Source organism: Cygnus olor, chromosome 6 (assembly GCF_009769625.2).
Source record: "Cygnus olor isolate bCygOlo1 chromosome 6, bCygOlo1.pri.v2, whole genome shotgun sequence".
NCBI classification, from domain to species: Eukaryota; Metazoa; Chordata; class Aves; order Anseriformes; family Anatidae; genus Cygnus; species Cygnus olor.
The window spans coordinates 18,271,460-18,343,356 of NC_049174.1; the positions used below are offsets into that span (position 1 = coordinate 18,271,460).

General features: G+C 39.9%; 1 protein-coding gene and 2 long non-coding RNA genes across 5 annotated transcripts; all 3 read left to right on the top strand.

Annotated features, from left to right (window-relative positions):
- Positions 1–1,513: 1,513 nt before the first annotated feature.
- On the top strand, positions 1,514–13,953 carry LOC121072444. Its single transcript, XR_005821213.1, has 3 exons — positions 1,514–1,584; positions 7,929–7,984; positions 13,258–13,953. It is a non-coding gene; the product is annotated as an uncharacterized LOC121072444 (long non-coding RNA).
- A 1,479-nt stretch (positions 13,954–15,432) lies between these two features.
- On the top strand, positions 15,433–52,350 carry SP3 (Sp3 transcription factor). Of its 3 annotated transcripts, none has more exons than XM_040562038.1 (8): positions 15,435–15,734; positions 16,088–16,212; positions 16,403–16,513; positions 27,660–27,771; positions 27,856–29,022; positions 41,370–41,562; positions 48,358–48,554; positions 50,575–52,350. In XM_040562038.1, exons 1-8 carry the CDS (start codon positions 15,728–15,730, stop codon positions 50,889–50,891), a joined length of 2,229 nt encoding a protein of 742 aa, XP_040417972.1. In that variant the 5' UTR covers positions 15,435–15,727; the 3' UTR covers positions 50,892–52,350. The 3 variants fall into 3 exon arrangements, with proteins under 3 accessions (XP_040417970.1, XP_040417972.1, XP_040417973.1); XM_040562039.1 differs by having other exon boundaries at positions 27,660–27,750; XM_040562036.1 differs by having other exon boundaries at positions 15,433–15,734; positions 27,660–29,022.
- Positions 52,351–61,367: 9,017 nt separating this feature from the next.
- LOC121072445 lies at positions 61,368–66,186 on the top strand. The gene is made up of 3 exons (XR_005821214.1): positions 61,368–61,476; positions 61,633–61,728; positions 66,113–66,186. It is a non-coding gene; the product is annotated as an uncharacterized LOC121072445 (long non-coding RNA).
- The last annotated feature ends 5,711 nt before the right edge of the window (positions 66,187–71,897 follow it).

Here is a 71,897-nt window from a genome sequence, read left to right on the forward strand (position 1 = left end):
CTCATGAGTTCTCACGCTTTACCTTTGTGATTCTTTCCCCCATCCCACACAGGGAGAGTGAGCGAGGGGCAGGGTGGTGCTCAGCAGCCTGCCGGGGCTAAACCACAACAAGCAGGTAAGAAAGCAACACCAGAAGACCCCGTTCACTTGGGAGGTACTTGGATCGTGGACTTGTATTGAAAGGGAAAGTCCTACCTAGCCTTTCCCCCAGAATCCCAAACGTGGTCTGTTGTAACAGTGAAATAGATTAATTTTACCTTCTGCTCAATTGTTAGCACTACATTTAGCATTAAATCCGTGCTCACTTTTGAGAGAGACTGGTTTCCTTTGCACTCCTTGCTGTTGGTAAGACTAGTATTGGTCAAGGATCAGAGGCTTCTGACTTAACAGCAGCTAGAAACAGTTCACTAGTAAGAGTCTAGACAGAGTGATAACATTATGTTTCTTTCTTTTAAGTTCTTAAAAACAAGCTGAGAGACACCCACTGCTGGATGACCAGCAGGAGTTGTAGAGTCTCTCTCTCATGGTGAACCCATTTGCTTTAAATCTGATGTTTGCTGCTCAAATGGTGTACGTGAACAAGCAGGATCTCAGTGCATTTCCACTCTCCACAGCCTGGGAAACTCACATTAAGACCATTCTCTCTGTAGTCTTCTTGTTAACATAATTCTTTTTTGTTTTGTGGCTCACCCCTGGCTTAAAAGGAAAGTCTGTAAATATTGTCAGGATTTTAAGTGTTACTACAAACTGCATACTATTCTAATAGTTGCTTACAAAGTTCTTCTATATTTGGGAGCAATTTGTAAGTATCACATCTGTAAAATTTTTAATGTTTAATATTAAAATATCTTGAGAGGATTTTAAAGATTTTCTCTCTCTGTTGTTTTTTGTGATCAGTCAGAAAATACTTTTCATGCGCCTTCTGCCTCTGATTTTCTTGACCCACAGCTGCTGTCCTCCAGTTTTAATAAATGCGTACTGCACCTCCAGGGAGCTTACTTGGAGCACAAGCGGAAAAATAACCCTTAGCAAAATTCTATGAGAGACGTGTTGTGCTCCATCTGTAAAGGGGAACAAAATGTAAACTAAGGTTATTCTTCAGCTCCTGCTGGGGAGTAAGACTTGCCTTGACTAGATTTGCCTTCTAGGAACAGTGTCAGTGTGGAAGAATGCTGGCTCTTCCCACTTCCTCAATTTTCAGATGGCATTTGTTAGCCTTATAGTGAAAGAATACTAAAATGAATACGTAAAACTTGTAAGATGGCAGTGATCAGCTGGCCAACATTGAAAGGATGGATTTATATTCATATCTCAGCAGTGCAATCGTGGTAATGTTCAGGTGCTTGGGCAGAGCAATGAAATGGATTGAGGGCTGGGGCTCTGACCAGAGAAGTGGTGATAGTTTGCCTTCCCTCCTCCTCTCCATTTTTTCCTTCGTTCAACCAAGCAGCATGAGCACCTATTGCCACAGAATCACCCATGGGGGAAGTAGGCCAGAGACCAGATACAAGTGGAAAAGAAATGAGAGAGGGAGAGTTATCCCTCCTACTTTGACAGTACTGGGGTCTAAAACATCTATACATTGTAAGCAATGAATAAGTTTTTTGCTTGTTTTGTTTTGTTTTTTAAATTTGTGTGAAGTAAACTAAGATGGCTTTTAGATGAAGAGCTGTCACAAAATGGCAGCCTACTTCCTGGAATGGGAAGGGGAGCTTACACAGTGTGTGTGTGTAAAAAGTAGTGGGAGGGAGGACTTTATCCTTCTCCTATTCATCCCTAACAGTTTCCTGGGAGCCTTTCCTGTTGGAAGATGTCCCATAAGCCTTGAAAATTGTTTTCTTGTGCTTCCTGGGTGAGGGAGCATGTGTGACATCTGTGGCACAGCCTTGCAGCGGGGCCTGCTGTGTGCCAGAGTAGGACAAGGCAGAACAGCGAGGGCCCAGTGACCCTTCATGGCTGTGTGTGGAGCCCTAATGGGAAGGGATGGGGCAGGAGGAGAGCCAGCAATGCTATTTTTTGCATCACAGAGATATTAATACTGTGGGAAGCCATTTCTGTGACTGCCAGATATCACAACAGCTGGAGCAGCAACTGGAAGAGTCTGGACAAGGGGATTTTATATTGTTGTTGTGGTCATTGTTAATATCTCCCTGTTATTTATTAACAATGATTCTGTCAAGTGCCCCTTCCTTTAGGCAAATGGGTATGCAAGCAGCCCTACCGGTGGCTGTGTACATGCGTGAGGATCTGGTTGTATCTTGTAAACCCACTCAGAGGAGTAAAGTGAAGGCTTATATGGCCACCAAGTCAGGCTGTGGGGGAATTTTGATTTAATTGTGTGTCATATATGGTAACAGGTATCATTGTATTTTTCAGCTTTGCTTTTCCCAACAATTTTAGATACCTCATGCGGGGAAAGTAGTATCTTTTAAAGAATACGTTCTATATTTGGTACTGATTTGAGGCACAAGTGTGTCTAAAGGAAAAAGGCTTTTCAAGTGGCATGCTGCTGGCTCAAAGGTTCCTCAACAAACTCTGCCGGGCTCTGCCTCTGAGCTGGGCTGCCCTCTCACCAGCCTGAGCCTTGAGGGATCAGTTCGGGAACTGCTTGACACTCTGCACAATATTCTTCAATGGCCTCTTTCTTCTCTGGAAGAAAGATATAGGAAAATGTCAGAGAGAATTAACAACTTGGATGGGCAAGGACTGAAAACTGTACAGAGATGACTGAGAGAGGAGCACTGTCCCACAAGGAAACAGTTATTAGTACTGCACAGGTGGACTTAAATTTTTTTGTTGTAGTGTTTTGTTTTAAAATACAGCAAAACCTTAAATTAAAAAAAAAAAAAAGTGGAGAAACAAGTTCTGAATGGGCTCTAATCTCCAGCTGGTATTTTGGCAATAGCACTAATAGGCAAAATGTTGAGAATGGCTTCTCTTAAAATCCCAGCTGAAAAGCTTGTTTGAATATTATGCCCAGGGCTGTAATGATACACTTCCTATGCACAAGTGTCTGAGAAACTGCCCAAACCAGGGAGCCTGGGCCTGGTGGCAGCTCTGTGGTGGCCTTTGCAGGTTTCCCCCTTCAGATCATAGAATCACAGAATGGTTTGGGTTGGAAGGGACCTTAAAGACCATCTAATTTCAGCCCCCCTGATATGGGTAGGGACGCCTTCTGCTAGACAAAGTTGCTCAAAGTCTCATCTAACCTGGCCCTAAACACCTCCAGAGGTGGGGCATCTACACCTTCTCTGGGCATCTTGTTCCAGTGCCTCACCACCTAAGGGGACACTGAGTTGCTGCTGGATTTGGAGCTGCTCCCACTCCACCTGTGAGCTGGAGAATCCACATTAATGCTTCAAGTTGTTTGGGAACTGCAGAGCTACAGGTGGGTGGTACAGGCAGAGCCTGGATCGGCAGCATAAATTTGCAAATTGTGAATGCATATGCACGTGGAAAATCTACAACAGGATGGAAAAATGTTTTCCAAAGAACAGAATGGAGCAGTGAATAAATAATTAGGCTCTTACTCAAACCAGAGGACAAGGAAAAACATTGTTCTGTTTTTCTTCTTTGAGGTGGTAAGGTGGTCACCTGTTTCTGCCATGAGTCTCAGTGTATAGCCTCTGGCAAGGGTCTCAGTACTCTTGCACATCAGATTCATGTCTGTGAAATGGGGATAGTTTCTCTCATGATTAACAGAGACTTCAGGCGGAGAACATCCTCAGCTGACTGAAGTGCTTATGGAGCAGTACTGGAGGCAATGCTCCCATTCCTATAACGGGCATCACTGAATTAGATAAGCCACAAGCAAGGATTTAAAACAGTTTTGGAACTGAATAGCATTTGTATCCAACAAAGACCAAATGTTTTCTATTGGGAGATAAGGATATTTTGTTTCTCACAGTGTAAACATGAAAATATTTGCCTTTGTAGATTAGCGGCAGCAATGAAAATATTTTCCATAGTCACCAGTTGGGAGTTCTCAGACTCTGTTGATAGATCTGAAATGGTTTGATATAGACTGTGACTGGGAGTTTAATTAAATGCTAGATACGGGGCAGGCTGAGGCCTTTTCACTCAGGATACAGCAGGTAATGTTCCCAGTGAAGTCTCTTCTGTGCTTACAGTCATGGCATTGATGACCTGTGTATCAAATGTGGGCAAACGGTAGATGAATCGATGAGAAAATGAGAGAAATGAGTATTAGCTCCCATCTGCATTGGCTGACACTTGGTTTTGATGCCTGAGTGGCTGGCTCTCTGGCCCTGTGGGAAATCATTAACATATTTTAATTCTTATTGATTTCTATTTGGCAAAAGTAATATCCAACTCACAGCTTTTACAGAAGCCAAACTGTGTGTCTTTATACTGACTTTGACAAATAAATTACTTTTTTCCCACAGAAAGCCCAGAGGCAGAATACAAAGTTTTACAGATCATTTGGAAACTGCTTTTTTTTTCTTTTTTTTTTCCCTGTGGCCATTAGAGACCTGTTTCCCAGCATGCCTATTACATTGCCTGAAAATCACGTGAATAAGAAAATGTTTCCTAATGAAAACCACTTCCCAGCTGAAAGCACGCAGTGAATCACAGACCTGCGAGTATCTGGGTCCCAACTCAGAAATCAAGTGCGTGTTTAACCTTTAGTCCAGGCAGAGCCATACTGCCCTGGGGCTTTAACTCCCTAGGGAACAGTGAATAAGACTAAGGCAGCCTTCTCATTCTTGCACAGAATTAACTTGCAGATTTAATCGACCTGTTTTATTGCACATATTTATGTTGAATTGTCCTGCTATAGGAATTATCATTCATCCGGGAATATAATGGCTCCAATGACTAACTTCAGTGTCACATAACAAAAAAATAAGAACACCACTGAATTTCTAAGACTTTGTGGTACTGTTTCCTTACAGTAGTTAAAATGTTCTTACAGTTCTGTTAAAATGAAAGTCAGTTTGTTAAATATTTACTTATTCAACAAACATGCTGTTCCGACTTTATATATCTTTAAGTAATGAATGACAGACCATAAAAAGGCAGTTACTTGTCTCAGTTAATTTAGGTTAGTTTAGGAAAAACAGGAATTGACAACTATAACATACTGAAGAGAATGAATGTTTATTTTCCCATAAAATTGCAAAACGTAGCTAGTTTATTAGACTGTACCTTAATTTTATTGCTCCAAGTCTTGGACATTCTTATTAGGGTCATTATTACTCTCTTAGCAACAAAAGGTTACAAAAAATAATTTAAAATATCTCAGGCTTAACCTCACACATTGTGTGAAGCAGCAATAATAATAAAAATGCCACACAAATCCCTTTGTCACCCTGAGATGAGAATGGGCACTTGTTTTTCTTGGAGTTAACCTTTTTGGGAAGAAGAAGGAAATAGCAGGATTTGGCTGCTGAATTCTTTCATTATCTCTCCTTCCTTTGTGTGGGGTATGAAGGACTGAATCAGAGCACTGCTAGATATGGCTACAGGCATCCAAGGGAGTCTATGCACATTGATTTCTTGAGCACCTACGAGCAAGATTGCTGATCTTGAGAGCCAGGTTTCCTTGCTACACAGCATTAAGAAGAATAAAAAGTTCCTGGATGATATTTTTAGAGATGTGAACGTGCCTAGCAAAGGAGGGACTGAAGTGTGCAGTGCAGAAGAGAGTTAGAGATGAAAGATCAGTTACTGTGACTAGAACATAAAAAGGAAGGCAGTCATCCAGAAGAGATTGTGAACGTTGGAGTAAAATAATTTGCCCCTGGATGTACGACTGATAGGTGATAAACATGCAACTCTGGGATAAAGTAAACAAGCTTTGTCAAACATGCTCCAGCTATGGATGGAGAGGAAATGTGACCAAGACACAAACACTGCAGTTAGTAAGCATCATCTGGAAAACAATGTGTTCATTGGTACATTACGCAGTACAGTTTGGAACCTCTTTTGCTTTCAGTTTTCCACTGGCATCCAAGTGAGAGGAGATTTCAGATGTTTGATAACAGTCCTGAGTGGAGCTGCCACCTGACTCATCACTGCGGTCAGCCCTGGACTCCAGGAATGCAAAAAGCAAGTCCCTGCGCTTTGCTTAAATAATGGTGCTGGCATCCACATCTCCTGCAGCACAGCCCAGATGAGGGCACTGTGCTGCACTGGCAGGAGACAGCAGTCCAGAGAAGCCTGACTTTCTCTAAGTGTGGCATCTCCATAGACACCACAGCTGCACTGCAGAAAAATGGGAAAAGTCAGAAGACCTGAGCCTTGTATCCCTCAGACAAACTTTTGAGAGTGGATAGACACTGGGACATCAGTGATGAGACAGGTTAAAATGTGGGATAAAGGCATTTTAACAGCATTGGCTCTTGCTGATTTAAGACCAAAGTCCTGGATGCCAGGGATTAGAACTTTTCTCTAGTCTCCAGGATCCAAGAACCTGAAGATGTTTTGTCTTTGTCTAGCGTGCTGCATGCAGATCACTGAGGCTCTGGTGAGAACATCCCAGGACATCTTAGAAAATAAATTCTGGTCCTTTTATCTTGTGTTTCATTGAATTAGATTTCAGGAATTGGTATGAAAAAAAAAAAAAGATATATTCTTCCCCAAAGTTTAAGCAGAAATGTGTTATGTCATCTTCAGAGCTGGACAACAATGGAGTAGAAATCCAACATACACCAGTAGTCCTGTGAGCTACAGATCTGATGGAGCTTGGCTTCCCTTGGGTGATCTCTTATTTGGATTCTCCTAGGTCTAGCAGGCTAGAGGCTCCGATTGCAGCTTTTCCTGTGGGTGGGTATTCATTACATCTTTCATCTTTCCAGCTTTCCTGGTGTTTAATAAGGGTTTAACTCAAGCTGCAGTGGGTCTTGTCTCCTTTACTTAGCAGCCTGTTTTCACAAAATGTATAAGAATGTACCATTTTAGATCCTTTTATTGCTCTGTCAGATGTGGTTAAAATTGGCTACTGTTTGTTCTTGTTCCCCCTCTTTCTCTTGCATAACGTGCAAGTATGTACACGCACATATGTGTGTACGCAGGCGCGCACACAGATTTATTAAAGCTATGAAGAGATAATAATCTCCAAAAAACTTTTAATTTCTGTAGGAATCCAGGCTAGGAGGAAAAAAAAAAAGTGCTGTAATTTTTTTTTTCTTTGAAAGAAGAAAAGCAGGAAGGTGGTTTGTTGTTTTTTGGCGGCAGATAAAATATTCAATTACCCCTCTGTTTAAATTGTGTGCATTGCTGAAAATCTGGCCCTACTGTAGCAAAGTAAAAGATGTACTGGAATTCTTGTCCTGGAATTGCATGCTGATGCTTATGCAGGGCACGCAGACTTAGCCTTCAGTGCTTGAGTGGTCCTGCTGAGACTGGAGGAATGCACAGGGAACTTAGGCTTGCAGTGCAATCCTGTCTCTGTTAAATCTTTTGGACTTTTGCCATGGAAAGGAAGGCATTTTACCCTTCGCTTGTAAGTAATTAAGATGATAGTGGGGTTTCTGAATTTTCCAACTTTGTGAAACAAACTAATAGCAATGATCCACTTCAATAATTCAAATATTAATTGACACACGAGAGAGAAACAATACAGTAAAAATAATTAACTTTTGTTAATTAATTTTTAGAAATAGGAAGGACACCTGCGGCAAAGCACAGACATTAGTGGGTGTCATTAGATTGGGAAGGCTGTGTAGTAATTCTGAAACAAAAATGGGTCAAGAGGACCAAGAGTGATTTGCAGCATGGTCTGAGAAGTTGTGTGCACTATGCGATTGCTAGTGAGCTGCAAAAAAGGCAGTGAAGATGAACATTTTTTAAGGTGTTTATAGAAGCCAGAGGTTAATTAACAGTCAAAAATATATACAGTGTTTTATATCAGCACCATCAGTGTGTTAATTATCGTTTTCAAATCTCAAATGTCTCTCTTTCAGACTTACGCTGAAATATTGGCAATTCTTTTACTACAGTGTTTCTTGGATAAATTTTAGTAAGTATCTATTTTTTTTCCTGAAAAGTTTCTTCTATGACTAGAACTGGAATTTCAAATCTCACCCAGGTTTCTTCTCTTCCTTGGTATTTGTGATGTAATTCTCCTTGTCTGTGGTATTGCGGGGAAAAAAAGGCAAACATAACTGTTACCATTGTTTTGTCCAAATTTTAAATATTGACTTTTCTGCAGTGTAAAAACAGAAAAACCTGCAGTGAACCTTGAAACTTTCCACCTCCTCTTTAGAAGTTACTAAGTTAAAGGCACAAACCTAATTTGTTCCATTACTCTTGATGCTTATGTCTACTTCTAATGAAATTACGCTTGTAGCAAAAACCACAAAGGTTTTATATGCCACTGTGGACAGGCCAGAAAGAAAGCTAAACCTTGGGGGTTCCTTGCAAATGAGCAAGAGCAGATCAGGCACCGTGGGGAGCATCCAAGCCAAGCAGTCTGGTGATGGCATGGGCTGCATGCAGTCTCCCAGGGCCAGCTAAAACAAAATGCTGGGAACTGCTGGGTGTTCAGGTCATTCCTGCCCCAGACCCTTCCTGGAGAAGGTTTTCCTGTCACACATGGCCCTGAGCCCTCTTCTAGAAGTGACTGTCCACAACTTTTCTTTCAAAGATCCAGTTTTGTTGTTACTGTTTTGTTGTCGTTGTTTTTTAAGAAACCAAAACCAACCCCTCCCTCACTGAAAGCTATGAAAGCGTTTAGAGCTGTTACCCAGGTTTATCAATCCCCTTTGCATACAAAATTTGCATTCAATCCCTCACCGTTCAGACCACTTTAACCCCCTGGCCTTGAGGCTGCTGGAGCAGGGGCTACTCTCCAACAGCCTTGATACCTGCTGCTTGCCAGCACGAGCCGGGATGTGGTTGGGACTGTAGCCCCAAGCTTCTTTCTTCTAGGCGGAGCCACAGAGTCCTGCCTGATCTTGCTCTGGCAACTACAATTCAGATTGAGATTCCTAAAAATGTCACTTAATCCTTCTAAAAATATTTCCTTTCAAAGCACATAATTCCTGCTATTAAGTTTTCAAATTTTCAGTAAACATATGTGCATATATATAATTTGCCAGTCTCTTTCGTTTCCACAATGGCCTAATTTTCTGCTATCAGTATTATTAAAAGTAAAATGCCAAATTGGAAGACAGACAGAATTATGCTAGACAAGAAGTACATAATACTTTTTTTTTCTTTCAGGTGAAAGAAAAAAAATATCTTTTTTTCTTTTTATCTATGTATCTACTTATTTATTTCTGTTCCAACCTTCTGACAGGCTATGGAGAAAGATCCTTAGACACCATATTACCAATTCTGCAAGTCATGGTTATGGAATTTTCCTCTGAACAGTTTTTCTAACCTTACCTAAAGCATCCTATGTTTTTATTTATTTATTTAAATTATTTATTTAATTCACTTATGTCTGTCGTGATGACCTTGGAGGATAGGAATTACGCATAAACAAGCAGGATAATGGCAGGGCCCAAGTGTAGTGAGTTTTAGGAAGCTTGAAAAATGTGACATATTTCTCATTTAAGTGAGGTGAAATAAGAGTTCTTTCCTCTCTCCAGTGACATTACCTGCCAAATGACAAGTTTTTAGCTTTGTGTGCCTATCTGCTTTTTCCTGCCACCTCTCTCCAAATGGGCAGATTAATTTGGTTCCTCTTTGAAAGAAACAAATTTTGTTAAAATATACTTACTTAGATGGACTAAGTTGCCAATTGAATAAAAACCACCCAAATTTTACAGAGTAGATATAACTAACATACTCTTTATTTACAGGTACACACAAATAAAAACAAGACAATACAATTAATGGGGAAAAACAACCACACATGCATAGCACATTGAAATTCTTCTCCTGTCTTAGTCACACAGTTTAACACTGGAAATTAAAAACAGCAGGATTAGTTTTCGCTAGCATCTTATTAAGGACAGATCCTGTTTACCAGTCAAATATTAAAAGATATCCTCATGGAATTTGACAACTGGGAGAATATACAAAAACAGTATCACCCAGTGAGTTACAGCTATAATGAAGGAGGAAGAATTTCTGACTAAAAGGCAACATGACTTTTTTTGTCCTAATTGCTTAAAAAAAAATTTGTAAATAAAATGACTAGGCTAGAAACAATGTTCTTGATGACTGTCCTCATACACTGGCATGTGTAGAGCTTGGACAGACTTTCTGTTGGCCCCATTCTTTGAAGATCTGTCATCGGTGTTGGTGAAGAGTCATGGCCTTTAGATTTGTTTGTGGACTGGTTGGTTAAGCTACTTATTCACAGGTTCTTCCTCTTCTGTGGCTAGGCTGTATGTCTCAGACCTCCAGTTCAGTGCAGAAAGAGTCTGGGCCTGGTGTATTACTGCTGTGAACTGTACTGTTCACTAGATGACTAGGCCTTTCGTTGTCCCATGAACTGCTCCCACTGGATGTGAGCAGATCAGTGGAATCAAATGTCTCCCCTGCTAACAGCTGGACCCAAGTACTGGAGATTTCTTTGACCTTTATAAAGTGGAGGTGCTTAATGGAGACATTCAGGCAGAAACTAGTATTTTGAAAACAGAAAAACTGCTTGTCTAAAATCCAGTTCCATCTTTAATGAATATTATTTGTCCTTTATATGGTTACAGCTGGATACTATCACACTTGCACAGCGGACTACACGGTCTTTGATATTCATGGCAGCCATACAGAACCACAGGGCTTTTCAAGTGCTCTTGAGTACTGTTTGTGCTCCTCTAGAGGCTAAAAATCCTGGGCTACTGACAGACACTTCACATAAACATAGCCAAAAGCAAGTTCCTGAGCAGTCTGGCAAGCTTGACACCCTGAACTAATCTGCTTTTTGCTGCTGAAGAGAGTCCTACCTCTACTCATTTGCTCCCACCCATGGAGCCCTGTCTACTGTAGTTTGACTCAATTTAGCTTGCAATGTGGGAAGCAGTATTTTTGCAGGCTTGATTTTGTGGCCTATCTGTAAATTGATTAAATTATGGCGAGGTCAGTGAGCTGTTAAGTTGGCTCAGCTTCTTCTGGTCAAACCACACCTACTGCTCATGCCTGCTCCGGCCTTGCAAAATTTGTGCTCTTGTAGCCACTCATCACGGGACAGGGAGGTGCTTTCTGGGGGCTGATGATACAATCCCAGCCAACACCTTTCTCTGACCATTGCTGCTTCCTTGCTGATTTTACACCATGCAAGGAATCATTTCTCTGTTGGTATCTGAAGGGTTGAACTCAGTCATGCAACTACCTCCAACTACCACATGCTGACTCAAGAAACCTCTCAAGTCAACCTGCCAGTCCTTCCTGCTGCCTTAGGTAAAGATCTCCCAATCTTCTTAAGCAAATGGATCCATATGCGACAGAAATTCAGGGCAATGTCTAGGAATAGTAGCTAAATCTTTCTTCTGGGTTGCCAAGACTTCAAAAAAAATTTGTTTTGAAGAGGAAAGCCAAAATTCTGGATGTAGTTGGATTCTAGGAAGTTTAATAAGCGAGTCAGAACCTTGTCAGTATTTTTTTTTTCTCTGTAGAAACACACAAACGTTTGGTTTAAAAAGCAAAACGTGGTCCTACAGATTCTACTGCAATTTTTACCCAGGTGACTGAATTCAAAGAAGGTACCTCACATTCAGAGGATACTTCCTCTGATTCATTGTTTTTTTGTGTGTGTCATAGTTGCTTTTTCAGGCATGCAATTTAGATATTCTGCTTGTTGCCCCTTCAGTAAAGGCTGTGTTTTTTTGAACTGAATCCCTAATGATTACTCAACCTCATTTTAAATCCCAGGCTTTCAAACTAAAACAACCTGAGCCCCAGTTCTCCCAGTGGTGCAGAATACACCACACCAGCATGCATTCCTGTGCGTCTTGTCCAGTTGCATTCTAGGCTTCAGTATGAAAAAAACACCACTTTACAGAGGAACAGAGCAACACGGATGTGAAAACTGATCTTGACCACATACCAGCAATTGTTAAATAATATGCTCCTTAAAAAAATGCAGGGTCACTGGTAGAAGGGACTACTAAACCCAAAAATAATGTACTGTACGTAACTCAGCAGTTTCAAAGGAGTGTACAGACAGAAAAGACATTTCCTTGGTGGAAGTTGTCTTAGATGGTGCACTTCCTTCTGAATTTGTACAACTCAAAGATTTAAACCAACGAGATCTAATTAAGTGGTCAAATGCAACACTAAGCTTACAGGTGAATGACAGGAGAGGTGTTAGAGTTCTTTCCAATTTGCATCTTACTTGATCTTTCAAAACCTTCCCTGAGGTTTCATCAGAATCGGGTAGGCATCGTTCCTCTCCTGAACTCTGCTGCTACTTACAGCAAGGGCTGTATCTCAGTTCTGAAATAGGTGCATTTTTGAATCTGTTGGCTATTCTCATTATTTATAGGCCAGTGTTGCTTTCTCTAGATCTACATGGCTCAAACTACAACATACCTTTTCAGCAAATAGATTGGGAATTCATCACAGGGCCTGCAGTTTATCACTAGCAGCCTAGAAAGAGGTGGTGAGGGCTTGAAGAGGCAAGGCTGTTTAATAATAAACTGGTCATGGTTAGTTTATTCAGATCACATACTGATGCAGTACATCTGGTGGGTAATCTCAAGAAAGAGGAAACAATGGCTCCTCTAATTGGGCATGGAGCTCAGTCTCTGTGGGGATATCAGGTCAGCGCTAATTCAGCAAGACCACCACCTAACTGAGCTTTCACACACTATGGATATGATCACCTCCCTGATACATCCAGGATTTTCCTGGTGAATGTTTTGATTCTTGTACATTGATAAACACAAAGCTACAAATAATGTCTCGTCTCCTTTTTTCCTTGATTTTTTTTCTTGTGTTCTTTATCTCCACTGTAAAGTTGTAAATCAAAACTTTTATCATCTTCATTTAACGTTTCTGCTTCTTTTTGTAATAGTGTACCTACTTTTTTTTTTTGGTAATAACATACCTAGTTAAGTTTTTTTTTTCCAAATTTATTGTGATTTATCTTATTCTCTTTTTAATACTTGTAACTATTCTATTATGTTTCACTTTTCTTTCTTTATCTGCATTTAGTAATACCATGACCATGTCCCCTAATTTTAGGTACTGGACTAGAAAACATTGGTCTTCAACTGGTGTTGTGAAGCCTGTTTACACATCTGAGTTTTATTGTGCTAAAAAAACTCTTAATAAATAAAAACAATCCCAATACAGGTATTTCAAATTCTTCTGTCCTAAAGCACTGCAATTATGCCACAGGTCCGCAGTCAGATCCATACAGCTAAACTGCCAGATCAGCAACGTCTCATGGAAGAAGTCATAGAGCTCTCCACATATATCCAACTGCAGTAGAAATTGAAATCTACGTCCTAGACAACATCCTCTTTCTAAAGCAAAACGCCACGCTAATATTCAGCAATACCCTGCTAATTAGAAAGGCCCAATTTTTTAATATCATTCCCAGCATATGAACAGGAAATTACTTCCCTTACACATCAAACTTTAAATTAACTATTTCCTAGGTTATCGGAAGTCCAAAGCCATCTGTAATAGTTTTTGTTCCAGGATGACAGGGTATCACTAACAACGTCTGATAAAAACAGAAATTTTTAGATACTACAGTGGTCTTATGCAGCATGTAATCTTCCATTTTCATCATCCCCTAACTTGCTCATGTGTATATACTGACTCATCCTTAAATGTTGTGGATTCTAGCTTTTACTGGCTAAAAGTTATTTCTGACATTATGTCAAAATAAATGTGACTTGTGTTCTTAGTGAAAGCTTTTCGTTCTTAGAGTTCTGATATTAAAATAAAAATTACGAATTGCAAAAAGCTTCCTCTCTTTTATGGATGTGCTATTTAACTCGCCAACAACTGATTCTAAAGTAGACTCACAAAGACTATGTAAACATACAGTCAGTTCAAAATGAAGTGTTTTTTTTAATACCCTGGGGAAAAAAAAGGAGTTTGACAAATAGTTTGGAAACTGATTTGCAATTTACTATTAAAAGTCATCTGATGGCACTCGCAATTTACTTGCAAAATACATATGCCAAAAGTCAGACTGCACATGACACAGTAAGAGCAATCTTATGCTGATGGTGCAGATGCTGCAGTCTTCCTCCATTCTAACTTCCTAATATTAAATTCACATTTTTCACAGTGCATTTTTCGTGTTCTCTGACAGTTTCTGGGCTAAGTAATGCTGGGCGATTACTGCAAGGTCGTAGGGATGGACTGATTAAGAATAAATGTTCATTTTCTGTTCAGAGAATATGCTGAAAATCCTGACCACGTTCCTGGCTTTCATAGTTAGTCAGGAGGGCTTTCTGGGTAGCCTGTAGGTTCAGCTATAAAGCACAAATACGGACAGATGAAAACATGCTCACTGGATCTTCTAAGTGATTCTCAGCAATAATCACTTTTTTAAAGGAAAGTAGGCTTGAGTTCTTCAGTCTGATGCTTTTCAACCTTGTTCATGGACTCCCTGGAACTCTATATGAAAGGTAGAGCTCATTTATTGGAGGTGTCTAAAAGCTTGGGGTCACGCTCACTGCACAGGCCAGGCGGTGCTGTATCATGCTGCACCTGCACCTGGAAGCGAAGAAAGGCCGCGCTGAAGCCGTCCAGCTTCACAGGAAGCCTTCGCGAGCTGTGGTGTAACAAACAGGCCCTACTAATCATCATTCCTGCATCATCGTACACTTTGAACTTATTTCCTGTCACAGTTTAGCAACCCGAGTTACTAGTTTCCTTTCTGTTGTGTAACATGAGCGACCAACTGCTGCCGCTGAGGAGAATCTCATCAATTCCCCTTAATATGACTAAAAAAGGCCTGTCTGCCTAAAAAAGGCCCGTTTGCCTGAGCGCTCGGTGCCGAGGCGCGGCGCCGTGCTCCTGCCAGCAGGCCGTGACCGGCGGCCTGATCCCGGCCGGGGCCGGCTCGGCCCAAGCAGCTTTGGGGATTTAGCCCGCCGCGGCCAGCGCCTTACGCAACGGCGCCGGCCCGGCCACGGCCCCGGGCTGCCGCTGCCCCGCCGGCCCGGCCCCGGGGCCCCCCGCCAGGCTCCCCGGGGACGCGGCGCCGACATCTTAGGGCCGGGCCGGGGCGAGCGGCCCCGAGGGGCCCCCCGCCGGGGCCGCCTCGGGGCAGCCAGGGGGCGGCCGCGGCCCTGCGGTGCCCCCCTCGGCGCGGGCCGGGGCCGGTGCCGAGCCCCCCGCGGGGCCGGGGGCAGCGCGGCGGCGGGCGGCCGGAGCCCGGCGGCGGCGTCGGGCGCCGCTCATTGTTCCTCGGCCGAGCCCCGGCAAACAGGAAGCCGCCTCGGCGCGAGGCGCCCCCCCCGCCCCCGGCGGGTGAGTGGCAGGCCGGGCGGCCGGTGCGAGCGGCGGCGGCGGCGGGGCGCAGCCAATGAGCGCGCGCGGCCGGGCGTAGGCGGGAGTTCCGGGCTGGCAGGCGGGCGGGCGGGCGGCGGTGTCGGCCGGGCCCCCTCTCCCGCTGCAAGCCCCACCTTTCGGCTTTCCCGCACCGTCAATCAAAATAGGAAAAAAAAACCCCGGAGTAAGGCTCGGGCCGCCGCCGCCGCTTCAGCCCGTGAGCACAATAAGCATGTCCCCGGCGGCGGCCGCCTAGCCCCAGCCGGCGGGGCCTGCGTGCGAGCCAGCCAGCCCGCCCGCCTCCCTCCCGCGCAGCCCGCCAGCCAGCCAGCCGGCCGCTCGCACCCGCACCATGACCGGTACGTACGCACCGCCCGAGCCGCCCCGCGGGGCTCCCCGCTCCTGCTCCGGCCCTGCGCGTCCCCCGCTCCGGCCCCGGAGCCGTCCGTGCGGTAGCGAGGCGAGAGCGGCACTGAGAGCGGCAGCAGGAGGAGCAGGGGGAGGAGGGAGAAGAGGGGCAGGGGCAGCAGCACGGGGAGGAGGAGGAGGAGGAGGAGGAGGGCTCCGTGCGGGAGGGCGGGGGGAGCGCTGGGGTTAGGGGGGGGAGAGGAGGGAGGGAGGGAGGGAAGGAGAGGGAGGGAGGAGGGAGGGAGGGAGGGGGTGATCGCTCCCGTCAGTGACTCTCCCCTCCCCCTCCCCGCTGCGCCCGCAGCTCCCGAGAAGCCCGTGAAACAAGAGGAAATGGCTGCCTTGGACGTGGACAGCAGCAGCCACGGCGAGTATCTCCAGCACGGCAACGGCGCCGCCTCGGCCTCCGCCGGCGCGGCCGCCCCCCAGGTAAGCGCAGGCCCGGCCGGGCCGCACCCCCCCCGGCCCCCCCCCCCCTCCCCGGTGACACGTCGGGAGCGGGTGCGGGAGCCGGTGCCGCCGCCGCCGCTTCCTGTGTGCGCGCCTGCGAGGAGCCCGGCCGCCGTCCCGCACTAACCGCCACCCACTTTCTCTCCCTGAACCCGCCCCTTGTGGGTAGGACGCTCAGCCGTCACCGCTCGCTCTGCTGGCGGCCACCTGCAGCAAGATCGGCCCGCCGTCGCCGGAGGAGGATGAGGCCGCCGCCGCCGCCTCTCACTCTGCCGGAGCGGTGAGTGCCCGCCCCGCCGCTCTCGCACGGCCTGCCGGGGGGAGAGACAGCACAGCCAGCCAGCCCGCCCGCCCGGGGGGAGGGACGGGACACACGGCACTGCCCGCCCGGGGGGAGGGACGATAGCAGGGCCGACCTGCCAGGAGAGGGGTCCCCGGGCTCCCCTGCCTCTCCAGGAGGAGCCGGGCTCCCGGGAGGAGGCGGGAGCCTGGCTCCCCCCTCCCCCGCCGCCGGCAGCGGCGCCTCCGTTTACTTTCAAAACCGGGGGCAGGCGGGAAATTCGCCCTCCCCCGGCCCTGGCACCGCGGCGGCTCGCCCGGCGGGGCCGGAGGCGCCTCACCTCCACCTGGGCGCACCCCCGGCGGCCGGCGGCCCGGGACGGCGCGGCCGGGCGGGAGCACAAAATGAAGGCTGCCTCGCCGGGAAGGATGTAGTGCGAAGTAAAATGGCTGTTAGAAACCGAGCGCGGCGGCGGAAAGCTGCTTCCTGTGTCGACGCTGGGTTTTCCAGACGCAGTCGCCACGCGGTCTCTGCTACCGCGGGCTGAATTTCTGTCCTTATCTCCCGGGTGCCGTCTGCTCCGAAAGGAGCCCCGATGACCTTGGGACCTTGCGTGATGAGATGGATCTTGCACGCTAGAAATTTATTCCTGTAGAGGCTAGTTTAACCATCTCCATAACAAAAGCCTCCTATCTTCCTCGATCAGTTGACCTAATCTCTTCTTTTGGCTTATGCTCATAAAGCGAGCAGAGATGGGGCGTTTAAAAATAAATGGTATCTAAAAATACGGGTATATAAAAAGGGCGGATCCAGAATGCCTTTAAAAATGACGTGACAAGGTCTTTTTGGCCTTACTACTTGGGAAATCACGTATACTACCTCCTTTTAACAAACAGGGTTTTAAAACAAGAAACAAAGCTCTTTTTTCCTGTTTTCTTTTTTTCTTTTTCTTCTAAAGCAAGTCTGCTGTTTTTTAAAATTTGCTGTACAAAAGCCTTCTATGTTTCTAGGGTTCTGGAAATTGGAGAAAAAAAATCTGCGTAGCAGATTGGCACTGCCAGACTTTTCTTTTTTTTTTTTTTTACAAATGTCAGAATGTTAATGGTAACGTTAAACTTACTAAACACTCAAGTGCTAAACTTTAACATATTGTATGTTCATCTGTATATTTCAGCTTCCTTTTCCCTTCAGGTAAAGGAAGAATGTAAAAATAGTTGTCTGAGGTCATGCGGTATATTGCAGCCTAAGAACAGAACTTGAAAATATATTAAAATTCTTCCCCCGTTTCAACTGCACTTTCTGCTGAGCATGTTTATGTTCTTAAGCTCTAGTCTTTTAAAAGTCTTTGTAGATATTGTTAAGTGTCTACTGCCTCTAAAACTTGTTTCATAATACCAGATGCTTACGGTGCTGAAAAGTGGGATGTCGGATCTGTCTCTTGCGTAAACACACACATCAAAAAATGAATGATGCTTAAATGATGGTTTGCTTTCCTATATCCATCTCAAGGTGGTTCTCATTATAAAGCTAGAAATGTGCATCTTGAGAATGGGTTGACTGTTCAGCATGAGCAGTGGTCTGAATGGGTGCTGGAGTGCTAGTACAGGACAAGACAAATAGTTCCTAATAGTTCAAAATGGGCAAATAGGTTTTGAAAAGTCACATTTTTACTTCTCTTAGGCTGATGTGTGAGGGGCTCTTCAGGGCAAGGCAGAAACAATTTATGAGAGGCCAAAACCTTGGTTAAAACAAAATACTAATAGAGGTTTACTCACTGTTCTGCATACATGCAGATAGGCCTCTCCAACATATCTGCCATGAGTTAGGTTATACAATTCTGGTAATTTTTTTCTGCTGCAACGTTGCTCTTGAATGATTCAGAATGTTTTGGATGGAATCTAAATATAAATTGGAGGAGATGTCTATGGTAGCTGAACTAGACACTGGAGTTAATTAAGATGACCTTGATTAAGGGAGGGGAGGGAGGGAGGGAGGGGAGGGAAGTCCCTGAAACGTGTTCCTTGTGAAAAAGAATGACAAAAGAGTTTTGATGAAATACAGATTTTCCTGATCCCTGGAATGCATCTTGCTGGGGAGTGGGAGAAGGAGGGAGGAGCTAAAAAGGCTTAAATTGTAGACGCCTCGTAAGTCATAGGGAAAATGAAGTCTATATGCGGGGATGCAGTCGTATTGTCTTTGTGGGGTTTCTGGTGTTCTTCCCTTTCCCAGGCTTACAGATGAATCAGTTTGATACATGTGTATGGGTGGTGGGGCTTAGCTTAGCAGCTGGGAGGAGATCCTTTCCCAAAGTTTTCCACACCTGGATTGTGGTCCAGACTGCTGAAGGTCTGGTAGGATTCTCAAGCCATGTAAATGGATAGTTGAAGATAAGCATTTGCTTATTTGCTTAAGTAGGCATTTGCTTTTAGAGGCACTTGAAGAGCTTTTATGTATAAGGATAGCAGTGCTGCGTTTGAGGGTAGTTTTGTTAACGCTTTACTGACATTCGCTTGGTAGGAAATGGCAGGGTTGGAGCCAGTATGCTGGACTAGGCAGTTACTGCACACTGCTTTCCTGGCTGAAATGGTATGCTGCAGCTGCTCCCCAAGAGACCAGGAGAATGATTTAAAAGCAACAGCAACAACAAAACTCCCATAGGAATGTGGGGAATATCGTATGTCTGGGATTTGGGAAAGAGCCGGAGCAAATGTGGTTGTGTTTGCTGTGATCTAGTTGGCCCTGCCGTGAGCCTGGGGGTTGGACCAGATGACATTCAGAGGTCCTCTCCAACCGAAATTATTCTATGTTTGCGTCTGAATCCGGGCCTGCTGTTGGAGCAGACACCACTTTTACAGCACTGAAAGGATTAGCATGGAAATAAAAAGACTAACGAAAGTGGCAACTGCTTGGTGTGGAAAGCAAGTGAAGAAGATAGGAGAGGGCTTAGCTCCGTTGACTACCTTCCATCCCGCTGGCAGGGAACTAACTGCAAAGGCTGTCTCTAGTTCACAAGGTTTTCAGCTTGGTCTAGGATTCTGATTAGGGCTATATTTGCGTTTGCATGACAAGCATATTAGCAAGCATTACTGTTGATCTTGTCATTGTATGTTGATGGAGACTGCAGTCTTTCAACTTAGGCTTTTCCACTGTGATTTGTCCTGCCTACGACCATCTGACCCTGGTGCTTTGTGTTCTGCCTGCTTGGTTTTCATTTAAATGTAGATGGCCTTGAGTTTGTGGCCTGCTTACCTGAGAATCTTTTCCTCCATTGCATACTGCTGTATCCATGCTTTGTTCAAACGCTCGCCATAGACACTTCCCCTTGAATACTGCTGACTACTGGTGCGTACAAAAGTCTTGCTGGGATGGTACGCCCTACTGCCTGACCCAGAGTGACAGCTCATGTATCCTGACCTCTATGGCTGCCTCTCTCTCCCTTGGGAATTTGAAGTCTGAGAAGCTTTAATTTGGGTATTGCTTTTTCCCTGTTTATCATTGACTAATAGTTCTACTTAAACGTTCATATTTAGGATTCTTTTTCATTTAGTTATAAATAATCTAGTTTCATTCCAGTTCAAACATCTGCAAAGATTTTAGCGTTAGGGGAAAAGGAGAAGCAATGTAGAAGACGGCAGAGCCGTGCATAGAGGAGAAAACGAAAGAGGAAACATTCTAAAATTTCAGTCTAAGCCTTGGTCATGTACAAAGCTGAGATGGTAACCAGGTGTGTGTGTGCTCCAATTTCATTGCGATGCAAAACAAAAGATACTACCAGGCTCCCAGGGGTCATTCTTACGGTTGTGCCGGGCATGGCTGGGATAGGTGAGGATAGAGTGCAAGACTGATGGGAGCGTGGGGTGGGAGGGCTGGAAGGCCCAAGAATTAAGAAAAGTGGCAGGCTGGCTGAGAAAGCCATTGACTCTGACAGCTGCCAAAAAATGGGAGCTGTCGGAGTTGACTGCCCCAGTTGCGGTAGGTAGTTGCAAACAGTGCATTGCAGGCTGCACTTATTCCTCAGTTTTAAAAAGAAAAAAGGGTGGGGAGTGATTAATAGGTACTGTTGCTTACCAGCAAGATGTTAAAAACATTTGTAGAGGTTAATAATTAGCAATGTGGGGAAGATGAGTGTCATTTCTGGGCTGTAGACAAAGCATTTGTTTGCATATTTTACAAATAAAGGTTAGAGTGTTACAAGACTGCTTTGGCGTATCTTCAGCTTTAGAATTGAGTATCAGTGATTCACAGAATTTAATGAAAATGTGTAAGTCCAGTTTATTGATGCCTCGGAACACTACTTTAACCATTTGAGAAGCAGCTGGCTTAATCTCATTCTAGATGGAAATAGCGATAGCGCTGGTAGGATAGAGAAACACGAGGGTCTTTCAAATTCTGTATTTTGCAGTAGGCAAAAATACAGATGAGCGCCATGCATCAGTTATCCATACCTCTCAGTTCTCTGGCCTATATCATGGTTTTGAGGAAGCTCCAAGTTATCTTGATGTCCGTTTTCTCCTTTATGGATGATAATACAGCTTCCTGAAGCTATGTTTCTGGAGGTGAACAGATGCACTGGAATGTGTTTATCCACTATAGGAAATCTACCTGGGATTGTCCAGCCTCTGTTTTATGCTCTTGCAAACAGAGAAGTTTCAGGTAGAAAGAGTGCCTAACCATTTTGGCCCTAACCATTTTTTCCCCTTATTGCTGCCTGGAAGCTCATCCTTTAAAATGTTCTTTGATCTTCCTCTTCCAGTTACATCTTCCTAGTCCTCGGTCAGAACCAAGCGTAGGAGTTCCTCTTCTAGTGCTTTAAGGATGTTTGTCGAATTTGGTTTTATTCTTCCCTATGGTATTAGAGAAAGTATATTAAAAAAAAACACCAAACATTTCCATGTTTAAAAACAAAATGAAAAAAAGTTCTGACTCTTAGACAAATTCAGGAAGAGTGAGATTTCACATAAATGTTTCATAGAACAGTTGAAGCTAGAAAGGACTTCTGGAGATCATCTGGTCCACCCCCTTGCTCAAAGTAGGTCAGTGGGAGCAGGCTGCTCAGGACTATGTGCAGTAGTTTTTGAGTATCTCCAAGGATGGAGACTTTACAACCTCTCTGGGAAACCTTTGACAGTGTTTAAATTACCCTTAATGCTAAAAAAAAAAAAAAGGGGGGGGGGGGGGGGAAAAGAAAAAGTCTTCTCTCATATTTACAAAGATTTCCTTGCATTCCAATTTTGCCTGTCACCTCTTGTCCTGCCACTGGGTGTCACTGAGAAGAACGTGGCTCTCATCTTTTTTGTAGCCTCCCATCAGATATTTATAAACATTGCTAAGACATCCTCCCCACCCCCAAAGTGTTCTCTTTGAATCACTAAAGAGTCTCAGCTCTCTCATCCGGTCTTTGTACATGAGTCTCTTCGTACATCAGATACTCCAGTCTCTAAATCATCCTTGTTGCCCCTTTGCTGGACTTGTACCAGTATGTCCATTCCTTGCTTGCACTGGGGAGTAAAGAACTGGACACAGCACTCCAGATGTGACCTCACCAGCGTTGACAGATTACCTCCCACAACTTGCTGGCCATGCGCTTCCTAATGAAGGTGCTCTCGGCCTTCTTTGCTGCAAAGGTACGTTGCTGCCTCATGATGAATGTGTCCACCAGGATCCCTGTGTCTTTTCCTGCAAAGCTGCTTTTCAGCCATTTGGCCCACAGCCTGTCCTGGTGCGTGTATAAGTTATTCCTCCCCAGGTGCAGGACATCGCATTTCTGTTTGTTGAACTTCTTTAGGTTCCTGCCAGCCCAATTTTCCATCCTGTTGAGGTCCCACTGAATGGCAGCAGAACCATCACATATGTCAGCCACCTTATTGGTTTGCTATTAACTGCCAACTTGCCAAAGGTGCACTCTGTCTGATCACCTAGGTAACTGGTGAAAAAGTTAAACAATCTTGGCCCCAGTGTTGACCCACTGGGGTACAGTGACTGGCCCCCAGCTGGACTTTGTGCTGCTGCTTGCAACCCTTTGAGCCCAGCAATGCAGCAAGTTTTCAGTGCACCCCACTGCACGGTTATCTAGGCTGTACTTCATCAGTTTGGCTGTGAGGATGTCACGGTGGGCAGGAAGCTGTGTCAATAGCCTACCTACAGTAGCTGTAAAGAATATCCACTCAAAACCTCATCTACCAAGCCAGTCATCTCGCTGTAGAAGTCTGTCAGGTTAGTTAATTAAGCATCATTTCCCCTTTGTAAGTCCAGGCTGACTGCTTCTGATCACCTTCTTCTTGATGTGTTTGGAAGCGGTTTCCAATTTGCACCGTTGCCTTCCCAGAGGTCAAGTTGAGGCTGACTGGCCCCAGGTCCTCTTTCTTAACCATCTTGATGATCTGGTAGAGCTTTCAGCACCTAGGTGAAGGCATGAGGAAAATGAGCAGAAGTTTACATTAAATTGTTCAAAATTCTAGTTTGGCATGCAGTTACAAAGCATCTAATACATATATAGAGGTTAATAATTAATAAATGAAGTTACATGCAGTCTGGTTAAAAATGCCTACTGCAGCTTTCTAGTTTTTACTAATGTCAAGGACGTTGTATTAATATAGACAGATTCTGGACTTCTGGTGATTAAAAAGAATGTATTAGAGTTTTGGGCCCAATTGTCCATTCTGAGCAAAATGATGTGGACCCTCCTTAAATGAGATGCAATTAATGTTAAATGTGTTTTGCCAGATTGGGATTACTTTTTAAAATAACATTTTAAGCAGCCCATGGTAATACTTCTTCTCTGAAACCTTCTTTTATTTTCTAAAATTTTGATTTGGAAAAAATGTATTTCTTTGAATTGAGTGCTTCTGAAACATGCATCAGAATTAATTTGCCTTAACAAGCTTTGTGTCATCTGAACCACAGTGACTGGCGTTAAGCATGTTTTTAACCTGTGGCAAATACGAGATAGAATGTGTTAGCTCATACCTTAATGAGGGAGTTGAAGCAGGTGCATTTTATCTTATATTTGTAATAACCCAAGAATGCACAGATAGTTTATTGTAGCTTGGTAAACACATGGTATTAAACTCCTGCATTAGTGCCCTAAGTCTTTCATAAAACAACAATTTGGATGAGGCACTGGCCAATCTTGTTCATTAGGTATGTGATTTTTAAGTGTTTAGGAGCTCCTGACTCATCTGTCCACCTCTGCTTGCTTGTTTGCTGATGCTTTTACTCCAGGACTGAAGGGGGAAAAATTGACTTTCTGAGAAGTGCAGCAAAAGGCAAGCCACCGTAGACTGGTACAGGGAAACTTTTGAAGTTCTTTAGGAGCAGAGTACTCATGGTTAATGACTTATGTCCAGCTGATCATGCTTGTCTTGTAGAAATGCAGATTCCTACAACACATAGCAGTTACCACAGGGATGGTTTTACTTTGGTTGAAGGACTTTTTTATTCCAACTCAAGTCCCATCCCTCAACGTGCTTTAGAGCACTTCATAAAGGTATCTACCTTGTGTGTGTGTTTCTTGTCTCCTTCCACATTCAACTTAGTGTTGCTTTGATATTCTCTTAAAAAGCAAACAAGACCATTACTACGTTTCTGTTTATCATGACCCCTCATTCTTCAGGCATGAGAGTTTTTGCTCTGAGAGATCTCTTTATTTTACCGCCATAAACTTACACAAGACTTGTTGAACCAACTGACAGGCTGAATAGCAGTTGTTGCTCCCATTCTTCGGTGGTACTTGACCTTTCTTCAGGTGGACATATCACTTGATTTTAATTCTTCCTGTGCCCTGCTCCAGCTACTCTCTTTGCTCTGTTGCTGTCTCTTTCTCTTGCTTCCTGCTGCTGCTTCCAGCGAGCTCCCAGTTGCTTCCTGTTCCCTCCTCCTTGGCTAAGCGGCGCTGGTGCTGAGCTTTCCTCAGATCTTTGTCCCTTCCTCTTGACACACAGCGTTGGGATTGCAACCGTCCAGCCCGCCCTTAAAGGAGCAGCTTCCACAAAACTGCTGCCTGCGTATCAGTCGATAAGGAGAAGAACTGTTGCTTTATCTATACCCTTGAAGTGTTTTTCACGGATGGCCGAGGCACAGCAAACAAAGTGTTTTATTTAGGACTGCCCTGTAAAGATGAGTGAGTGAGTGGGCTGTAGATGTTGCTGCTTATGCATCAGTGGTAGAAATTTGAGTTACTACAATAATTCCTAATTGCTTGAGGATGCAGTGAAAGATGACTACTCCTTTTAGCAGGAAAAGGAGTCCAATAAGTGTCCTACTATCTCCAGAGTCTTTGAGAAAGGGTATAGCAGTCGAGCTTGTTATGACAGGATGATGACCAGTTGAGGTTAGAAATCATCCTCAAATACTCTTTACCATCATACAAGTGTTTTTTTCGTGCTTTAATACTAGTAATTTTGGTAGCTGGCAGATAGCTTCTTGAAAACCTCGCCCTCTTTTTGCCCCTCCCTCCTCATGATTCATCTGGTATTCTTTGATATAGCCAGCTGTAAGGGCAACGTGTGAACAACTGGCGTTTCACCTATTATGCGTAGCGATAGCTTTGTATCCACATGCATGACCCTCCTAAACTTTTCTGTGAACTGGCAAGTGCATCTGTTAAGAGTGCCTGTACTGAGCTAAAACCCTAACGGAGCAGGATTTGGGGGAAGATTTCACTGTATCACAAATAGGTGACGAGAGAGATGTGCCCAAGGTGAGAAGACCAAAGGCCATTGAATGGGATGTGGAAATCAACGTACATTTAGGGAGGAGTGGAAGAACACGGTAGGTCATCTCTGTACCGTGAAGGAGACAGGTTCCCTTTGGACAGTTTCTATAGGGGATGCTCTTACGTACATACCTGCTGTTGCTCATTAAGTCAGTCTAATTGTAGAACCAAACATCAAATGTTTATGTTGCATAATCTTAAATCGGCAAGGAGTAGTATCAGACTTGCAGTGCTTTCCATTAATCTTTCTTTCTCTTGTTCTAACAGTCACTATCAGCACGTTGTATTCCACATTTATTTTATAACAGCATGCATTGAACATATAATGATCATATTTTTGCTTTTGGTATTTTCTGAATGCTGTTTACCTATGACTTTTATGGGTCTTCTGATACTTTATAAAACTTTCAGTTAACAAATGTTTCTATACTAGCAGATTGAGTAGTTAGGAACTTTCTTAACAGTATTTCAGCAACGAGTACCTATGTGTAAGTAATATTAAACACAAGATTATAAAGCTAATGTGGTAGTAGAGGAAAATGGATTTTTTTGCCTTTCTCTAGATAGGAAGGTGTGGTTTGGAATATTGACAAACATTTTTGTAATCATGTAAATTACAAGCTTATAAGACTACAGGATTTAAAACTGTTCTTTAAGTGAAGGGCTAATCAGTATAAGGAAAAAAAAAAAAGGTAGGATGGATTACGAAGACCCCTTTTTCTCTTTCTGCTCCTGGAAGCATTAAGGCCATAAAATTAGTTTTGTTCTGGTGATGCTGTGTCTATTTACTAACAAACTGCTTGAAGGATTTTGTATCTCTTTCAGGGCAAAAGGAAGGCTTGCATTCTTTTCTTTATTGACAGTTTTTATTTGTACAGCTCTTGGAAGGAATGTAGAATCAAGATGTGGGTTTCCTTATTGGAAAAGAAGCTTACCAAGAGCAGTAAAACTATTATAGAAGAAAAATACTTCTTAAGCTTGAGTATTTTTTAATATGTAAACGTTTTGGTGTTGCTGCTCAGAATAGGATAAGAAAGTGAAACTAGAGAAGTCCCAGCCTACGTCGTAGACTAAATTCACTCTGATGTGTGCCACAGAATTCATTCATGCTGGCTAAATCTCAATGCCATGCTGGAGAAGAATAAGCTGTGTGCTATATTTTGCATATCCAGGTTTTATTCTAAAGGAAGCTGCGATATGCTCCGGTAACTTGTCTAACAGGAGCGATCATGGGATCAGTGCAGAAGGACAAGCTAGAGCTTTTCTTTCTATGCACTGTGGACTCTGCCAAAGAGACAAAACTTGTTTCACAATTAAAGTTTAATGAATTGTAAGGCAAGTTACTTACTTCTTGCTAAATATTAAACTATTCCATTGGTTTACTGTAGTGCCATAAAACAGACGAGGAGAAACCTATGTATATCTTTTTTTAAAAGTGATGGTTGTTTACATTACCAAGTTGGTTGACTACACACATCTAAGCATTGCAGGATGTTAAATCTAATTCTTAATACTCTATTCTGAAAAAGCTTGCTTTGGTAAAGAAAGGTAAGTACAATTTACCTTTCTTTTACTGAATAAGAAACAAGAGCATACTACATCAATCTTTAGGTTCTTTAATGTTTAATCTTCCGGGGGTCTGTTCTGAAACACTGACCTTTTCTATTGTTCCAACTTAATGCAGATAGTTTTTTTTTTTTCCAAACAGATGCATATGACTAATCCAACCGTGATCTCAGTGTAAAAATCCTTAGTTCTAGAAGTGTTTTTGCCTAGTGAAACAGTAACTCATATAAGCTTATAAATACTAGGACTTTGTATTATGCGTAACTCAAACTGAGGCTATCTGGTCTTTCCAACCCAATGACTAAGTTACCTCTGAATGCTCTCCGTGTTGCTGAGAGTCACCATATGCACGTATATACCGTATATAACACAGAGTCAAAAGGCAGTGGAACTCTAGGAGATGGAGGCGATGCTGGCTTCACAGGAGTTCCTCCGTTGCTGTGCAGTAGGTGCTTGGTAAGGCATGTAGCTGAGTCCCAGGGTAACCTGGTGATGGCAACTTCATCAGCCCGTGCCAGCTCCCTTCTTCCCACAGCCAGGGGTTTGGATTACCCAGCAGCATCCCACCAGAATAACTCTGCTGCTGGTCACCTGATGTAGCCATGGCACAGGAGCTGCATTTGATCTGCTTGTGAGCCACATGCAGCTCACGAACCACAGGTTGGTTACCCTGACTTAAGCATTAGCTCACCTAACAAAAATCTGTATTTTGTAGTTCTAATTCAGTTGCTGTTGTTTACATGGGCTGCACTGCATGTTTTTCAGTAGTGTATTGATCTCTAGTGTTGAATTGCATGACTGTTCTAGCGTGTAATCTGTATGTCTCTTGTTTTAATCTTTTTCTTTTCTTTTCTTCTTTTTATTCAGACAGGGGATTTGGCTTCTGTGCAATTAGCAGGAACCCCAAATAGATGGGAGGTCTTGTCTGCAGCTCCTGCCACTATAAAGGATGAAGCTGGTAATATAGTACAGATTCCAGGTGCTGCCACAGTAACTTCAAGTGGGCAGTATGTCCTTCCTATTCAGAGTTTGCAAAATCAACAAATCTTTTCTGTTGCACCAGGATCAGATTCGTCGAATGGTACAGTGTCTAACGTACAATACCAAGTAATACCCCAGATCCAGACAGCGGATGGTCAGCAAGTTCAACTTGGCTTTGCAGCCTCTTCTGATAATAGCAGTATAAATCAAGAAACCGGTCAAATTCAGATCATTCCTGGCTCTAATCAAACCATCATTGCCTCTGGAACACCTTCAACTAATATTCAGAATATCTTATCACAGTCTGGTCAAGTCCAGGTTCAGGGAGTTGCAATTGGTGGTTCGTCTTTTCCTGGCCAAGCACAAGTAGTTGCTAACGTCCCTCTTGGACTGCCAGGAAATATTACTTTTGTACCCATCAATAGTGTTGATCTAGATTCTCTGGGACTCGGCAGTGGTTCTCAAACCATGACAGCAGGCATTAATGCAGATGGGCACTTGATAAATACTGGACAGGCCATGGATAGTTCAGATACTTCTGAAAGGACTGGTGAGCAAGTTTCTCCCGAAATTACAGAAACTGCCACTGATAACGACTTGTTTGTGCCAACATCATCTTCATCACAATTGCCCGTTACCATAGACAGTTCAAGTATATTGGAACAAAATGCAAACAACTTGACCACAACCAGTGGTCAGGTTCACAGTTCTGATCTTCAGGGAAATTACATTCAGACATCAGTCTCTGATGATACACAGGCTCAGAATATTCAGGTCTCCACAGCACAGCCAATTGTACAACACATACAGCTTCAAGAGTCTCAGCAGCCAACCAGTCAAGCCCAGATTGTACAAGGTATTGCGCAACAGACAATCCACGGTGTGCAAGCAAGTCAAAGCATATCTCAACAGGCTCTTCAGAACCTTCAACTGCAGCTGAACCCCGGAACTTTTTTAATTCAGGCACAAACAGTGACCCCTTCTGGGCAGATAACCTGGCAGACATTTCAAGTGCAAGGAGTTCAGAATTTGCAGAACTTGCAAATTCAGAATGCACCTGGTCAACAAATAACTCTAACCCCTGTGCAGACTCTCACTCTTGGTCAAGTTGCAGCAGGTGGGGCATTGACGTCAACTCCAGTTAGTCTAAGCACTGCTCAATTGCCAAATCTACAGACAGTTACAGTAAACTCTATAGATTCTGCTGGTATTCAGCTGCATCAAGGAGAAAATGCTGGCAGTCCTGCAGGTATTTACTTTACTCTTTTTGCATAAAATTGTTTTTTATTATTATTGTATGCACTTGGTTTGAATAATGATAATCATAACATTATTGTTTTTGCTGCAGAAGCCTTCAAAATACAGCGGGTTAAAGTAATGACAGATTTTACTTGAAAGTACTATTGTATAAGAAACAACTGTAATGGTAGAACATGGTCCTACCCCGCTTGTGTTACTGTAAACTCCTGTAACTCTCAGCTGGTCATATTAGTTGATTGCACTTCTAATACAATGTTTGTCAGTACTTACAAGTCTTACAGAAACCTGACAAGCAACTACGCTTCCAATAAAGCAGTGTCATTAGCGTTACCCGTAACGAATAGATGATTTTTTCATGGAAAATCCAAATATATGTTTACCATTATCTTTCTTGAAAATCTGTGGATCCTCTGAGGTGCTGTTATTGACCCGATGGTTTTTTTAAATTAATTTCCTGTTGATATAATGTCAGTGTTACTAGGATGTACAACACCCATGTAAGCAGAAGTGAAACAAGCATCTGAATATCAAAATGGAGGCTGTACTTAACAACACATATGAGTTTCCAGTAGTACGTATTTGCATTACGTTTCAGAATGTACAGTTTTGAATGATGAGCATCACAGCATGTTTTATCTTTGTAAGCAGATAAGAAATGTGATTTTCTTAAAATAGGAATTTCTTAATGTGAGGAAAATACAAACGCATGTTTATTTTTGGTAAATTTAATACAGTACATTCCCAATTTCAGGGCTTAGCTACTTAAAAAAAAAAAGAATAGGAGAGGTTCAAGAATAAGAGAGCCTCAAGGTGTTTTGTTGTACCAGAAGCCATTTAATCTAATCATTTTGGCGTTGTGCTCAGGCTAGTTATGAGGGGCAGAGTGGGTAGTAGAGATAATTTTGGAGGGAAGTGCTGCACAAAGTAGCTTGGGAATTGCTATTTTACTATAATCACGTGATCCAAGGCTCCGCTTCATTAAGATACTGAAGCATACATGTATAATGTAAAGCATAAATGTTTTGTATTGTATGCCTATTTGAACACGTGAGCAGAAAGCAATATTAAGTAAAAATGCCTAGAGGAGCTGCTGAGTTAAGGCCTACTGATTATAATACTTGCATAGTTGCTGCTGTTGATATATTGTATGTCATAAGCTTACTTTTCCTTTGTGATCTAAAATTTGAATTTAAAATAATAAGTGGGATGTTTTTCTAGTTCTTTTTGTTTTGGAAATTACTTCTATATTATAGATTTACTAAGGGGAAGTTACCCAGACCTAGATAAACCTGTTTCTCATTGGCTCGTCAGCAACAACAGCAAATAAATGAGTGTGCTGCCAACAGCATTTGCTCTGCTGGGTAATCTTTGTTCTTAAATTTTCTATTTCCAGTGAAAACAGAAAGTCTTGGTTTGTCTCTGTCACACCTTGTTACGTATGAGGGCAGTGGGTCTAGACATCAATAACAAAAAGCCTGTGATTTGTCTGGTGGTGTCTTTCCAACCCTTGGAAAAAGAGCTCCATGGCTAACTTGAAGTACAAGAAAGATGAGAACTTCTTTATTTCTGAGGTTTATATGGGTAGAAACATGTAGATGATGGTTATTGCTTACGGATTAACATAGCATAAATTTGAGAGTAAAGATAAAGAAAAGCAGGGAAGAACCAGAACAAAAGGCATGTGAAAAAGAAGTTGAGCCAGCTGTGTATATGTTAGTTTGTCCATTGACACTCTTTGAGAGTGTTTTAATGCCAGCTCATAATCAACTGCAAGGGAATTCCATCAAGCATTCCTGAACTGTTCTTCTGTAAGGAATTCACACGTGAGTCGAAGTGAATAAATGGGATATATGAAATGTGAATAAACAGGCGGATTCAGCCAAGGAAGAGCAGAAACTATTGCCTGAAGTGACTAGCTATAAACACCTGGTTATATTAAAGACAGGGCAGAGATTTACAGTGACATTTTTCCTACTTGTCTAGGAGTGATATATGGACTGGAAGGCATTAAAACTGCCATCCCCTAAATTTGGGGAGAATTTAATTGGTCCCTCCTTTATATTACAGGAAACTGACTTTTCCAAAGTAACGATCAATCTAGCGTTCAAACGGAATTATCTTGACTGACCTTCGCTACCTTTTCCATATGAATCTCTCATTTTGTCTGTATCGAGGTTGTCTAAGACAATCTTGTTGAGTGATTTTCATCTTTTTTTTATAACACCCCACGGTATGGTATGGCACCCTTTCTTCGTTTTGAAGAATAAATGCACAAGTAGAAACAGATAGTGAAATGTTCATTTTTTTTTCAGTGGAGAGTATATTGCTCTTCTGACCTGCAAATGAGGAAAAAGTTTAATTTTAAGTTGAAAGAGGAAGGTGTGTGGAAGGGACAGCAGAATGAGAAGTTAAAGCTAAAGGGTGAGAGGTTACTTTATTCCTCTTTTCTACAAGCTACCAATGAGCTTTGAAGCAAGATAAGGTGTTCCCTGTATGTTCTCCCTCACCTCAGTGAAGTGCACATTAAAATGCAAACAAACAAACAAAAACTTCCATAACAGATACTGCTAGGCTGTATTTTGTGTTTTCATTTAGCAAAACTTTTCTACTTTGAGGCTAAAATAAAACACTTTCCTAGTTTTGGATCAGAGGTGGTTGGTAATTATTTGAAATTCAAATAATACAGGTTGCTCTGTTAGCTGTGTAGCTGGGAAAACCGAAGGTTTGGTTTTAGCTTTTGGCAGCTACAGTCTGTAGTGCAAGAGGTGTTGCTTTCCAGGTAATCAGTGGAGAACATCCTCACTATTCTCATGAGCGTGTGAGAAGAAAAAATGTCTTTACCTACATCCTACATTTTACTTAATGGAAAGTCATCACATATCTCATACAAAGCTAATAGTTCTGTCCTGTAAATGTACAATTTTCTTTGAAAAACGTCCAGTAATTATGCTTCTGCCAAAATGGTGGTTTTACAGGGTGTACATATGTGGAGACTTTCATTGCACTAAATTTGTTTTGGAAAAGTCTTAGATGAGTTTGTTTTATCTTTGGCTGTTTATCAGAGCGCATATTCCATCTTTTTGTGCTTAGTGTTGTCATGAGGTAGAGCAGGGAAGGGTGTTGGTTTGTCATATCTGAAACCTTCTTTAGCATTGCTTTTCAGAACAAATAGGTGGTATCAAATGCTATCAGTGTGTTACCAGTGGCAAAGAGAGAACAACTTTTCACAGGTGTTCTAGCATCAGTCCTTTGGTCTTGAGAGGAAGCTAAGCCTGAGAAAACTCTTCAGTAGTCTACTCCTTTTATAGGCACTTGGTAATAAAATACTGCATTTTCTGTAACAAAAAGAGGCATTAGGCACACTGTTCACATTACTCTTTAGCAACGTACCTGTTCAAAGAAGGTATTTGTTTCTTCGTTGGTTTCTTCTTAAAAAGTTTAATATGGAGTAACTTTCCTTTTGGAGTACGGCAACATATAGTAATAGTGTCTAAGTTAAGTTATTAATATACTGAATCATGCATTTGGACTGGTTATTACCTGAAAAAAGATAACTTTACCAGGTCTGATCTAGGTTACTTCACTTTTTGTAAAGCTGGAATGAATGTTTTTTAATAATCCTTTTGACTTTTCCAGTAGCATCTGAAGAAACTAGCGAGTGACCTGAGAAGAAGTAGCATTGGCTTGAGAAGGGACTTTGCTGCTTATCAACCCAGGCACACTCAGCTGGAAGATTAATTTATTTAAAAATAAAACCCCACAGTTTTCCATTTGGTCTATAGTTGAAATAAAGTCAAAGGGGTCCCTTTCAAGAGTTGACTTCAAGTGCTGCAGCAAAACTGAGGTCTTAATTTCTGCATCTTTCTTCCCAGCTCCTCCATTGCAGGAGTATGTACAGCTATTTAGGGACTCATCTGCCTGCTGCCACTGAAGCTTACAGTCGTGCCTGTTGATCAGCTTACACCAGTTGATAGAGAGTGGGAGTGGTTGGCTATTTGTGGTGGGGACTTCATTCCATTCCTGACAGAACCTGAAGTCACTATCGTGCTGAAATAATTGAGCTATGCTAAATTTGGCCAAAAAAATGGCAATTTTCTAGGTAAATAGTTGCCTAAGTAATGATTTCTTGCTCATCTGCTGATGTCTTGTGAGGCTGATGTCTGACATCCATTAGGTAAAACAGTCTAACCCCCTTCCCCCCCACCCAAGATAATTAAAAATGGAATATTTACGTTTTATTTGCTGGAGTGGTTGTTTCAGTGTTCTAATGCTTCTGGTGAAGTACTGCAGAATGCTACTTAAAGCATAGCTTTCTTCTGGCATCTAGAACTTTATAAAAGGTTTTCGCTAGTTTTTAGTGTTACACAACTTTTTTCTTTTCAAGACTTTTTCTTGGCTTTTTTCTTTTCAAGTTCCAGTTCAAAATTTTATTAATTTTACTTTCGGTTTTGCAGTTTTTCCTTCTAAGGCATCCTTTCTTCCAACCTTTTGCAAGAAGGGCATGGTGTTCATATGAAATTAAATCTGATAATTAAAAAAGAAAAGTTTTATGAAATCAAGTAAGCTGAAGCTATGATGTTAAATAAATATTTTCATCTGACATCTGTTTTGGGTTATCCCATTTAAATTTGAGGCGTTTAGCTTACATGTTGTAAAATCAATGTAGTTTAAAATGGTACTTCCACTGTTCTATTTTTGATACGAAAAACTTGAATTGGAAACTGACAGATTTAAGTTAGTGCACGAATTAGAGCTATTTGTGTAGCAATCTTATGTAAACAGTTTGCTTTCAGCATGCAAGAATTACATTCCCTATTTTCTCATCATTTTCAAAGGAAATTAATAAATTGTGGAAGAATTAGATGATCATACTCGTTTCACAATCTTGCTTATAACAGCATATAGCAAATTAACTCACTTCAAGTGTAAGAAAGTTTGTATAACTTTAATTAGTCTTTTTTAATGCAGTATCTACTGCTGTGGTATAGAATTGCATTTTTTCTTTGAATTCTGGAAAAGATTGAATCTTAACGTGCATCCTCCATGTCTGTGGTTGATGTGCTTCTCTGCTCTCTGTATCCCAAAACAGCTCACAGCCTAATGCACTTTCGTACAGCCCACGGTGGTGAGGTGCATATATATTGCCCTTAAGTGAATATTTTGTCATGTACGTTGAGTGTCTGGTGATGCAAATTTAAGGAGGTCAGTCTGAGTTACTTTAGGCTCAGCCATCCTCAGGATGTTCATAAAATAATAGTTATCCGATTCAGGTACTCGTTCCTTGCTTGTTTTTCAAAGATCCTTCTTACATGAAGCAAGAGGAAAACTCCCTTATACCCGTAGGGATGGATGCATGGGACGTGTCTGTGAAGTTAGAGGCAAGGGATTTTATTTTCAGTAATGTTTTAACTTAAAAAGAAGGCTGGCAACCCATTTTCTGTTTTTGTGCAATCTCACGACTGTAAGTCCCGTGCTTCTGGTTCTGTATGGTTTTGTTGCCTTTTGACCTTCTTCACAGGATTGCATACTTTGGTTCTGATCTCTCAAGCTAACTCGTTAGTGCATCTGAAATTTCTAGCAAGGACACTGCCAGTCTTTTCATAATGCCAGGAGTGCTCACCAAGTTCCTAGTCGTGATTGCCCGCTTGAAGATAAGGTTCTTGATGCATCTGTGTTCAGGCGATAGGTTGTGGATGGGCTGTACACAGGGGAATACTGCTTGGATGAGATGCATTGTCTCAAGAGGCTGTTAAGGGTGAAAGGAGGAAGAAATTTGTATCATGAGTGGCATGTCCTCTTCATTTTTTGGTCATACAGAAGAGAGAGTTTTCAATCTGCATTTAAATGTCATTGCCATTTTTAACCCACGTGTTCCATGTACATTTTGTACCTAATTTTTCTTATTCAAAACGTTTACTGTATCCTAATAAGGCACTTGCTGTGCAGAAGTCTCAAGTATTTATGTCAAGAATGGTGTCACCATAGATTTTAAACAAACGAACACCAAAAAACAACTTACTTTTTGATCTCATAGTTCCCATAATCCCATCTTGAGTGGCATTAATTCTTTCCCTACTTCCTGAGTCTTTGTTTATTCTTTTTCAATATTACCACAGTGCTAGCTTTTTTCTAAGCCTGGTGGAGCATTCACATGGTCCAAGGCTTACAGTATTAAAACTGCAGAAAGCTCTTCAGCCTTCTTTTAAAACCACTGAATGAAAATCATCCTAATCTGTTGATTAGGATCGTTTGATCTGTTACTGAATATTTATTTTAGTAGCTTTTTTTTTTTTTTTTTTACATTTTCCTGATTTATTGTCAGTGGAAAGCATTTCATTCTCATCTAGTGATAGAACTATTATTTGGCTTTAAAGCCAAATACATAACAGAAATTCTTACTGTACAGTTCTGCCTTTCTGAATTGCTGATGACAGTTTGGTCATTTAATCCTAGTAGCATTCTAGTACTCTTATGTAGGAATATTTGACCCAGAATTCTGTGTCCTACTGCTTTCCTTACCTATTTGTGCAGTTCCTGGCTTCTGTACTGAGTATGGTGAACTCTTCTTCCCCCTTTGTAGCAATCCCCTCTTAAATTTTTAACAATGGGAAATAGGGGAAAAAAATAGGGGCATGCTATAGCAGATATTACCCTTCAAAAGAACCCGAAATCTTGAGAATCTGTAGACAGTGTATCTTCTTTGAAGAACTGAAATTGCTGTAGGGTAAGTAAGTGTTGTTTGATGCATAATTTGTGCTGCGATAGCACTGGTATAAGTATTTTCATGATTGAAATTTTTAAAGAATTGGTGTAGAATAATGCATGGGATCACTTGGAAATACAGTATGTGGCATTTCTTGCAAGAGATCTATAGCTCTGTTTTTAATCATTTTGCTGGTGCTGCTTCAATATTCAGTACTGTGAGGTCCTGCTCTTAGACTTGTATACAATTTGTACACAAGCTGTTTTCCTTAGAAGCTTAAAGTGTGATTTTTGCTCTCTTGAAACTAGATGACAGTCTTTTCTCTGAGCTGAGCTGAGCTAGTATTGCAAGATGACATTCCGCAGTGTGTTTTCTATTCCCCTTCTAATTTATGACATAGCAAGAATACTTAAATTCAAACATAAGTTTTGAGGGGCAAATCAAAATAGAAATAATTCACCTAGTTGAATTTCCTGTCTGAATGACTTGGACAGCTGTCCAATTAGGTAGGCTTTAATTTAGATAGGAATTAGGCTAGAAGAAGGTTAGTTTGGATGGGAATGAACAAAGGCAGTATCTAAGAAATCTTTATTAAAGCTTCCTCACATTCACAGATAAAAGCAGGATAAGTCAAGACACTGAGGGAATGAATGGTGGGTGTGAAAGCCAAATGAGCAAGAAGATGGAAAGGAGATGGGAATTCACATCTGTTTTCTTTTCTTGAGAAGAGGGGTGGGAAAGGAAGTATCTATTTGGAAAAATAAATGAATAGGCATGACTGATTACAAGACATTGAAACTGTAGACAGACAATTTGCGATGCTGTGAGGAAATTGGTGTGAAGGTGTATGCAATGCTGATACAAATCTGTTTTCAGTTGAACAACCATATTCCTGCTTCTCAGATCAGGAACTTGTAAATCTTAGTTGAGTTAAATGGCAGGGTGGTTTTCAGCATCTAGGAAAAGAAGCTAAACTGGAAGCCCACGGTTTGGAGTCAGTTACAGGTAATTCCAAGAGTACTTTGATGTGACAGTCTGCAGAGGCAGTTAGATCCAAAAATTATGGTGGTGGTAGTGAAGTATGCAAATGAAGAGGTTTTGCACTGCATCTTCATGCCATCTTCTTTTATATCTGTTTTTATAACTGTTGGGTAAACCAATAACTTTTCTCAGAGATGGAAAAAAAATAGCATTGAAGTTCCACTTGAAACAGACCAAAATAGAATGTGAAGTTTTTCTTCTTTGTTTTGATTCAGTTTAACTGCTGCATTCATCCGACACCTGATTAAGTGAGTAAGTGACCTGGCTGTATCGGTGGGCAGCGGTAATTCTTTCCACACTAGATTGTAGCTGAAATATATTCAAGAATAGTTCAGCTGCATTTTTACCTGCATAGTTTCATCCTATCAGTTAATCTTCTCTGAAGCACTGAAGATGAATCTTCTAGTTATTACTTTTATTCACCAAATACACTTAAACTTGTTCTATGTTGAAGCCAGCTCTAGTTTTTCTGTGATTATGGAATAGTCGCTTTGGAACAATTATGCACCAGGACCCCAGTTTGCATCCTTTAGAGGAAAGCAAATGCTAAACCAGATCTAGCTCATTAGATACCAAGAAGAATTCATTTGAAATAGTATCTTTGAATTTCCCTTTCATACTTAGGACTAGGTCTTGAACACGTAATGAAGAAGTAAGGACATAAAGAAACTTGGAAGCACGGAAATAAAATAGTAATAAAGCAAATGTGACCTTCATTTTGCCCGTGTTTAATTGGTAGAAAATGAAAGTTGCCTCAAATTTATCAGTGCTTGTCATGACATTAGGGGTTACGTTTAAAAAAAAAAAAAAAAAGGGTTTTAGTCCCAATTTTTTGCAGAGCATGTGTGAAACCTAGTATTCTGTCAGTTAAGACTGAATTAGAATGGAACACATCCAGAGGAACACCAAGGGAGAAATACGGTGTCGTTGCTATCTATATGAATTTGCATAATCTGCAGTTGCATTTCATTTGAGAAGACTCTTAACTTTTGCTCTTCTCCATGCTTTCTCCCTTCTACCCCTTCATTTCGTTCCAATGTCTAAATTATACCCCCTTCTCCTCCCCAAAATAGTGATGGGATTTACCCTTATCTCTTGCAATAATGTAGAATCTGCTCAGAGAACAGCAGCCTCATTGCTTCTAAGGATCTTATTAAGGCTGTCTGATTCACTATGGGATTTGATGAGATCCACTCTCACCTAGACTACACCTTGAAATGGGAATTGGGAATAGATTGATACTGATGGAAACAAAGTGGGTTATGAAGCGATTGTGAAGTCTGTGTACCTCCTCAGTTCTTGACCAGCTCTGTCTGCAGTTGTCCACTGTCCAGACACACACCTCAGGAGCAGAGCAGTTCCACGTTGCATATATAATGGAGAAGAACTGACAGGCTTTGGGATGTTCAAAGTTTATTCCGAGCTTGACCATACCAACTGTGCACTAGGTTTGGAGCATCTAGTGTTTTGATCATCTTTTTATCTAGAATATTGGTGCGCATGTTCAGATACCCAAAAAACTAGAAAAGTTGTTACAAGTGAGGCCCGGAGCTACAAGGAGAATGCACAGGCAATTGTCTTCTTTGTGACTGGTTATTGCAGATATGATTTGCCCATATAATGTGGGTATGTGGAAATGGAAATTGTGTTACGTGGAATGTTTGACTTCAGTAGTAGTGTTGGATTTGGTAGCACAGTTCCATCCCTGATGTGATCCTTTCTACTTTACTGGGCCATGTTGGTATCTCTTTATAAGTATGTGTATGTAGTGTTAGCTGGATTCACTTACTGACTTTTGTATCTAATGTTAGTAAGATGATAATGAAATTGCCTTCTTAAAACAATGTTTTATTTTATTAGCATTACTTCATCTCGTTTTAGATGAAAACCTTGTGGCACACTTGATCAGTCAAAGAATTTTAACCGTGGTGTCTACCACAGCCAGCCCTAAAGAACCGCTTGGAGATTTTTTTGTGATTTTTTTGTGGCACATCCATACAAGGCTGATTGGTCTGTGCTGGCAACCTTACCACTTTGCTGTGTGTGAATTCCTATTGAGTGCCCAGTTGCATAAGAGTCAATGAGGCTTTTGCCTTTTTCTAAAGATGCTGTAAGTGAATATATTGATATGCTTAATAGTATATCTTTCTTTTTCTTCTGATAGTTGGAGGCCTGAAAAAATATGATGTTTCTGAGGTACATATAGGCAGTTTTTTTTTTTTTCTGTTCATTTACTAGCAAAATTTGTACCTTTCATGTGAAAGACACGTTGCTGCCTGAAATTTTGAGCTTCTTACTGTAGCAGTAAATCTCAGTTAGTGTGCAGGCGACTTAGGACAGTGCAAAAGCTTACTGCCGTACTTCTGCTGATGTTACCATATGCATAGAATCAGCAAAAGTAAGCGTGCTAGCTTTTGGATTCCCATAGCTCAGACTGGCTTTTTTTTTTTTTCCAATCTAGTTTCTAGCATTGACTTTTGCAGCTAAAACGGTTAATAATCTAGACTTCCTTGGTTCTGACCTGTAATGCTATCCCAAAAGGAGTGATTTCCTCAAGTTGAAATAACTCTCAAGTCACGTCAGCAATGTAGTTTACAGGACAATCCCACAAGTGGTTATACAGATGCAGCCAAAAGGAAGGGAAACTATGGTGTTTGGAAAGAGTGCACTGACACCTTATTAGCACCAAGAAATTTTTAGTTTAGCTGCATTCTTTGTCTCTAAACGCATGCTGGACATCATTTGGAAGGTAGACCAGGTAATTATTACTCTTTACAGGTTTTACCATTAATTTATTTCTTGATCTTCACTGTGAGCAGTTGCCAATTATGATCTGGGCCAGTACAGTTTTTCATATGTTTTGCTATGCAATTTGTTTAGCTTTGTCTTCATTATAGAGGTGGTAGATGATGCACTGACCCCCCAAAAGAATTTAGAATTGCCATAGTGCTCACTTAAGGTTTTAGTGTTTGAGCAGAGGTTGTGTTGAGGATGAAAACCTACATGTTAAGAGAGTCAATTATGCAGAGAAATCAGTTGCTAAATGCATCCAGGAGGAGACAGTTTTCAGTTTGAAGCTTCAAGGAAAGAAAGGAAGAAAAAAAAAAAAAAAAACTTTTGATGGCTTGTTCACTAGTTTGGGCTAGTGGCTAATCATTTTCACTGAAAAAAATCCAAACTAGAGTGCTGAATCTAAGAGGGAGCTTTCTAAAATGCCATACAGAAACTTTTTTATAAATACTGATTTAGAGACTTTCAGCTCATGGGGAATCCAGTAGTGTCTGGAGGGAAAAAATGTTCTTGTTAAAATGTAAATTTGAAATAATTGTCTCACAGTGTACTGTGATACTGTAGTTGGTTCTTGGATTAAACCAAATGAATGCTGTGTAGCTTTGTGTGGCTGCCCAGAAAGAGCACTCAAAGCAACAGTTGATAGATGCTCATTACCTGCTGGTGGTATTGTGTGTAATATGCAGCACTTATTCTTTGAGTTTGGTCTAACTGCTTATTTCCATGTTACTGTTTTAAAAGCTGCGTGATGTTTATGTTCAGCTTATGACGACAGTGATGGTAGAAAATAGAGCTTTTACATGAGGGTAGTCCTCTACCTTTTAGTTGGATGTAGTACTTCCAACAAATGCTTAGCATTGAATGTTCAATAGGGACACTACGTTTTGCCTAATAGGTTTCGGGTTTGGACTTTGCTTTTCTACCTGTGCTTTAGGTGAGATGAAAGAGTGGTAGAAGATTCAATTTTTTTCCTAAAACGTGTACTATTTAAGGGGCATTTAGATGCTTCTTTGGAAGGGGAGGTAGAGTACACATACTTGTGAACGTGTGTCCTGTGAGTTGAGACTTGAGACGTTTTTTCTGCTTTCATGAAACTGCAAAGACCTATTTTGACTGCCAGCTCAAAATAACCTTAAAGTAGTTTGGGTTTTGTTTACTTCTTTCTAATACTGAACATTCTTCCCTGAATTTTTTCTTCTCTATAAATAGTTTAAGGGAAAAAAAAAAGACATAAATTTGAGATGAGAAGGGGAAGAGGGAACAAAGGAGTTGTTTTTTTTTTTTTATTGGATTTCTTAGTCTTTCTTAGGTTGAAACCTTTTATTTATTTTATTATTTCATTTGTTACTGTGCATACTGAAAAAATCCTGAAGATCATCTAGAAAGGATGTTTCTACTATGTGTCACATTAATTGAGAAACCCTCTGGGAATATAAATGGATACTCAGGATCATTTGAAACATGCGTTTACGTTTTTTTTTTCCAACCTCTTGTTCCTCATTTTTTCCTATCTTTCAAGCAGCCAAAATCTTGCAGGTGACAGCATTCACTACCAAGAATGGTTCAAACTTGAAGTTTAATACTTTGTTACAGCATGTCTTCAACTTTGAATTGTATAGTAAGATAAACTTTTTAAATACCATAGGGGTTATAAGGGCACAGAAGCAATGTCAGTATGCACTAAAGTATGTTGACTTTTGACAGACATAGTGCTCTCAACAGAAAAAAAGATTTGATCATAATGGTTTCCTTCTCTGTATTTAATGGGCTACTTATGGATCTCTGTTTGTTCTTTTCCTCAGATATTAGGATTAAAGAAGAGGAACCTGATCCAGAAGAGTGGCAGCTCAGTGGTGATTCTACACTGAATACCAATGATCTAACACATTTGAGAGTACAGGTGGTAGATGAGGAAGGGGACCAACCACATCAAGAAGGAAAAAGACTGCGACGAGTTGCTTGTACATGTCCCAACTGCAAAGAAGGTGGTGGAAGGTATGTAACTTTCAGTGTCATATAATGCATGTAATAATGAAAACACATAATGACTGAGGAAAAAAAGGAGCCTTAGTTAATAACAGTTGGCTATAAAAAGAGAAAACTATGGGCTTATGCAAAAGAGCTTATGCGCTAAAGGACAGCCACCTTTATTTCTGGGCTTGCAGATGGAAGGGGAAATTATTCCATCCTCTCTGAGTTACTCCATTAAGATTAATTGGAAAAATCTGGAGTTAGATGCCACCTAGTACAAGTGAGGGGAGTAGAACATTGCTCTAAATAATATGAAAATGAAATATTTTGGAATATGTGCATCTGTGATTGGCTTCCTATCATATGTCAAGGACTTGATTAAATGCTGTGTTCCTGCATTTCCTCACTGATTGAGCATTTTTTTTCTGTTTGATTGCTTTGGAGTGTTATAAAAATACAGTTATCCTGGTTTTCTTTTTTGCTAGGTTCCTAAGAAAAACAAGGTTTGTATAATAACCCTAAATATAAAATTTTTAATTGGCTGATTGTTTTAGTCAAATTTAGTATAGATATGGCAAACGCAAAGATATTAAGTTTCTATTCATATAGAACTTCAGGGCTGCATACGAAGATTTTATTCTATTCTAAAACACTTCTATAATTGTGATATTTGAAAGGATATAAGAGGGGTAATGGGGATAATAGACTAAATATTTTCACTTGTAAAAGGCAGCCTAACTTTGTGTTGATACAACTATGCAAAGACTTTTTTCTAGTACACTGAAATTTGCCCATTTTGATAATACTTCATTCTCTAAAGTGGAAGTCTTATTTTTGTGGGAACTATAATGTAAATTACTGAGTTCTGTTTCAAGAACCTGTCAGTGTTCCACGGCTTTAAGAGTTGTAAACAAGTACTGGCTAAATACATGTATTGTCTAGTCTTTTGAGCTTTTTTTGCTCCAAGTTCCAGATGCCTTCTTTGCAAGCACAAGGAGATAATATTTTAGTCCGCCTAGCCAAATAAAAGTTTTTTTTTTTTTTTTTTTTAAGACAAAAACACTTTCGTATGTTTTCATCACAAATGAAGCTATTGATAATATCTGTTATAGTCATATAGCATCTTTGTAAGTCAGCTTTTTCTTAAATTCCTACATGTAGTCCACTGAAAACCTGGCTTGGTGAGCCTTGGCTTTGCCATAAAGATTTGCCCAAAGGACAGCCTGGATTGAGATTTGCTTCGGTCTAGGAGAAAACTCTGATAATGTTACAGGCAATGACTATACTCTTATAAAGTTTCTCTTCTTTGTGCTCTACTCCAGCCTGCAGTGGCTTTAACTTAAAGACATTTTTACTCTAAACTTGACTCTTACTCCGAAGTGAAGTTGCTATAACACCAAATTGTAAGGTTGAAGCCCAAGAGAGAGAGTCTTATTGAGAGATGGTTTTGAGAAAGTGTGGAGAAGGGTGTACATTGTCTGAAACTCTGATTGGAATTGGGGAAGGAGTTGTGGTCAGAGATAGGGCAGAGGTGAGATGGGGGTGAATCTGAACTCCACAGTTAAGGGAAGGACTGGGATACATCAAACATACAAAGTAAGGAGAAAAGTAGGACAGGAAGTCAGGACGTGAGAATTAGGACTGGAATAGAAACAGGCTAGCGAAGGAGACAATGGTAGGAATGGTAGTGAAACTGAAAAAGAGTGAAAGTGCCTACAGTTGCTAGAGCAATGTTTCCACCAGAATGTAAAATTCCTTCAGAGTCTAGCAAAAAGCAATAAACCCACCAGAGGAATGTTTTCCTTCTCACTCTGATACACATGGATAATGTTCTGTAGCTGTTCCATTTGCTCATTTATGTCTAGTGCTGTAATGCAGAGTTTTATTTTGTCTTTCAGCTCTGCTGATGACTTTGAGTTTCAGTCAATAGGACATCTGCTTCCATAAATTTCTTCAGATAGCAATCAGAATTTTTTAAATTTTAAGGTTGCAAAACTGAAAAATTGGAAGTTGGCAAGTGCCAAAGTTAAGATATCCTTTGTGACATTAATTGCGCATATGCATTGTGATTTTGTTTCTAAAAAATAGAAACCAAATTCTAATTTGGTCATTCTAATTTATTTATAATCATTTTAAATTTATAAATTTAATTTATGAATGTATTTATAAATTTATTCCATATATATATATATATATATATATTTTATAAATTTGTATAATTGTTCTAAATTTATATTTATTCTAAATTATTTTAATTTTGCATTAAAAAAATAATCATACAACCCCAGTACTATTCAGTGAATGGGATGGGTGATGCTCAGGGTGAGTCAGGACAATATAATGGTTGGCACCTGCTTTGCTTACTGCAGAAATTGGAAGGCATATAGGGACTGAAGTAGGGGATTGCAGTAACAGGTCTCTGAAGTTTTGGAGGTGTTTGTACTATCCACCCCACTTTTTTCACTACAGAAGTACTGAGTTCATTGCTGTAAAGAGTCAATTGAGCTCAACTGTGAATATCTACAGTATTTAAAAAATAATAATTATAAAAAAATATATTAAAAAATCAAGCTTCTGCTACATTGAGATTGATTCCTCAAGTTGATGGTTGTTTGACAATTTTAATCATTTTCTGCATCAAGTTTGGATGTATGAAATGATTGTATTAGTTCAAGCTTACTACACAAGTATGTTGCACAATGATAAACTCTTTTTTTCTGGAAAGCTTAGATGTTGTGAGTGCTCTTAATGAGGAAAAAAACATGGGAAATGAATAATTCTATTAAGATAGTATTTAAATAATACGTAACTAGTAAGATTAGGAAAACACATTAAATCAATATGAGAAAGCTGAATGGTAGTTCACTCAATGAATGCTGTCCCTCCTGTGCACTGAATGAGGTAGGTAAATACAGTGTATATGGCTTCACATATGCAGACTTCATCATAATTTCATCTTTTATGTAGTCTTAATTTTGGCATTTTTTTGTATTTTCTTTTTTGAGGGGGCAAAGGAGAGCTGAGGGTTGGTTTTGTTTTTTGTTTGGTTTTTGACTCTCAATGCAGAATTAGAACACATTGCAGTCTTCAAAGAATTTATATTTTTACCAGTTCTGTGAAGTAGGGAGAAAGTAGTAGATGTGTAAATTGAAAGCCTTATAGCCTCAAGCTTACATGGTAAATGGTGAATAAAAGAGAAGAGAGATACGTGCCTCAGAGGATGACTCTGATCCCAACTGGATAGTATTAAGGTTACTGTTAGGGTGTCAGAAGTTAGGGGGAAGTTTCACTGTCCTTTCAATTATATCTACAATTACATTGGGATGTAACTACTACCCTCTGGATCTACAGAGGAACAGTGTTTCTGAGTACCACTTCAGATACTTAACCCTAAAGTGCACATTCTTAAAATAACTAAAAAGCCTTTGTTTTACCCCTGAAATAATTAACTTTTTCCTGGAAATACTGCTGGATTGAAAGTCTTGCTTCTTTGTAGATGAAGGTATCTTCGGTTGAAACCATTGCACTCTGTATGGCTACTGAGAAATGTGGCTTCCTGTGTTTATAAAGCTCAAATGTGCTATGAAAATACTTAATGTATTAATTGATTTGAAGACTCCAGTTGAGGTGTGAGTCATATCCTTTTACTCAGTGGCAATGGTTATTGGCCAGTGCAGCAAGAAAGGCCTCTTACCGTGACGTGTTAGGGCGCAGTGCCAGTCTGTCACAGCTGCAAAGCGTCCAGACAGAATTTGGCTCATATCCAGTCACTTTAGAGCACGCATGAAGCAAACGTGCACATGCCTGTATGAAGCTGTGTACAGTAAATACACTCAGTTACTCATTCACAGTAGTCTTGCAGATCTCATTCTATGAGTTCCTAACTTTCTCTTCTCTTTGGACTGCGGAGTCCACTGAGGAATTCCCTCAGTGATCAGGTGACGTGCTCAGGATTATGTACACTACCTCTGAAGCACAATAACGTGACCGTGAATTGAACCATGATTTCCTTCAGTCTAGACTAAAGGTGTAGTTAAGCAACTCCAAATGATTGACTAAGGAATCTTAGTTATTTTAACAAAATTGGATGTGATTTCATGTGATTTGTGTCACACTTGTGTACTGTGTCATGCAAAGTTCCAAAATATTTGGACTGGTTATTACGGGAGAGGGAAGATTATAGTATATTTGGAGTATATGAGGATGAAATACCAAATTAAAAAAAAATCTGTATACAGAAATGTATACAGATTTTAAAATGCAGACACATATTTTGTTATAAGCATAGATTGAGCACTTTGTAGGGTTACATGGAGTAGGACAAGCAATTAAAGATACAGGATAGCAGAATATTATGGGGAATTCCATCAGTTACCAAGACTATATAATGGGGAAGAGACATGGGTGTTCCTTTGTCTGTATTGCCAAGAAAGCTGTCGCCACAATTGTTGGATGCCTTGAGCCACCAAACAAGAAGACCTGAAGGACTCCTTCCCCTCTAGATGGTGAAGGGCCTAGAGGGGAAGATGTATGAGGAGCGGCCGAGGTCACTGGGCCTGTTCAGCCTGGAAAAGAGGAGGCTGAGAGGAGACCTCATCGTGGCCTACAGCTTCCTCATGAGGGGGAGTGGAGGGGCAGGCGCCGGTCTCTTCTCTTTAGTGGCCAGCAACAGGACTTGAGGGAATGGTGTCAAGCTGAGGCAGGGGAGGTTCAGGCTGGATATCAGGAAAAGGTTCGAGAGGGTTGTTGCACACTGGAACAGGCTCCCCAGGGACGTGGTCACGGCACCAAGCCTGTCGGAGTTTAAGAAGCGTTTGGACTGTTCTTTCAGTCACGTGGTCTGAATTTTTGGGTAGACCTGTGTGGTGCCAGGAGTTGGACTTGATGATCCTTGTGGGTCCCTTCCAACTCAGGATATCCTGTGATTCTATGAGTGCCCAGAACTGAAACATTAGGTGAAGGTGAACTGAGCCTGAGAACCGGGGAACTGATTGCAGTGAGACAAAAGGGGAATTAAAGAAAATTTCTTCCTTGGAGTCTTGAGAATTGGGTATTTGGGGATGATGGATGAATGCTACTGAAACTGTTAGAGGTAGATTGAATTTTGTGTTACGGAGATTTCTTTGGCCTAGCCTTCTGTGGAAGCTGAGTAATTTGAAAAGAAAGGGGGCACTCTGAAGACATTTTCCTGAATACCTTTGTGATTGGCTGAATGTTCAAAACTTGTGAATATTGAGATTTTTTGTAGGTGGCACAGTACAAAGATAAGTCTGATGTTAGATTTGATTTTTGTCTTTTAATATTGGCTTGAGGGGAGGCCATGTACGAGTGTGAACATGATGGTTTAGATGCAGCAAAGGACATTTTAGTTGGGGTAGATGTTTAAAAAAAAAAGTCAGTATTTATCTGGTCCAGATAAACAATCTGCTTTTGGTACGTCTGGGGAAAAAAAAAGTCAAAAATATTTTTGCCAGTACTAATAATGATGAAAGAGTTTAAGATGTCAGGTCAGATGTCAGAGTACTCTTTGCAAGGAATTTATAGTCAAGCTGGAAAAGACAGATGAACTTTCTGTGAGGCTATGGATTTGAGGGGTAGCAGTAACAACAACAAAAAATGAGATGAGCAGAATCTCTTCTGTCACCTTTAGATTACATCGAATGTGAAACAGCGATGTTCTGAATGCAGGGATGAGAATCTAGGTTTAATAGTTGTTTGGAAAATCGTTCACTGGACTGTAGAGAGGAAGTGGAGCACCCTAATTTAAGGAAAAAAAAATTGTCCTGGGGAGGCAACTAAAAATTCTCTACCTAGTCATCAAGGACAGAGTGCCAAAGACTGTGATTTCAGAATCAACTTAAGCTGTTTTAAGTTAACATTGCTGTTGAATAAGGTGTCCTGATGCTTGGCTGCATTTTTCAGTCTCTTACCTTGTACCATTCATATAACTGCACTGACATAGCAGCAGCAGCCTTGCACTGCCCAGACTGATCTTTCTTTGAGTATTCATAAGTTCTTATCTCTCTGGTGGTTTTGGTTTGTTTATTTTTTAAATTAAAAAAAAAAAGAAAAAAGAAAAAAAGCTATGCTTTTGTGTTAGGTGCTTACACTGAATGTAATCAACTACCATTTCAGTCAGGTAGCATCTTGAAAATAGGCATCAAGCTCAAGTGCCTAGATTACACTTTCTAGGAATTATGTATTCATATTTGATGAATTTTATTTCTGAAATATCAAGGAATTAATAGAAATGTCAGCAAGATCAGCTATTTCACTGTCATTCCTTTTAGTGGAAATCTGCAGGTTAGTATGTTTATCCTCCAACCTGAAACTGTTTCTCAGGTTTCCCCAAGATGCCAAAAGTCCCATCTGTTCTCTTCCCAGTTGCCAAAATCTCCAATTTCCCTAGTGGCAATTGTAGTGATTTGTGTTTCTTTGCCAAAACTGTGTTTGGCATAGTAAAAGCTGAAATTGGGAGAAATTTAAGATATGGGCACTTCAATATCAAAGTAATACAAACTGCTGTAATTATTGTATTTCTAACTTTATATGCATGCATGTTTGCTAAAGATTATACTTCTGTCATTTAAATTTCATATGCTTTTGAATTTATAATTTGCTGCAGAATTGAGATACCATTATAGTTTTTATTTTCAGCTTCTTACGGAGTGTACCGGGCTCTGAATATATTTGAAACAAAAATGGGCAGCTGCTCAGATTTTTTTCATAGATCTATTGGTATATTTAACCCCAGTTCTATGTATGACCACTGTTTAGGAGGAATGCTTTACAATGAATAACTTCACTTTTATTTAACAGAGGCTCCAACTTGGGAAAAAAGAAGCAACACATTTGTCACATACCAGGATGTGGCAAAGTATATGGGAAGACTTCGCATTTGAGAGCTCATCTCCGCTGGCACTCTGGAGAGCGTCCATTTGTTTGTACTTGGATGTTCTGTGGCAAAAGGTTCACTCGCAGCGATGAGCTTCAGCGACACCGAAGAACACACACAGGTTTTCAATTTTTGATTCCAGTGCCTTTTACTAAAGGAGTGTCATGGGGAGGGCTTGGATAAATAACTTTAAAGAGGAAAACATCTTTGTATTAGGTTGATTTTACTGTTGTATGGCATTTCTAAAGTCAGCTAATATTTACAGGTATGTGTATGTTTTAGGTCCTTTAGTAGATCCGAGGAGGAAAAAATGCACCCTGAGTCAGAACTGACATTAAAGTTAATATTTAAATTAGCTTAATCAGAAAACTTTGATTCAAGTTCAGTGATGACTTTGATTTGTTTGAACCAGATTAGAACTGTTTTTAAACATCTTAACTTTAATAATTTTCTCCCTTTTTATAAAAGCAAAAAAGAAAAAAGAAAAATGGAGGGCTAGATGTCCAAGGGATTAGATGTCATTCACAAAATCAAGGAAGAGCATTTGATGGTGCATCATTCTACATCTTCTAGTTTCATGGTTAGACTATTTGTTAGAGATACTGGGACCCCAAGTTTACACTTCTCCTTTTGTCTAATACAAGGAATAGAAATTAGTTTAGCTCTCCATCTTTTTAAGAAGAGGTTTGTTTCAAGTCTATTGTCTGTATTAGCTATTTTCCTACAAACGGAACACATGATAATATTCTAGAATGTTCAAACTACAGCATGCTTATCTTTAAAATTAGATTATTTGAAAAACCCAATGACAGTAGATAATTTGTGCTTATCTGCATATGCATTGCTTAGAAAACTGCAGTGTCTATGAAAATTATTTCATCTTTTGTATGCAATGGTGTACTTTTGTTCAACGTGTTGGATGGTTGAATCTAATCTGGGGTGTTACGGTCTGGCTGGCTGGACAGCCAGATTTTTTTTGTTTGTTCAAAAAAAAAAAAAAAAAGGCTGGTTAAATGATTCAGCTCAGAGGGTATGGTTAATGGGTCCTAGCCATAAATGAAAAGTACTTCACTTGGGATGAAATAAACCATTGCATCGATGCAGGTGAAGTGCTGTCTGGTTGGGAAGTATCTCTGCTGAAAAGGATCTAGGGAAGTCTTGATAAACAACGTGATCCAGCAGCCAAGATGCACAGGGCTGTGTCAACAGAAGCACAGACACTAGATTTAGGAGAGTGCTTATCACCTTTTCGGTACTGGTTAGACTGCATCTAGAATATTTCAGCCCCCAGCATAAGAAAGACATTAATCAACAGGCTTGAGTTCAGCAGAGGGCAACCAAGATGACTGGGAAGCAGGGAAGCTGTAGGAACTGAGCTTGTTCAGCTAGGCAAAGAGAAGAGTAATGGCAGGGGGTGGGCAATTCAAGTGCAGCTTTCTAGAACCTGCAAGGCCAACATTAAGAAGAAAATGCCAGACGTTCCATGGTGGTGTGTTGGTGTGAGGACAAGAGTCAGCAGCCACAAGGTGAAACGAGATGTTCAGACCACATGCAGAGAAAAATATTTCCATTGTGAGGACTGATAGGCATTGGAGCAGGATGCCCAGAGAGCTTGTACAGTCTCCATCCTTACAGGCTTTCAAGACCGGACTGGATAAAATCCTGAGCAACCTGGACTGACCTCATTGCTGACCCTGCTCTGAGAGATCAGTCTAGAGACCTCCTGAGCTCCCTTCCAACCTGAATTGCCCTATAGTCCTGTCTGTCAGTCTCAAGTGGGATTCTGCAGTTCATGTTATCTTTCCTGTCCGTTGTTCTACAGGGTTTGTTCTCCTCTTAGAAGTTACTTATTGGTAATAACTGCAGCTGAGGATATTAGATTGTGATATTCTTTATCTTGCCTGAAAGATTTCCCTAAGCTCAGTGAGAGACAGAAAAATAATTCAGTTCTTTTAAATGATTTGTATGAATATCTAGAAATTTAAATGACAATTTAAGTTTATCATCTTGGATAGAGGTTTTCTTAAAATGTTGTTAGAATTCTGACTCTTAGAAGCACTAAGTTACCTCAGTTTTTGGTGTATGTGTGAATTTTTTCTAATGTTCTTGAAAACAATTTTTTTTCTTATCTTATATGACAGGCGAGAAGAAATTTGTCTGTCCAGAATGTTCAAAACGCTTTATGAGAAGTGACCACCTTGCCAAACACATTAAAACACATCAGAATAAAAAAGGTATTCACTCCAGCAGTACAGTGCTGGCATCAGTAGAAGCAACGCCTGATGATACTTTGATTACTGCAGGAGGAACAACACTTATCCTTGCAAATATTCAACAAGGTTCTGTTTCAGGAATAGGAACTGTTAATACATCTGGCACCAGCAATCAAGATATTCTTACCAACACTGAAATACCTTTACAGCTTGTCACAGTTTCGGGAAACGAGACAATGGAGTAAATATTACACAAGATACCTATTAATTGTGGTTATTTTTATACAGTAGTGAGAAGAATATTGTTCCTAAGTTCTTAGATATCTTTTTATTGATGTGCAAAAATTTTTGGATTGACAGTAACTTGGTTATACATGACACTGAAATGCCTTACTTTGTATGATATTCCATAGTATATTAAAATGGTAAAATTGCATGGGTTTTGTAGGTACTTTTGGAATCTAGAAGAGATGAAATTTTACCAAGTTATATTAAAAAAAAAAAAAAGAATTTAACGATGGAAATGGTAGTCTAACCAAATGCATCAATCCTGTGTGGTTTAGTGTAAAAAAAAATGAGAACATGTTGGTATTTATCTATTGTAAGATAAAAGAAGTTGATGGGTGAAAAGAAATCATGTTATGATAAAAGAAATTTTGTAATTTTCTTGATGACTGGAATTTTTATTATGCATAACTGACAAATCAAGTTTCCAAGCAAATGTTACATAGTGTAGGCTTTACTTAGCTCATCAACTTGTCATTTTGAAGCTAATTATTTTAATTAGGTTAACTATGTACAATATTTTAAGCATTACTCTTGTAAGATTTTGAAAACTACATTTTAACATGGAACTCTAGGGATAGTCACCTTTTAAATCCTATTGAAAAGCCATGTTTAAGATTTAATTTGCCAAAATGATGTCTTGTTAATATTCTTTCAATAACCAAGGTGGGCAATATAACCAATGTTTAAAAAACTTAAAATGTTAAAAAAAAATAAAAAAAATAAATATGTATAGGTTGAGGCATTTGGGTGGTAAGGCAAATGTTATAGTGAAGTATATCCCTTCTCTTGAACATTGGAGGACCAAAAATAAGGTGTATTGCGTCGCAGCAGTGATTTTTATCAAATCTTTTTCCAAAAACATCTGTCTGCCAGGGCCTTAAAAGCCATCATGTAAATTACCAGTAAAATATAACATATGCAAATACAACAGAAAAATCACTTCCATATTGACAGTACTCCCAAACATATGGATATAGTCATAGTGAACTAGGGGTTTTATGAGGTTTTTATTTGTTTGTTGTTTAGTTTTTGGTTAGTCAATCTGCATTTAAATATCAGCCATCTTTCCTTTTTTGCTTCTTCCCTTAAAAATTGTATGTATCCAGTACATTTAACTGATAAACATATATGTTTTTTATTATGCTGAATTTTCTTTTTATTTTTTAATTACTGTTTATATTTTCAATTATAGAAAAAATGTACAAAATGAAGTTATATAGCCAGTCTGTAAGTGCTATACCATTTTCCAAAAATGTACAACAATAATTACTGCAGTTCACCTATTTACAAACATTTGGAAATCTGTTCATTTGTTATTCTTAAAACCACCTCAAATTTAAAGGCTACCTTATTGTACGTTTAAAGTGTATTATAACAGTGTGGTAGTTAATAAAACACTATTTTTTTTTCTTTTGATTTGAGTTTACTGTACTTCTTGTTAACTAATAAGGTGTAATTTCATAATATATATTAATTGCCTGAGATGTTTTCTTATTTTTCTTCAGATGGTGGGAAATAGAAATAGTGTTTACCTTCCTTGTGCGCACAGAGATGGTGAGATAGCACCTCCTTCTCCCTCCATCCCAAAATCTCTGTATGCCCAGGCATACATGTACTATACTGTGGAGGTGCTGTAGTAATGTTTTTAAGCTTATGCTGAGTAGAGCGTGAAGAAAACATAGGCCCTATCCTATTGAATATGAGAATAAAATTGCATTTAAATCCCCTTACACTTAAGTGCCATAATACACACAGACTTGATAGTGAATTGTGTCTAAAAATTATAATGGCCTTTTGCTTAAAGCATAGGAAGAAATAATAAGGACAAGGGGGGAAAAAATGAGTTTAGAAGATTGAGGTGAAAATTTTAGATGATGTAAGAAGGGCCAGTGAGAACTGTGAGATCAGAGAGACTAATGGTTGCATTTGGTGCTAAAATGAAAGCGAGAAGTTCGTATTTGTGATAAAAGAAGCCTAAAGTCTTGGAGTATCAAACTGCTAGAGGACAGACCAGGATAATTTTAAGATAAACCGGGTAGAGCTCAGCTTAGAAGAGAGAGAACTGGAAGAAGTCATGAAAAGAAGATTTTCTGCATTTGCATTAAATGGAAGAAAAAATTAATGCAAATCTTTCAAGATTCAGAGAAACAGGAATCGACAGGTTTCAAAGAAAAGGGAGTTAATTCACCATCAGTTTATTTAACAAATGAGAGAGTGCAGTTGGTTGGGAGGGCTAAAAGGCAGCAGCTTAGGAGAAAAGGAAGTTCTGCTTAAACTTGAACCATTCCATGGATGCTGTCAATATTTTAACATAATCTGAATCCACCTCACTTTGACAGGTGAATGGGTTTGATTTCCAATAGCTGTTTTAGTTCACAGAGCATTTTAGTATGATTTACGTGCATTCTAATCGCTCCCTTTATTTGTAGCTGTATTAGTGCTTTATTTAAGATGGAGGGAAGAGGGTTAATTTCTTAATGAAACTGCTCTTCAATACAGAAGTTTTATCAAATGACACTTTCACTGATGTACCTCCATGGATTAAAGTGTTTCAGTGCCAAGGGTTTTGATGCCTCCTTACTGCAAACCATGTTGTTTCATTTCTCAGAGCTTTCAATACTCAGTATATCAACTGGTTAATATAACTGATGTTTAGGTGGCACAAGTTTTAAAGGATATTTTCTTCGGAAGTTTCAGAAGGTGTAAGTTTTGGAAGAAAGTAACTGGAAATGTGTAGGTAAGAGTTTGATGGAAAGCCTACAGACTAAGGGCTGTCTGTCTAATGGTTCACAGCCATAGTGTTTGTATTTGAGAGTGCTACTGCATGCGTTCACATGTTGCAGGGTAATGATTTTTGAAAGATCTCTGCTCACCCCTAGCACAAAGGTTCGCTAGCTTTGATATAAAAATGTTGGTGTATTCTAAAATTGTTACCACATTATGGCTTTCTTCTGTTTGCATTAGGCACTCGTATGATACCAAGACTAAGTTGTGCGCTCTATAGAAGGCTTTCTGAGCTTATCTGTGAATCACAGTTCTTCATGTGTTTCTGGTGATGCTTGCTTTGTGTGTGTCTTGCTGCTTATTTGTGCAATCTTTACCATTTTTCATACTTATTTTCATATGAGGCTTTCTTACTTGAATTTGTTCTTGGTATGGTAGCCTTTAGATCATTGGATGATTTGTCTCTCTTGCAGCTTAGTGTAATCAGTAATTAAGAAGACCTTAAAACTGGTTCTGCAAGCGAGCATGAGCTTGAGAGGATGATGTTTTCAATTTCAACACTCAGGGTACTTATTTTCAGTAAGTACAAGGCTGGGATGTACATTTGCTGTAATCTAAATTCCTGGTCTCTTTCCTGACTGAACTCATGGTTTGATTCTTGCAAGTTACAAACTAGTACCAGTTCTTGCAGAGAAGAAGAGATTTTCTTCGTTGCTACTTACCAAGCTAAGGGGCAACGTGATTGTAAGGAGAAAGATGTAATCACAGAAACACTTGTGAAGAGCAAGATTGATTTCAAAATGCAGATTTTCCTCTGGGAAGGGACTTTGCAGAGCTCTTTCAGCTTGTCTGAACAAGAAGTAACAGGCTTTGGTTTGAGGTATTTTCAGATTCTGGAATCAGTAACATAAACCTTCCCAATGGCTTCAGGAAAGCTCTGATATGTTCTCTAACAAGTTGTTCAGGGTGTCAGGGAATGAGGTGAAGGGACCTAATAGTCAGTCACCTGTCAAATGGTTATTAGTTTCTTTACGAACTAATGAGCGTGAGGCTCTCTTTCCTCCAGCATTTTACCACCACCATCACCGCCAGAAGTGCAGTGTGCACTGTAGAACAGGGCAGAAGAGACTGACGTGGCTGACAATGGTCTTATACAGCAGATGATTGTTTTTATAAAAAGTCCACCTCATTTTGATGCTCCAGATTTGCTGTTCATTATCACGTCAGTATATTCTTGCACATCTTTCCATGTCTGTAGGATGTCTGCTAGAATCTTAGATGTGTAAGTGCTTTATGCATCCCCAAGAATTGCTCCAAATGGGATCAGTAATTAATCACAAAAATTTGTGACCACACCTTCCTGACAGTAAACAGTGGTCTGTGGAAGCCTTCCAACTCTCTAGTCCAGCTGTAACGATCCTTTCCAATTCCTGAGATGTCCAAGAGGCCAAGAAAAAAAAAAAAGGTAAAAACATCTTGAATGTTTTCAATGACTTCCCCACCCCCCTAACAGTCCAAAAATGTAAGCTGTCCCTTTGCTTAGAACTGTGCTGTATGATTTTTTGAAGTGTCTCAGCCTTTGTGCTTGGAAAATAAGTATTTATAGAATGCATACATAATTTATTTTTTAGGTACAAAATATATAATGTATGTACAATTTACAGACATTTCTCTTTGTATACGTGGGGCAGCAGGTAAAATGTTATTTGAAGATTTTTTGTTTTCACCCAGAAACCAGAAATGTCCTTGCCAGTGAAAACCTGTTAACACCTGCAGTGTTAAGAAATGACAGTATGGTAGAGGTTTGTAGGGAAAATCACTGGGATTTGTGTTCACCCCGTGGTGAGACATGATGATGCTTCTGACAGGACAGGTTCTGTGCACGTGTTCACTCCATGGTGAGACATCATGATGTTTCTGATAAGATGGTTCTATGTTTGCTGGATAAGTTGATTCCTGATTTCTATTCTCTCTGTCTAGGCCCCTGCATGAGTCATTAACAGTACGTAGGGGAGATAGCTGAATACAAAAACAACAACAACAACAAAAAAAAAACAAAACACAAACAAAAAAACTATTGCTTTCATGCGCTGTGGGTTTTTCTTTTTTTTTTCTTTTCTTTTTTCTTTTTTTAATATATATTCTATCAACCATTCTTTTTTCCCCAGTACTAGAGTATGGTTCTAGTGCTGTAAATGGTGGTAATGGAAGGTTTATCAGTGAAAACTACAGCTTCTGAAAGGTAAGAAGCCACTTCTTGTATTGTTAGTGTGGCCGTGCTCTGGGGCCTTCCACCAGTCCTTCCACTCCTCCAAGTTTCTACGGTTTATGGTCACATTGTTCATGTGTTTCAGAAGTGTTCAGCACAAGCTGATTTGGCATGGCCTGTATCTCTTACTGTGTAAGCCTTGGATCCCAGCTGGGACCTCTGCCTTATATAAATAAGCATTTATTGTTTTACTGTGGCTGGAGCAGGGCTAATAGCGTGGCTATTACAGCACTAAATTTGTGCATAAATTTGTATAAAGCTTTCCTATGCTCATGATGCTTTCATAGCAGTCCTTACTTCCTTTTGATTCTTCACACCTTTGTGTACTGTTCTTCCCCTGGTGTAATTCTCCTGCCAGGTCACTTGTCCCATCAGATGGTAACATAAACCAAGAGCGCACTTGCTAGACTGAGGTCTAGCCATCGATATGCATTATTGGTTGAGGACTAACAAAGCTTTTATCCAGCAGTATGCATTACTGATGGCTATTTACGATGGAGATAAACAGATATGCATTAATGACTGAACTGTAGACTGTTACTTGAAGGGTATCTTGGCTGAATCCTGTCATTTCATTTTAAATATAGAGATACCAGGGTTTAGGAACTGGATTGGAAATTAAGCACCAGAGAGGGGATTGGTCCTGTGGGAAATCAAATTTGATCGCCTCTTTACCAGCATGTCTTTTTTGCATATTAGCTTTACGTATTGCCTGAAAGAAGGTTATTTCTCAGCTCCCCTTGGCCCCATTAGCTGTGTGTGCCTGCTGTGGTCAGAGCTGGTTTCCACAGCTGCTGCCTCCTGCCGCACAAGAAGGCTGTGGTTGGCCTGTGATGGCGGCGTGGGCCACAGTACCTCAGAGCGGGCAAGCAGAGACCCCTCCTGCTCCCAGACTTGTGGCTCCCCAGCCACAGCTTTGCTCTGCCTGCCTCCATGGGTGCGTGCACACACACAGAGCATGTATCTAGGCTTGTTATTTATTTCTGAGATGAACCCACCACACACTGTTCCCCCAGCAGCCACCTCAGGGCAGCCTGGGTCCTGCCACCGGGGCTGGGTGGGGCCTCCCTGTGGTGGGGACCTCACAGGCATGGTGGGAGGGCATTATGGCCCCACGTTCGCCATCCCCTACATCTTTCCAAGGCACACAAGCCGTATGTAGGGCTGGGGAGGGAAAGGGCAAGCAGGCCAAGCAGGGCCTGAGAGCAGTGGGGGCCAGCGTGGGCTGTGGGTCGGGATGGGAGCATGTGGCGTCCAGCTTCATTTTGAGGTGATGTTTCAGTCCTGCTAGTGAGGGGTGCTACAGATGTGAACAGTGTCACATGCAGGCCAATGCCGTATGTTCTTAGCTGAAGTCCCAGGGGAAAAAAAAATGCCCATAATTTTGTGGTGATTTATGCCAAAGCTGCTTTCTGAGATAACAGGATTTAGTAGTGATTTTGCTGTGTAAACTCAGAGATGTTTTTACTAAATATGTGTCCTAAATGCATAATTATTAAACAGCTTGAAATTCTTCCCAAGGAGCTATTCAGGTATTTTCTGTAAATAACACACCTTTTAAAATTATATCAATATTTAGTTGTTCCATTACTTCTCTTACACTTCCTTTAAAAAAAAAAAAAAGGAAAGAAAGAAAAGCATAATCTCACCCCAAGTGGGATCCCAAGTCAATATTTATGTGAAAGATTAAAATAGTACAATTTTCAGTTGTGCTAATTAGATTTTTAAAATGTCCAATTACATACTTACTCATCTGAGATTCAGAACAGGTGTGTTTTCTAGCTTCTTCTGAAGTCATAACAGCTCTGAGAGCAAGGAATAGGTAGCTATGAGAAATATTTCCAGTGTGGGAAGACTGGCAGATCTGGTGTATTTTACAGTTTTAACTCTGTGCATGATACAAAACATAAATACAGAGGATTCCTAGATAAGCTCTGGCTTCAGGAGATGAACTGTCACGTCCCAGCCTCTCACTACCTTTGTTTTCAGCAGCATGTAACACACCTCTTCCACAGCTCTCCAAATTTCTTAGAAGCCTCTTCGCTCCTCCTGCCTTTTTGAGTAAGAGCAGCAGATGTTTCCTGTACGAAATCTTGTTTATCTGTGGTAGACAAAAAGTGTAGGGGTAGAAATGGTCAAAACTTTGTTTTGGCCTGTATATGAGAGATGCAGCGTGAAAAACAGACTGAGGACACTGCTCTTGAATGCTGAACACATAAAGAGGGAGCAAGGAGTTAACTGTGGCCTGATGTTACTGTGAGGAGCCTTCAACTCTGCAAATGGTAAATAAGGTAGAAGAGCTATTTGTGCATGTGTCTTGTCCTGTCACTGCGTAGATTTTAAAATCTGTATTAGCCAATCTACGTAAGTTCATACAAGTAAGGATATATAAATAGATTTTTTTTTTTTTTTTTTACAAATTGTAATTAAATATGCAAATTTATAAATAATTTATTGATTGCAAAAACGTTTTATGCCTTTGTTCAGGAGGTAAGATCTGTCCCACATCTCCATATTGATAAACAATCTTTGGAACCATGCTGTTGGGAGAGTAACAGTGGCTAAAAAAGTTCTGGATTAAGGCAGTGTGATTTAGCACATAACACTAGGAATATTTTGAAGGAACTTTAAAAGTCAGGTGGCCACAGAGTATGTAATTCCTAAACAAGGCGTCTTATGGGGAGGAAGTTCTATGGTGCACAGCATATCCTAAACCGCAGTTGGGATCTCAAGCTGTCATCTCGGCTTGACTGGCTCACAAAGTTGGAAATATGCAGAAAAATGTTAAACAATGTGTTCCACACTTTTTAGCCCTAATGTCTAATCTGTGGTGGTTTGCAAAGGTGTTTATGCACTGGCAGGAATATGTTAAAGTAGTTTTGTGGCAATGCAATGTATTTTTGGAGGTTGTCTTGCCCTTTTATACATCTGCAACCTCCTCCCTTCATCGAGAGGAGACATTATGAAGTTTGAAGTTACAAATCTCTTATGCAGATTATGAGCCCCACAAAGTAAAGGTAGTTGTTCATCTTGGAGGGGGTATGTTTGAATCCCAAACTCATCCTTAGGACAGAAGCAAGACCTTAAGCTCTTTACGTTAATAGGAACATGAGTTTTTCCGCCTGGAACACGATTCAACAGAGCAGTCAGCTATTTCTTTAGCTTTGAAGATGCTGAAATGGACCCTGGGTTAAAAAAGAACCAGTTCCCAGCCTGTCTCTACAAATAAATAGTTGCTTAGGGCTAAAATCTGAGTTTCCTTTCTTGAAGGATCCTGGGGGGATTTTTGCTGTGGCCAAATCTGTTACATGAAGATCCAAAGAGACTCATCCTCCCTTCTCAGTTGAGTTTGGTGCTGTGTAGTCTTAAGATTTTCAGTACTCAGAAGTGTACCCCAGGCTCATATTTTGAGAGGGATTGCACTCCCCTTAGCTAATATGGGAATCCCATTTTTCTGTCTCCAGGGCGAATGGTGTAAGGTACTTACAAATCATTGCAGATGGTGGTTGTTGTCAATTGCCATGTAAATTAAGGCTGTGCAAGTACCTTCTACTGTTTCATCTTCCCTTTCATTTGTAGTCTGGTTACTACTAAATGTAATGTATTCGGTGAAATGTCCTAAAAAAACATTACTTTTTAATTTTAACAACTTTTTTTTTCCTAAGTTTGCTAGTAGCTGACAAAGTAGGAAGATATACTTTTCTCTTCAGTTTTTGGGGCTTGAATTTTCAAGTTGTTAGGGCTTGAATTCTCACTGAAACCAAAGGCAGGTATCTTACTGACTTGAAGAAAGAGTCTTTAATCTATCCTGGTTTGTTTACTAATGAAAGAGAGTGAAAGAGATGCGTGTCCTTCTTATATCTGAAGAGGAGGTGAAGGAACAGCTAGTGCAAGAAACACAAAAATCAGTTGCACCAGACTAATATGTGGTTGTATCTGAGGTTGGAGACTGCAACCATGTTCAAACTTCCAGATCTAGAGGAACACTTTGGCTGCAGCCTAAAAGCCATGTGTACATAAACTCCCCCAAGCCAGCCAATCTTCTTCCCATGACCTGCCAGGAAACAGCAATGTAGGCACATAACCAAATTAAGGCCAAAACTTTCATCCCAGTCCTTGACCTGAATAATGAGTGAGGATCTGGATCCTGGCATTTATATGTGATAGTTTATACGCAGCTGAAGTAAATGCTGTAGCCAGAGGTCGTGGGGCTAGATTTTGAAAAGTCCTGCATAAAGAAGAGATCTCAGAAAAGCAAATTTAAATAACATTAACGTCAAGAAAAGTAATTCTGATTGCTATATTCTTTATCTGTCATGACTAGACAGATGACAATCTATGATAGCAATTTTGCCTTTAAGGTTATTTTCTTTTTTCTTTTCTTTCTTTTTTTTTTTTTTTTTAACAGACTCTGTAATAATTTTCCTCACAGAATGACTAACAGAAAGATGACCCTTGTGCACCTTTTGTAGTTAATTAATTAGGTCAACTCTAACCACTAAGCCCCTTGTCAGGTTATTTCTATTAGGAGCAATTGGAAAATAAGGAGCAATTGGCCTTAAAACATTGAAGCCAGGTAGATGAGCCTATTCCACAAGGTCTCTTGGTTCTACCCTTGTTAAGCAAAATCTGCCAGGTGTGGATCGTTTGACCTTTGCTATCTAGGAAGCATGAGAAGTTGGGGGGGGGGGATTGGCTCCCTAGGGGAATTTGAGGCTCAGGTTATCTAGGGTGCTTTTCTATCATGGTGAAATGGACTCTGTGTTCCTCAGTAGGTTGTTTTTTTCTTTATGTTTATGTTTTCTACCATCTCTGTGAAATAGTTTCAGAGACTCTATGAGCGAGTTACGTTGGTGGTACATTGGACCTTCTGTCACAGACTGGTACAAGTAAGGTTCACATCTACATTTATGACAATAGTAATGGATTTCCACAGTAATGCTCAGTTCAGTGTTACACTAAAAAATGAGTAAGTGAAACACCTTTATAATTTTGAGCAAGGGCCGTAAGTTGTCTCCTAGTGTTCATGACTTTTTCCATAGTTTAGAAACGCTAATTTTGAAATTCATCACCAGATACTGCACAAATCATAGATTTCAGAGTCAGAGCGTGTAAATAGGTGTAAAATACTACAATAAATTTTAAAAATAATAATAAAATTATGTAATTATAAAAAAACCACGCACGTTTGACACTTCAAATGTAAACAGTTTGTAGCCTGAATGCTTAAAGACTGGTGTGTGCATGCATAATGTGATTTGTTTTTCAAGTGCACTGTTAGGTATGTATTAGTGATCCCTGCAATTTAAAATGACATTTCCTTTTGAGTATACTTTAACCTGCGCTTAATCTAACAAACAGTTGAAGCAGCAAAGACTGGAAAAGACCACAGAGACCAAAAGTTTTCTAGTGTTTTTTTTTGTTGTTTTGTTTCTATGTTTGTCAGCACAGTTTGTGATCTGTCAATTCAGTGCATGCAGATTGTGTATGGCAGACAAGCAAAATGTGGTCCTGTCAGCCCAAGACTTCAAAAACAGTCTGAGATACAGGTACAGTATTTGATGCTCATTGAGTAATGTGAGTTTATGAAAGAGATCTTGTATCCTTTGATTTATAGCCTTTGTATATGTAAACTTATAAAGGCAATGAAATATTACTGCTTGTTATCTTAGATTCCCACTTCTTGGAACACAAAAATTTTACAGGTCCTTAGGAAGACAAAGGTAGTGAAAGGGTCCAAGACAGGTTATAAGCAAGCAAGTGAGCTAGGAGAACATACCCTCTTACTTCTCCTCAGCCAGGTAAGCTTAAATATTTGCGTGAAATAATTAAAGTTGCATTTAACTTCTTACTTCCATGCTTCTCTCTCCTCTTCGTTTCAAGAAAGACTACAGAAAATATTCTAATGGCAGTCTTAAACACCTATCCAGTTGTTTGGTTTTATCTTAAAGATTGTGATTTTTTTCAAGGAGTTTCATCCTCCTTGATGTTCAATGGATACAGAATTTCATTCAAGGTGTTAATTTAAGACAGCTGCTTTAATAGGGAACATCTGCTACACTTCGGTCAAAAGCAGACTATTTCTGTCATTCCTTTTTCTGTCCATTTTAACATTTTATTTATCTATCCCTCCCCTATTATTTCTCTTTCTTTTTATCTCTGGAGTCCATTCCTCTGTCTCCTGTCCCTGTTACGGAAAGTACAAAGTATAAATTTTTATCTTTTCTGTGCACATTTTAGTACTCAGACATTACAAATGTTGTGCAATAATTTGTTGACTTCTGCTACGCTCCTCTTGATGTAGTTTCTGCTAGTATTATCCTGAACTTCAGCAGATCCTGTGAGAGGTGTGGTTTCCATTTTTAAAGACTCTTTAACATCAGAATAATGACAAGACCATGAAAGCCTATTAGAGTAGGTTCAAAGTTTGTAGTTTACGCTACTGAAAACCTGAATATCACTTGTGAGAGATCAGAATCTATTTCAGACAAAGCTTGGCTTTTGGAGTACTCAGCCATATGAAATAGCTACTGATTTGAATGTTTTGATCATCTATGAACAGAGAGATGGCCACAAACTTTATGGTTGAATTTTTTTTATTATTAAAAAAAAAAAAAAAAAAAAAAAACAGAAGCTGCATAGAGGAATAGAAGAGTACTAGCTACAAAGAGCAAACTGTGAGCTACCAGCTTAGAAATCTGCTAATTACTGTGGCAGAATGGCACTATTTCTGAAACGCTGAAAGCACAATTAGAAGTACGACAGGTAAATAATAGATTTAGTACTGCTCATGGAAATAATATATTGCTGAAGTGGAGGCTTCTGTACCTACACAGAAGAAAATTAAAAAATCAGGAAATTGCACAATGATAGCAAAACTCTTAATTCGCTTTAGAGGAAATCGCAGAAGAATCCTAGTCTTCCCTGATAGACAGGAAGAAGGAAAATGCTCCAAGAAATCCTAAATTCTTATTAAGAAAGATGAAAAAAAAAAAAAGATGAAATCAAAAATACTTTTCTGTATAATTTTGAGTTCCTTGTATAAGAGTTTTTTGGCTTTGTTTGTTTGTTTTGTTTTGTTTTTCCATACTGTCTCTATGTCAGATTCAATTACGTTCTGACTAACTTACGCTCAGTTTGTCCTTGCTGGAAAGAGGTTAAATAGCATGGTCAGCCCACACATCTACTATGGAGATTCAGTTAGAATGGAGACAAAATCTTTTGTCTAAACGTTTTTTAGGACATACCAGAACAGACTTGGAAAGAAAAGGTGAGAAAAGGTGGAGCTACCTGAAAAATAGTGGTTCTTCAGAGAACACTGTTGGGGGGATGCTTATAGAATATGAGGAAAAAAAATGTAACCGCTTTGTCTCAGATGAGGAAAATGGGGAAAAGAAGCTGATGGAAACAAATTGTTAGATGAAATAGTAATAAAAAAATATTTGGCAAAGCAGCAGATGAACACAGATTCTAAAAGAACCCTCAAGCAGCTTACTGTCCTTAGAGGCCAATTAAACCTGAATCAGTCAGGAAAGACAGAAAGAGCCCTCCTCAGGCGTAATGAAAATTTATATCAGGCAAAATAAAACCCTGAGATTATTGGCATATAAGGCGCAGAATGCTAAGAGAAACAAGCTAGCTTAGCTATTAATGATACCAGGGTGGTATTTACATTTAAAACAAAATATATTTGTAAGGTCTTTGAAGGTTTTCTGTGTCCATCTGTATATTAACAAAAAATCAGCTCCAGATGACAAAATAACATATGTAATGAAGCAAATATGCCCCCAGGTTCCAGCTGCCCAAATTACAATTTGAAGCCATCTGAGTAGGAAAAAAACTAGAAAATATCTTCAGAAAAAAGCCAGTTAACCCAGATAGGAGGACTTTTGAGTACTTCTAGATACTTTATGTAGAACTTGTAATAGCAATCACTATGTTTTTATGGACCAAACAGATTCTGCTTTTTTAAGTTGAAATACTGCTTTTCAGGAACTTGAAAATCATTACTATAATAATCATCACTATAAGCCTAGCTTATACTAAGGGCACCAGTTGTTCAAAATGATAAAGAGAAGATAGATAGTAGACACGGTCTTAGACTTCTTGCAGCCATTTTAAGAATCTGGCAACTGAAGGCTACTTTACTAGCATACCAAGTTCCATAAGATGAGGTTTGAGTAGGAAATGCATGTTTTCAGTGTTTCTATAGATCTCTCTAAAGAGTCAAATGGAAAAATGAAATGGAGAGATTTGTAACCCAGGGTTAAAATCAATACTCCTCAAATTTCCATATAGACAAATATATATATATATTTTTTATTTTTTTTCAAATAAAGCATATACCAAAAACCCACGCAACTGCCATCTTAGCTGTCTTGAATGTCAGTTATCGTCTGGGTTGGTAGGCAGTACAAACCTTCCTTTCACAATGTGCTCATATCATAGGGAAAAGTTTCAATGGGACTCACAATATTAAGCTTATATAATACAAGCTTAAGAGGCAGGATCTAAATATCCCAAATTACAGAAGGTAAAAGGAACCAAGGATAAATTTATACTTGATATAAAAATAAATATCCAAATCAGATCCTATATCTCATTGATTAGCTTCATTAGGGACAGGGAAAAGCCTGTGAATTTAGGCTTCGTAGAGAATATTTCTCATCTGCTGGACTCTTTTGTGGTTGGCATAGGATTCCCTGTATTTTTTCATTGCTTCTTTCTAAATTCAATTGCAAAATTTTGAAATATCTTTGAAACAATTCCTGCATTGAGGGCAATCCATCATATGCCTGTTTTTCTATATCTATCTGTCAAAATACTTTCTGTGGATATGCTGTGCTCTAATTACTTTCTATGCTGTCAGCTCCTGATGCCCTTTGAAGTAATAAAACTGAAAAACTATTTGTAAAGATCAAGAATGTAGATATATATCACTTTATACAAGTAACATTCAAAATTTGAGTGAATTTCACATCTAGTCCCAGTTGTGCTTTATCCTCCTTGTTAGTATGTTTGGTGACCACCAAAAACTTTTTCTTACTAATAACTGAGGCTGTTTCTCAAACTGTCTTAAGTTTTTAGAGAGAGCACTGAATTGGTTGTCTACTTTTAATAGCTGGTTTGCCATACATAACTACCTCCAATGAAGCGGATGTTATCATTCACAAGTATCTTACGTTCAGCCCTCAGTATTTCTGTGTGTAGGAATTTGACAGTCTTGCAATAAGGTATATCAGCTAATGACTTTGTGTCCCAATGTGTCCTGTCATAAAACGGAGAGAATATAAATAAACTCGTCAAATGTGAACAGTTGCAATGTGAGGCGGGTGTTAAATGTGTGCCATCATGTTATCTTGGTCTCTGTGCATTCATTGTAGAGCTCTTATTGCTGAGAGATTCCTTTTGGAAATGTATTCTCCCGCTGCCAGCTCCCAGTTTCACATTCAAGAACCTCAATTATTTCCCTGTGTGTGACTTATTGATAGATGCTACTGATGTTCTTTCCAGCCCAAACAGTTATGATGGCTGGCCACAAGCAGTGTCTGAGGACGTGAAAAAATATATTGAAAAGCTGCAAAGTAAACTTCTCAAGAAGTTCATGGCAGCAAGTATTGATTTACTCTTCCTCTCACAGGTTGGAACTGTGGATGAAGCTGAAGGATAAGTACTCACAGAGTCTGCTTATAGGTATAAACCACAGTGTCTGGGGTCAGAAGCAGTTGACAAGAAGATGCATATGAAATTCTCATGATACTTTTTTGTTTGGGTTAGTGAAATCAAAAGAAATTTTTTTTTCTTTTCATGAAGAAACTGTAGGTTTTTTCCTTGACTTTGTTCTCATGATGACCAGTAACAAATGGCAACAGTACTAAGGCTGCATCTGCTACAATATCATATTGTAAATATACCAAGGTGCAATTTTCCTATCAAACAAGGCTAAGGAAACATACATATATATATGTATACAAATAAAACTGGTGTTTTAGGACTTAAGGACTAATTTTGTTCTCTAAGAGATAAATTAGAAAAGACAATGCTAAAGACACATTTATTTTTCATGTTAGAATTAGGATTAAAATATGAAATCATTGCAAAATATTCAGATCCAGAACAGATCATTTGTTTCTTTACAGTCTGCTTGTTTTACTTTGCAATCTAAACAGATCAGCTTTCTCTTAGGCCTCCTCGCAGAGCTGCATGAAGAGTGTGACACGAAGCTGCTTGGGGAAAAGGGACGGTGCAGAGGAAGACAGTAAGTCCTTTAGCTCTGTAAGGGGAGGCAAGGGTTAAGGCCTGGGACCACAGAACAGCTGGAATATGTTAGGTTTACAGGAAGGGAGCGCTGAGAGGGAGTGTGAACTGCCAGCAGGTGGCTGGGAATGGCTGAATAACTCAGTGGTGGGACTGGAAGAGTGCTCTGCCTCTTACTGTGATGACTCGACCAATTTCAGCAAAAGCCTGTTTTTCTTTATAACAGCAGACCTTTGTCAAAGCTCATTAAAGTAAATTTAGCATTTCTTTTAAATATAAAAGGCTCTGGATCTGGCCCATGCTTGTTTTGACACTGTTTTTGTTTGCTGGATCTCTCAAGGTTTACCTTATTATTTCTCTGATGAGGGAAAAGAGCCGGTTGAGTGTTTGACAGACTACAAAGTGTGAGACAGTGATGTATCCCTTGGAGCGCCTGCCTCCAAGTCAAGCAGACAGTGTTTTGTTAAGAGAAGCTGCAAGCAGACACGTGTGGGAAGAAAGGTCTGATGGGGTTTTTCTCCCTGATGCAGTAAGGATAGCTGTGCTGAGGGTGGCAGCTGCTCTTACCACAGTGACACTTTTCTGTGGTCTGCAGTACTGTTCTCTGCTCTGCAGAAATCCTAGTGGTGCAGTGGGCTTTGCTCTGGTTGGTGCTGTACAAACACGAGGCCATCCCTGATCCCAAGACCTTGCAGTGTAGTTGTGAGATGAGAGGTGACGGATGGACATGGAGATAGGGAAGCAGAAGGACCCAATGACAGTGTGGGTCAGGAAGCACGGTTTTCTCTGCATTTAATTGGCACACTGCTAAAAGAGAGTTTGAAGGAAGAATTTGAAGATAACAGGGCCCTGAACAGGTATTTCTGAAAAGTTCCTCCCAAGCATGAAGGGCGGTGTAGGATAAAGTGAATGTGTTCTTATTTGACCATCTAACAAGGTGGCACTTGGCAGGATTGGGAGAAACGATACTAGAATAACCAAGATGTGAGATGACAAGAGCCTGAGGAAGGCATCAATATGGATGGGTGGGAAAACTTTATCTCCTGCACTAAGCAGCAAAGTCCTGTAACAGTTATATATAGCTGTCAAGAGAGGACCTGGAGAAAAGTCTGAGTTGAAGATGATGTCCCAATTCTGTTTGAGTGATGGGCGGGATGGCAATATTATCCACTGTCGTTACAACAGGAGATCTAATGCAAGATGAACTTGGAGAGAGAAAAGGGTAGGGAGAGTAACAGCTCTATTTCAGCCATACTGACAATCAGCTGTTGCCTTGGGATTTTTTTTTGCCCAGGGAAGTGGTGGAGTCACCGTCCCTGGGAGTGTTTAAGGAAAGGTTGGACCTGGTGCTTAGGGAAATGGTTTAGTGGGTGACATTGGTAGTACGGTGATGGCTGGACCAGATGATCTTGAAGGTCTTTTCCAACCTTAATGATTCTATCATTCTATGATCCAGAGGGAGCTGTCAGAGAGTGGGTGAGAGTATATGTACAGAAAGAACCAAGTTTTGGGAAACTGAAGAAGTTCTTGGGTTTGCGTGTGTGCACTAGAAGAATTTGTGTTTGAAGGTAAGAGAGGTACTGCTTAGAGCAGGGAGAGACTAACCAAGGACAAAGGCTCAAGGAAGTTGAAGCATAGGCTTAATGTTGGAGACTTCAGATGTGGATAAGGGAGCACAAGGAAACAAAATACCTGGTAGACCTTGAAGAGCTGGCAAGCTAGAGGCCACAGGCACAGGGTTTTCTCTATAGAGCTGTGCAAAGGCAAGTGGGTATAAGGAGAAGTAAAAGAACATGTTAAACCTCAAGTCAAGACAGAATAGGGCACCAAAGAAGGTCTTTGCTGATTGTTGAGGCAGACTAAGCAACTCAGCGGCTGGTATGCCTCAGAAAAGTTTTGGGCAGAAAAGATGAAAGCAACTTTAGAAAGCATCTATCAGCATTATATGAAGGGGGATATGTTAAGAGTTAGGTGGTAGGAAAACAACAGAGATTGAGAGTTTTTTTCAAGACAGATCTTTTAATTTGAAGGAATGCACTGCAGCCAGGAATCCAATTCCCTCATAACTGAAGAACAGGGCCCTACTGTATGTAGTCTTCTGTATTTCTTTACATGGCTGTATTCCTATTGTTATATTTTGTTCTGTCTTTGTTACTTGCCCACAATAGTGTGTAAAATGTTCAGATTTGTACTGAGACTCGGCATTTATGAGCCTCCTTATTTTGTTGATAATAAAACCACATTTAATCAGCTTTCTGTTCTTGTAAGGGAACAAAAGAGCTACCACCTGAGAATTTATAAAAAAAAAAATTAATAGAAAATACAGTTAAGATACGTGTCTTCATTATAACTAGCCAAATTTTTTCTTCCAGGATACATTCCACTGAAACCGTGGCACTGTACTCTAACGAAACCATATTAATCCACTAGATGCACTAGATATCTAATATTTTAGGAGAAGCTTCAGCACAGATTGTTTTCTAAAGAAAAAAAAGGAAAACAAACAAAAAAACACCACAACAGTGATCTATTACAAAATAATTTTGGCAAATACAAAATGATAAGTTGCTTGGCATTTTTGATAAAGCAAAACACTGCTTTAAACTTGTGTATAGATAATGAACTGGCAGCCTGCATGGGAGCTTTCATGACAGTAAGATAATAAACACTGACATGGATAAATTGTCATGAGTTGAACAAAAAAAAAAAACCCTGTCAAATTATCATCTTGATGAGGATGGTGCATTTGGTTATAACGAAAACAAATGTTCTGGTGGCTCCTTCCAACAGTAATTTTGCTGTCCAAGATGACAGAGTTAGTTCTGAGAAACTTTTTAATTGTTTTATCTACATAATGGTATACAGATCACTTTTATGTCACTGGACAAGGAAATAATCTTAACAACAAAAGCTAGATTTCATACCACAAGTACCACTTTTATCTTCAATTATTTATTTGTGGCATAACAAATTAAAATAATTGTGTAGCATGATGATTGGCACAGTGGGATCCATATTACCCATGTGTTTGAGCTGGATAGGATCCAGTACAAAGATTATGTACATATACATGACTTAGGTTTAATACAGAAATGTTTCCAGGAGTCCTGATAGCAAGGATCTCTGGAATATTTCCCTCCAAACAGTTCTGATGGTCTGCAAAAAATAATTGCTTTCACTATAGTTCAGCTGGATTCCCCCCAGTGTCTCAGCAGATGCTTGTTGCATTAACTGCCACCTATGTCCCTGAACACTATGGATGCAGTTGTATGAGTCAAGTAGCTTCGTTCTTAAATTCATCAATTTCCTTGAATCATGCAGATGGGGAGTCAAAGTGGCTGGATGATAGAGTCACATCAACTTTCTGTGTGGTGTTGGCAAGAAAAGCAGATCTGCTTGAATTACTTCTTGATAGCTTGATTAAATCTGGTTAAATCTTTAGGGTTTTACTGTGCATCCATAAACTCAGTGCATGAAAAAACAGATAGTGTCTGCTTATCTCAGGTTTTTGTGAGCAGCATTACATGAAATTAAGAGCAGGGACTTGAAGTGTGTAGCCTGTTGATCATACACTTGAACTAAATCTATCATCCACGTTTTTATCATAGTTAAAAAGTTGAAAGCTATGGAAAGACATACATATCATAAAAACAATAAGAATCACATTACCCCAATTTCACAAACTTACATTAAAAATTAAGGAAGGTAGGAATGATTTTTTTATCCACCGTATACTCATTTGGAAAACACAGTAAATTATTTTTGATTATACATTAAGATAATTTTTCCATTTTGATACTTCCAGTAAATATTTCAGATCTTTTTCTCAGAAACACAGGTGATTATATTTATTGGTTTTAATCTAGAAAAATGTGGGGGTTTTATGCCATACCTTTATTTGTCTTTAGCAATATCATAAGCTCAAGATACTGACCAATTTCTTTGTCCTTTAAATGTTACATTGCTACTGAAACTTTCCAACACTGAATATTTCACTGATCCCTTTTTCTCTGCCATCTGTCTGATCTGGCCTCTTTCCAAATAATACTGCTTTCCCAATAGATATGGTTGTCCTGGTACAAGAGTTTTCAGTCAGGGTAAAGACAATCCACATTATGTTCAGTTGTTTCTTTGATAATGGATATAAACACTGAATAGCCATGTACACTTACAGTTTGTAGATTTTAAGATGCAAACCAAAAAACGCTGCTTGTCAGAAACTCTGGCTTGTGCTCTGCTTTGTTGAAAAACTGACACTTAAAATTAGTTCTTTTCTGTCATTGTGTTCTGTGTTAGTTTATTTTGACAATTAATTTACAGTGTCTGTATACTGTTGCAGAATGGGTATCTTTAAATTTGGTTGGCTGATTAAAAAGTGTCAAGTTCCAGATTATATACAGTATTGCAGAAGTGTTAATTCATCATTTAGGAAATAGATGTCTTATCTTAAGAGTTCAACTTGAAATGTCTTAGGAAAGATAATGTATTTTAGAAGCAGAGCACTTAGCCATGTCATTTAATGGACTGTTAAGTTGCACACAAAATCACTAATCTCTTCTTGACCAGTATCTTAACAATTTTAGATTTATTTAAATTATATATTGTCATTGTATATTGCTTTAGATATGCCATCATATCTAAGGAGATCAACATAGAAAATATATCCCATAGATCTAAGAAAATGCAATGCATCATTAAAAATACACATGAAAAAGCATTGTATTTTATGTGCGCAAGTGCATTAACTGTTAAAAAGGTGGAGAGGTCTCATTTCCCCTTCTTCCTTTATGCTAGAATCACTTTCATGCTAGTAATTAAATAGTGCGTTTTATAGTGAGCAATTGTAATAAAAACCCATCAGACACTGACAACTTCCTTCAAAAGCAGCATATTACATTATAGCCTCAACTACGTAGATCATCTCTGAACAGTGATAGAATTTCTTGTTGAACAATTAACTCTCTGTATCCCAGAATATCCCCCACAGAATATTTTGCTTTTTGTTTGCTATTGTACGTGCTCCCATGCTTAAGGGAGAATGCTGCTCTTTCTTTCTTTCTTTGGGCAATTAATGTTTTGTGTTACCCGTGGTCCTAGTTTTGAGAAGCGATTTTCATCCATTCAGCTGAAAGAGCGAACCTTTTTTTCCTGGAATCTGTTTCTATGTCATAGTCACTTCCAGATTCTCACCTAGGAGTTTGGAACAACTGTCCCCTCGGGCAGCCAGCTGCAGAGTTAACTCTGAATCCTATGAGTGGTGACAAGATGTTGGGAGTTTGATCAGTAGGTTGATGGTACACGTGGAGGGTAACTCAAAGGCATTTGTACTGTTTAAGTCTTCCTTAGGCCATAACTTCAAGACCTGTGTTTCATTTACACAAAGGCCCTTGTCCAGTGCCCTGGCAGTATAAATATATTGCATTTGCTTAGCCTGTTCTCAGGTGCAGGAGTCGTGCACGCAGCCTGTGTTCTTTTGAACTGTGCTGATAATCTGAAAGAATGGTTGGGAAGTGTTAAAAGGGGAGCCGTGAGTGGCTGAAATCAAGGCAGTTGAGGACAATTTCACTCCAAAAGCAGGTATGATTGACACAACTTCTCTGTTAAATGGCATCCTACGGAGTCCCTACCTTGATAATTTAAAGAGCTCTCCCAGGAAAAAGAGAAAATACCATTTATTTTCTGCTTTCCAGCTGGAATTCCAGAAGGTGTATTT

What these genes read in the sequence shown, in the direction of transcription:
- SP3 (XM_040562036.1), top strand. An exon ending in CCGGCGCGGCCGCCCCCCAG is followed by an intron (nt 16,213 to 16,402) that starts GTAAGCGCAGGC and finishes CCTTGTGGGTAG; the next exon opens with GACGCTCAGCCGTCACCGCT. An exon ending in CCTCTCACTCTGCCGGAGCG is followed by an intron (nt 16,514 to 27,659) that starts GTGAGTGCCCGC and finishes CTTTTTATTCAG; the next exon opens with ACAGGGGATTTGGCTTCTGT.